The sequence below is a fragment of the Macaca mulatta genome, chromosome 10, assembly GCF_049350105.2.
Source record: "Macaca mulatta isolate MMU2019108-1 chromosome 10, T2T-MMU8v2.0, whole genome shotgun sequence".
Classification (NCBI taxonomy): Eukaryota; Metazoa; Chordata; class Mammalia; order Primates; family Cercopithecidae; genus Macaca; species Macaca mulatta.
This window is the reverse complement of record NC_133415.1, coordinates 58,304,271-58,376,359: the sequence shown is the minus strand read 5'-3', so window position 1 is coordinate 58,376,359 and position 72,089 is coordinate 58,304,271. Positions and strand designations below refer to the sequence as shown.

General features: G+C 41.1%; 1 protein-coding gene, 1 non-coding gene and 1 pseudogene across 3 annotated transcripts; 2 read left to right on the top strand and 1 right to left on the bottom strand.

The window, feature by feature from the left end:
* Positions 1 to 16,305: 16,305 nt before the first annotated feature.
* On the bottom strand, positions 16,306 to 16,895 carry LOC144332015 (cyclin-dependent kinase 2-associated protein 2 pseudogene; annotated as a pseudogene).
* Positions 16,896 to 20,767: 3,872 nt separating this feature from the next.
* On the top strand, positions 20,768 to 51,047 carry LOC114670418 (POTE ankyrin domain family member G-like). Of its 2 annotated transcripts, XM_077949098.1 has the most exons (12): positions 20,768 to 20,947; positions 21,059 to 21,288; positions 25,692 to 25,806; positions 25,966 to 26,139; positions 29,001 to 29,107; positions 30,442 to 30,579; positions 33,068 to 33,138; positions 38,949 to 39,019; positions 40,402 to 40,446; positions 41,493 to 41,659; positions 48,996 to 49,119; positions 50,826 to 51,047. In XM_077949098.1, the coding sequence occupies exons 1-12, from the start codon at positions 20,768 to 20,770 to the stop codon at positions 51,045 to 51,047; spliced, it is 1,644 nt and encodes a 547-aa protein (XP_077805224.1). The 2 variants fall into 2 exon arrangements, with proteins under 2 accessions (XP_077805224.1, XP_028683916.2); XM_028828083.2 differs by having other exon boundaries at positions 20,768 to 21,288.
* Positions 31,842 to 31,948, top strand: LOC114670744 (U6 spliceosomal RNA). The gene has a single exon (XR_003720433.2). It is a non-coding gene; the product is annotated as a U6 spliceosomal RNA (small nuclear RNA).
* Positions 51,048 to 72,089: the final 21,042 nt, after the last annotated feature.

The window sequence follows — 72,089 nt, the reverse complement described above, 5'->3', positions numbered from 1 at the left end:
GTCTTCACAATAGTGAGTTCTTGAGAGATCTGGTTGTTGTAAAGGGTAATGCCTTCTCTTCTCTCTTGCTCCTGCTTTTACCATGTGACCTGCCTGCTCCAGCTTTGCCATCCACCAAAAGTAAAGGCTCCCTGAGGATGCCCCAGAAGCTGACCAGATTCCTGGGCCATGCTTCCTGTATGGCCTGCAGAAAGATACGCCAATTAAACATTTTTTTTCTTATAAATTACCCACTCTCAGATACTCATTTATAGCAGTACAAGAACAGCCTAATACATTGTACATGCCTTGATGATAAGTTTCAGGTTATCACAAGAAATATATAATAAATACTTTTCAATATATTCAGCAAACATTAAGCTCTTCCAAATTTTATTAATGTTAAATGTACATAAATAAATTGTGGTGAAATCTTGTGTGGGTGTGTGTTTTTTTTCTTAGAAAAATAAATTTATGCCAATGTGAAAAAGTAGGAATTCATGCTTTTGGAGACAAGGATGGAATAGAAAGAATACACTCTTCTCAGAACGTTTTCTTCTGACACAGAGAAAGGCTCTAACAATTATTGCACTCATGTATCACTACTGAGAGAGTGGTGTATACACCAGCAGCATCACCCAGGAACTTCCTAAAAAATGCAGAATGTTGGGCCCCACTGGACCTACTGAATTAGCCCCTGTATTTTAAGCAAATCCCCAGGCAGCACACGTGCACATTAGAATTGAAGAAGTGCTGCATCAATCCATGAATACAATTGTTCAATGAGCATTTGGAGCCTGGAGAATGCTGGGGTCAGAAGGAAAGCTTTCCGGAATACAGAAATCATTGTTTTGCCTTTGGTCTAAACAATGGAGCCTCCACATTTGGAAAATGAGATACAGATGTTTTTTATCTTCCTCAAAAGAGAACGGAGTTGAAGAAAGTCTGGTAGTCATGGTGGCTCAGACCTGGAATCCTAGCACATTAGGAGGACAAGGTGGGAGAATCACTTCAGGCCAGAAGTTTGAGACAAGCTTAGGGCAACATAGGTAGCCCCTGTCTCTACAAAAAATTTAAAACTTTGCCGTGCATGGTGGCACACGTCTGTAGTCTCAGCTATTGTTCTGGAGGCTGAGGTAGGAGGCTTGCTTGAGACCAGGAGTCCAGGCTGCAGTGAACTATGGTCATGCCACTGCATTCCAGCCAGTGAATAGAATGAGACCCTGTCTCTGAGAAATAAATAAATAAATAATATCATATATATACATATGAGGAAGAAAGTCTGGAGACTAATAAAGTTGAATTATTGAAGAGAAAGAGAGATGGCCACATGTGGAAGGGCAAAAGGATCACTCAGTCTGTGAGCATGAAAGATGAAGCAATGGTGATCAAAGTTTATACAATCATGATAGGCGCACAGAACATGTTCACTGATATTAGTGTCAGGGAAATGCCTATGCTGGAAAAATATGTCTGTCTTTGACTATAGCAAGTGTGGATTAAGTGTGTGCTACTCAGCCAGCCAGCCACCTGTTTGTAGTTATCGAGGGCTTACCTCTAAGCCAGGTTCAGTCCTTCACTGCAAATGGGGTATGAGGCCAGTCTTCAAATCAATTCTATGGAAAGAATAAAATATACTAAGTTTTAGCTTTTAACATGAAGTCTATTTTTCTTTCCACAGTGTGCAAGGAGATTTTTAGTGACTGAATAAAGGATAAAAACAAGAAGTAGCCTTATGACATCTGTATATAATGTCTCATTTCGATGATAATATCAACTGTATCTTAACATGCTTTCATAGATTGCTTTTGTATTGTGAAAGAAAAATACAATACTGGGACCCCAAGCTCACTATGCCAAAAGAAAAAGTTAAGCTTGGGAACTTGGTCATGCAAAAATTGCCTTCCTTTTACTCTCAAACAGATCACTATAATTTTACATGCTTAGTTTATCATGTGTAAAATGTAGATTTACTGAGTGGGAGACAAATGCATGATTGACTTTTCCCCTGCTCCTTTCTTTTCACAGGCAAAATGTAGATTCATTGAGCATTAGAACCTCAGGAGAAAGTAACCATTCACACCATTGGCTGCCCCCTCTCTTTCTTCTTGTTCCTTTTTTCTTTCCATCTCACTTCCTGTTTTCCCCAGTAAATACTAAAGTTCTCCAAATCTTCTTTGGAAAAGTACAGGACATAGTTCCTACTGTAACTTGTGTTTCTTTTTTCCATGTGTATACTCAACCTTGGCAAAATGAATCTCTAAGTCTATTGAGATCTGCCCTCGTTACATTTTGGTTGATAGTATTTAGGTTAGTTAAGGCTAAGAAAAACTGAGAAATTGTCTTAAATGTGGCCTGTGTTAATTCATTTTGTATTGCTATAAAGAAATACCTGGGGCAGGATAATTTATGAAGAAAACTGGTTTAATTGGCTCATGGTTCTACAGGCTGTACAGAAAGTATCATGCTGGCATCTACTTCTGGTGAGGGCCTCAAGAAGCTTACTATCAGGGTAGAAGATGAAAAAAAAAAAAAGAGGCAGTGTGTAACACGGCAAGAGCAGGAGCAAAAGGGGGCAAGTCTTAGATTCTTAAACACCAGATTTCCTGTGAACTCAGAGTGAGAACTCTGTCATTACCATGAGGATGCCACCAAGCCATTTGTGAGGGATCCACACCCATAATCCTGAAGCTCCCACCAGGCCCCACCTCCAACACTGGCGATTACATTTTAAAGAGATTTTGAGGAAAGTAACATAAAATCCATATCATTCCATCCCTGGCTCCTCAAATGTCATGTTCTTTTCACATTGCAAAATAAAATTATCCTTCCAATAGTCAAAAAATGTCTAGCCTCATTCTAGCATCAACTCAAAAAGTCCAGTCTCATTTGAGACTCAAGACAAGTTCCGTCCACTTGTGAGCATATAAGATCAAAAATAAATTATTTATTTCTAAGATACAAGAGTAGCACAGTCATTGGGTAAATATTCCCATTCCAAAAGAGAAAAACTGGCAAAAAGAAAGAGGCAAAAATCCCCATGGAATTCCAAAAGCCAGATAGAAAGACATTAAATTGTAAAGCTTCAAAATAATCCCTTGACCCCATGTCCCACATCCAGGGCACACTGGTGCCAGGGGTGAACACACAAGGCCTTGTGAAGCTCTCTCCCATGATTTGGTAGCCTCCATGGCTGCAGTCACGGGTTGAAATTCTAGTTCTGTTGCCTATTCTGAGGTTTTGTTGCAGGATTCAGGAGGATGAGAGAGATACCTTTTCCATTCTGAGGTTTTGTTGCAGGATTCAGGAGGATGAGAGAGATACCTCAGGTTAAAACAGGAGGATCTTTATTGAGTGCACTCAGGCCCAGCAGACTCACTCCAAAGACTGGGCCCAGAACAAAGACAGCACTTGACTTTATACACACTTCACCAAAGGGGCGGGCTAGCTTAAAGCAAGTTTATGGTGGTGTGAAAGCAGGGATACAGAGGCAGGACAAACTCAGGATTGCACATGACCATTGCCAAGCAATACAGATGTCTGTTATTTAGATTTTGCTCTAAAGTTCCTTGCACTGGTTTATCTTGTAACCTTCACTATGGTGCCCAGGCAGCTGTGTAGTCCAGGCCCACTCAGGCTTCTCATGACCTTCGTTGTACTTCTTAGATAAAACAGAATACTCGAAGTCACTAGTTACAGAGAACAGGAGTCTACAAACTCATTCCATAAAACAAAGGAAAATTTGTTTTTCTTCTCCCTGTGTTGAGGGAGTGCTGGGAGAGTCTCCAGAGCACATCAGATAATATTATCAAGACGTTTCCTGGTTCTTGGCTGTGCCTGTTGCTGCCTCTGGTACAAGTCAGCCTAAAAAAGGAAAACTTCTTTCTCTTTCTTTTTAATTTTATTTTTCTTTAATTTCTTGCCTCAGTTTCAAGATGCTGGTGGCTGTACCATGTGGGGATCTGGAAGGCAGTCGCCCTGTTCCCACAGTTCCACTAGGAAGTACACTAGTTGGAACTCTGTGTGGGGCTCCAGCTTGTGATTGGTCACCCAGACTTTCCTATACATTCTCTAGCATCTAGGTGGAAGCTGCCAAGGCTTCTTCACTCTGGCATTGTAATGGCATGTGCTGCGTGGTGGCAGCATCCACTTCTGGTTGAGGACCTCAGGAAGCTTAATCATGGAAGAAGGTAAAGAGGGATCCAGCACATCACAAGCCCTGAGCAGAAGCAAGAGAGACAGGAAAAAGTTCCCAGACTCTTTTAAATGACCAGATGTCCTGTGAACTCAGAGGAAAATCTCCCTCATTACCATGAAGATGGCACCAAGCCATTCATGAAAGATCCACCCCCGTGATCCTAACACCTTCAACCAGGCCCCACCTCCAACATTGCTGATTACATTTCAACATGCAATTTGGAGGAACAAGCATCCAAATCACATCGGGGTGAAAATGTTTTTACTGTTTTGTTTATGAAAAGGAAAAGAGGTAATAAAATATTAACTTTGCTGAAGCCTGTAATCCCAGCACTTTGGGAGGCCAAGACGGGTAGATCACGAGGTCAGGAGATTGAGACCATCCTGGCTAACACGGTGAAACCCCGTCTCTACTAAAAAATACAAAAAACTAGCCGGGCGCGGTTGCCGGCGCCTGTAGTCCCAGCTACTCGGGAGGCTGAGGCAGGAGAATGGCGTGAACCTGGGAGGCGGAGCTTGCAGTTAGCTGAGATCCGGCCACTGAACTCCAGCCTGGGCAACAGAGCGAGACTCCGTCTCAAAAAAAAAAAAAAAAAAATTACCTTTGAAAAGTGGAAGCCATATTCTGAATTTAGCTCGAGGATACTAGATTATACCAGTTTCTTGTCTGAATGAAACATGTTATAATATGACATTCTCTTAAAATTTTGAAGGAGATATGATAAACCTTTATATAAGATTTTATGAGAGTAGCAAGGACAGCTATTTCTTGACTACAAAGTTCCTTAAGAAAATTTTACCACTTGTCACTCATAGAGACCAGAAATAAACACTTTTTGCCTCTTACCTTCATCATTCCCTCTGTTACGATTACAAATTGTGACTGATAATTATCACAGAAATTTTTAAATATATAGGCCCCCCTAAGGGTTATTTAACAGCAGGCTTTTAAAAAATAAAATAAATAGGCCGGGCGCGGTGGCTCAGGCCTGTAATCCCAGCACTTTGGGAGGCCGAGGCGGGCGGATCACGAGGTCAGGAGATCTAGACGATCCTGGCTAACCTGGTGAAACCCTGTCTCTACTAAAAAATACAATTAGTCGGGCGTGGTGGTGGGTGCCTGTAGTCCCAGCTACTCAGGAGGCTGAGGCAGGAGAATGATGTTAACCCGGGAGGCGGAGCTTGCGGTGAGCCGAGATCGCGCCACTGCACTGCAGCCTGGGCAACAGAGGGAGACTCTGTCTCAAAAATAAATAAATAAATAAATAAATAAATAAATAAATAAATAAAATATTCAAAGTAATTAACAGCACATTTCATCTGTCAAGCAACATTTTTGAACCGTAGCAGAAGAACTGAAACAATGAGGAAAAGGAAAAGAATGATATGCCCATGCTAATACAAGAAAAACCTCCTTAATTTTCAAGATTTAATTGGTCGATTCCTGGAGGTTTTGGAGTCCTTGTCACTTCAATTATTTCAGTATAGGCTGGAAATACATTTATAGTACAAGGCTTTAAATATCTGTGGGATAAATTCCTAATAAGTACTCAGACCACTTTTCATAATGCTAATTTTGTATACACTTTGAAAGAAACTTGTAATTAGAGCTGGGGTTAGGGTAAGACAAAGATATAACAAGTTCATTATATGAATTACTGCTTTTAAATACACAACAAAATTGTTTGCATTAATAATATTTGATTTAATTTCCATAGCAGAATTTCTTGTATTTATTAGTTAATTTTTATTTATTCATCTGTTGCTTAACAATGTTCTTGTTCATTAAAAATAGGTTTAACATTACTCCAGTAAAACCTATATTCTGTTCTTCAAGTTTATGACCATTTTCAATTATGTATTCTGTACAGATGTCAGAGTGACTTTTACAAAACACAAAATAACTATGTCAGTCTTCAGCTAAAAATTATACAACAGCTCCATATAGTGTTTCAGATAAAGTTTAAATATGATAACTGGGACACAAAACAGTTCATGATCTAGCCCTTGATGTCTGAGCAGTACTGATTTGACAACCACTAAGGGAAAATTAGTATGCCAAAATATACTGTGCCAAACCCCACTATTTTTGCCATTTACACTAGGCAGGTCTCATTTTTTTCTGGTCTGTTCTCATAACTGCATCATCTTTATCCTGAGGGCTTACCCTGACTTTCAATTGAATTCTAATTATGCCTTTCCATCTGTAGAATTTTTAATACAATCTTCAGCATTTTGCAGTATTCTGTGGTTTGGCTTACGTTTGCCTCTTTGAGGTTTTTCCATGGCTGGCTACCCCAGTATAACTCATGACCCTTTGTTCTTGCCTCCAGACCACACCCATGACATTCACTTACAAGGGGGCATTTAAATGTTATTGTTTCAGCCTCATCTTTCTACTTGCACCTCAACTTCAATTGCACAGCAGATATTACTTCTTGAATTTTAAATTCTTCTTCTCAACTTTTAAAAATAAATCTTTGTTAATCTCACTCTCTTGAAAACATTTTTTTCCTTCTCTCTCCAGGGCAATCTACTTGCTAGCTACATCAATAACTTTCTTAAGTAGACACCGACTTTGTTTCTTCTTTTAATAAATATTTATTGAGCACCTATGTTTTATATCTTTTTGGGAGTGACACTGTGGAGAGTTAATTCATCAAATCCCCATCCAGTGAATTTTGTATTTCAAAGTGTGTTAGACTTGGCATACCTCTGAATTAAATACACATGTTCCTACATGGGTTTATGATAATACAGTTCAAAGGCAGATTGCAGAGTCTGAAGGCCTCTGTCTTATCTCTTATTAATCTATTATAAATAAAAATATCTTTCTAATGATATTGTATAAGTGATGTGTGTTAGTTTCTCTATATTAATATATATTTTATAGTTGGATTTGGGATTTGGAATAAAGGTAAATATAATTAGACTTTATATAAAGCCTCTACCAATAATATAATGCTCAGGACTAAAGAAGCTGTCATTCTAGGTTAGAATTTGCAAGTCCAAATGACAAAATAAGTGCTATTTATTTATGTAAAAACTTGTAAATTGCAAATACAAAAAGACTTAGTGATAGTGATTAAAAATCAGAGGTTTTACATAAAAAACTGATATTCTAAATTCAATCCATTAGGTTGTATTCTTTCATATATGAGACATGATAATAGAAGAAACAAAACAGAAACAGAGCAAAATAAAATATGTACTTTTACTTGTAGTATGCTTTTAGGATAATTTTGAAGCTCTACTCTGATAGTTTTTTGCATGTCTAAAGTTCTCCTTTAAAATAAATTTACTTGGGCTAAGAATTTTTTAAATCAAGAAGTACATACTCATTGATAGTTTTTATGTAACCTTAAGATACCAATGAAATGACATGAATACATTTGTAAAATGTGCCCAAATATAAAAGATAGAAGTCACATGTCCATTAAAAAAAATGGAAGTATTAAAAGACTGAGAGCTTATCTGTTCTGAATCATTCAGGAGGTAGAGCCTATCCATTTCAGTTTAGATGGCTAATACGCAGGGAAAGAGGTGGCCTGATATTTAACTCCCTTATGAAAGCATGGTCAGTACATTAATATATAATCCTCAGGCACATAGAGTATTAAAGGTAGGCAATGTACAAGGAGGATTGACTCAGACAGGCTTAGTGGAAAACCCATTATATACCACTTAAAAATTTGTGCACATTTGGCAAATTGGTTGAATTCCCAATCCATTTATTCATGCAGCGAACAGTAACACTTACATTGTCAGAATCTGTCCAATTGGAGCTCATACTCTGGCAGGAAAAAAAAAAGATTTGAATAATTTAGTGCAGTTGTGATGAGCATTATGACAGGGTAGAGCATAATATTCTCATGGAAGAAAAAAAGGAACCAGCAGAGTCAGTGTCCTCATTTGTAAAATGCATTTAATAGATGTAGTATACCTAATTCATAAGGCTACAGGATGATTTTTAAAATGACTGTATATAATGCAGAATATTTTAACATCTTTCACTTGGTAGCTAATTACAATCCTTTCTAAATGTAAAACATATAAATTATCAAAATGTGAGAATGAGATTTAGACAGCCGAGATAAAATCGTCAGTTAATAACTATTATGACTCAGAGGTGCATATTTCTGCTTTTCAGTGGAGACTCGGGGTGCCCTCGCCATTGGTTCCTTTAGCCTTAACAGCAGAGGTTTTTTCTTAGGGTAATTAAGACTGGGCACGTATCATAGTTAATATTCATTGATAAATTAGGTAAGTAAAACATAGAAAAAAAGCTGAACTCATGAGAAAAATTTGAGAAGACAGCACATAAACAGGACTATAATTCACAATAACTTAGGTTTTGCTAGAAAAAGAATCTCAAAATCTCAGTGACTTAATAAAGATTCAATTGGGCTACATATTTATGAAGAGTTGAGACACTGCAGAGTGCAAAGTAATCAGATTCCACCCCAGTGGAGTTTGTATTCCAATAACATGTCAGACTTCTCATACTTCTAAATCAAATATGTATGTTCTTAGATAGGCTTATGAAGATGCACTCCAATAGCAGATTGAAGAGCTTCAATTCCTTTGTCTTACCCTTATTAAGCTACCTATAAGTGAAAATAACATTCTATTGCAGTGTAAGTGATATAAGTTATACATCTCTGTATTAATATATATGTTAATTTGCTCCATATATTCTTTAATCTGGGACACAAGCTGAAAGGATAAGAAATTTCAGTTATTAAAGTTTGTATACCCAAAGGTGGCACACATAATTTTCCTTCATATTTCATTAGCTAAAACAATCCATATGGTCAAGGCTTTGTCCTTTCAGATAAAACATAAAATTAACTCCAAAGCTAGGAAGAAAATAAGTATAAACAATATTTGTCTAACATAAAATTATAAAATTTTCAGTGTCTAAACTAACCAAATCTACCTCATTTCATGAGGTATAAAATGTACTTTAGTATTATTTCTTTATAATTTGTTAAGTATTTATGATTTTAAAGGCATGCAGAAAAAATGAAATAGAAATCTCAAGTTGCTCTGGAGCCACAAAAACAGAGTCCACATGTTCCATATGGCATATGGTACTTGCATTGAGGATATCAATGGTCGACATTAGACATGATGTATGCACATGACTTTGGGAAAATGTTGTATTTATAGAAGGTATAAAATCTTTTTCCTCTGACTTTCTTTTATAATCTTTTCAAATCAATAAGGCTGAATTATAATCATATTTTATAAATAAACTTAAATTTGAGCTCCAGTTATATAATAAATTCATTTGAGGTAACGCATTATGAAGGTATGGAACAAATATATTTAAATAAAATTAAAATGCTACTACTAATAATTATTATTATTTTGAGATGAAGTTTTGCTCTTGTTGCCCTGGCTGGAGTGCAATGGTGCGATCTCGGCTCATGGCAATCTCTGCCTCCCAGGTTCATGCGATTCTCCTGCCTCAGCCTCCCGAGTAGCTGGGATTACAGGCATACACCACCTCGCCTGGCTAATTTTTGTATTTTTAGTAGAGTCGGGTTGTCTCCATGTCGGTCAGGCTGGTCCCGAACTCCCGACTTCAAGTCATCTGCCCACCTTGGCCTCCCAAAGTGCTAGGATTACAGGTGTAAACCACTGTGCCCGGCCAAAATTATTTTTAAAAGAAAATACTAATAAAAAGAAACAATCGATATTAAATAAAATTTAACTATTAACTATAAATATGTTTCAAGAGATTTGAGTGAAAATACCATTCTATGTTAAAATAAAAAATATAACGTTCGATAAATATAGTAATAAAATGTTCTCAAAGGTTCAAGGGGCTAAAACTAATTAACAAAAGTTAATTATAAACATCTTAACATTTATCTAATTACCTGAAATAGAAACTTCTGTTCATTCCTGTATTTCTCCATTTTCCCCATTTCTAATGTCTACTTCTATTCATTTTGTATTTACTTGTATTGAGACCATTTAAAGAGGATATGCCAGGTGCTCAGAAAGCCAAGAGCTGAATGTAAGCGTTCTAGAATCTATCTGAACTTAATTTTGTCTAAGATTTTTTTAATGTTTGAAAATTTGTTCAACTGGGCATACTAAGAGGAAACATCAGGGGCAAAGGGGATTTGGATTAAACAGATCTAACAGGATTCTTACTGAAGACAGGCCAAGCTGGTCAGAAATCATCTGGAGGGTGGTGGGAGATAACAAATTTGATCAGATATCAAAGGTGATCAGTATTGAGAGTGGGGGATTCTTTGCAAGTTTCTTCCTAAACCTGAGAGATGTGGGCCAGACTAGGAAGAACACTGAAGACTGAGGCCTAGAGGAGGCCTAGAGGATCCTGACTAGAGTTTGCACAAGGGGAGAGGCTTTGTCAATATAAACATGCATTCAGCAATATTACTGAGTACTGATGCATGCATATAAAAATACTGAAAGGAAATATAAGAAAATGTTTAAAAAATTGTTAGTGGCTTTATTTATCTTATGTAATTTAAATATATATATAAAATTAAGGTATACTTTGAACACAAACTAACACATTCAAAGAGTTAAGTATACATATGATAATACATAATAGTTACAAAATAAGCAAGGTCTTCCTGCAACGATTTTAGAATTTCCAAGGTTTATTATTTAGCATTTTATTAGCAGCCTGTAACTTCTTCTGCTGCCCATTCATTGCCCATTTTATCAAAAATTCCTGAAGTGGATGCATTGGAATGGAAGAAACACTGACTCTTTCCTTCAAAGAAGGAAACAAAAAACCTTGTTTGACAACCCTGGTCAAACAAGACAAGGATCAAGTGGCCAGTGGTAAAGAAAGTTGGTCAAACTAATGAACGACATTTTAGATTAAAAGTGACTTTTATTTAACCCAATTATTCTTACCCTATGCTCACAAAGTTGAGTTTAAGGTAGTTCAATGCAGACGGTCACTCCATTCCAAAGCCTGGGTCCAAATACCCTGTTTCCAGGAGGAGCCAGCTTTCTTCAGAAGGTGGCAAGAGCATTGCAAAGTACTGAGGAAAACTTTCTTTAAAGTATCTTTTTTCATCATTCCATATTTTTGCTCTTTATAGTTGCAACTGCTCTCCTTATACATGTCTCTTTTGAGACTTCTCACTTCTCTAAGGTGCTATTTTCCCTCCTCATCTATTTTTTTATATGTAGCGTGTCCCTCCTTATTGTGCTGAAAAGGCTTCTGACTTGCTGTTCTTGCCAGGAAACATTTCTGCAGTGCGTATGGGAGTGGAACGACTTACAGAGTGTCAGGGCAAGTCCTTACATTTGTTTCATGCTTAGGACACAACACAGAAGATAATTTTCTAAGTTAAAGATTGTATGATTTTTGTCTTGACTTCAGAAACTGGTCATACTTTTTACTTTAGTTTCTAAGAACCTCAGAGCTGAACTTGAAACAACTTTAATAAATCCAATGAGACATTTGTTATTTATCCTTTTTAAAAAAGACTTCTCTAATTTAAATCATTTCATTATTGCTCTAAATTTGCCGGGTTCATTTTAGAGTTTTATAAACTGTTTTAAAACTAGTTTACGGCCAGGAGCGGTGGCTCATGCCTGTAATCCCAGCACTTTGGGAGGCCAAGATGGGAGGATCACGAGGTCAGATCAAGACCATCCTGGCTAACACAGTGAAACCCTGTCTCTACTAAAAAATACAAAAAATTAGCTGGGCATGGTGGCAGGCGCCTGTGGTCCCAGCAACTCGGGAGGCTGAGGCAGGAGAATGGTGTGAACACCAGAGGCAGAGCTTGCGGTGAGCCGAGATGCGCCACTGCACTCCAGCCTGGGCAAGATCCAGACTCCGTCTCAATAAATAAATAAATAAATAAATAAATAAATAAATAAATAAAATAAAAATAAAAATAAACTAGTTTACATTAAGTTGGAATAAAGTTAACCAAATTAATACAAACATGTTTTATTGCACTTCTCTTTATTCACAGATATGGCCTTTTATTCTTTTATTTACAAATGAAATGTTTGTGACAACCCAGGTGAAACAAGTCTATTGGTACCATTTAATAAACAGCCTGTGCTCACTTTGTGTCTTGGTTTCACATTTTGGTATAATCCTCACAATTTTTTAAATATTTCATTATTATTATATTTGTTATGGTGATCTTTGATCAGTGATCATTAATGTTATGGGAGGCGGAGTTTGCAGTGAGCAGAGATCACTCCATTGCACTCCAACCTGGGCAACAGAGTGAGACTCCATCTCAAAAAAAAAAAAAAAAAAGTTTTTATATGTAGGGTACAAAATAATATCTGACCTTAAGGTGTGTGCAGATTTTCCCGAATTAATTAAGACTTAAATATTAACACGAGTGATTGTTTTTGTTACAATCACCAGGTTCGATACTTTCCCCAGAAAAAAAGCATATACAAAATTTTCACATAATTTAAAAAATCCACAGATATGCAGCTATGGATTCAGTTTATGGATCAATAATTCAGCTCTTCAGAAGTAAAAGATGACATGAGAAAATATCTGATATTGAGGTGGCAAGGAATAATAATGTGGAAATGTACCTTGTTAAAAAGTGCAGACAGTTATGCCTATCTAAGACATTGTGTATTACTGAGATGCATCCATGTGCCGAGTGAGAAGACTTGTAAGAATCCGTTTGGGAATAATGAGAACATGAGCATTCCCTTCCCTACCTCCACCACTCCCCTCCTGCCATTTGGATGTTGTGAATTTACCAAACACGGTGGTTTAGGTCACTTTTATTATTTCAGAAATTCCAGATACTTTACTATTCCTATTAAGTAGCCCTCGAAGGGACGTTTTCCATTAATTAACGTGTAATACGAAGAAAAGACCAATGTATGTGATCTGTAGTGCATAGTAATAATACAATCTGAATAATACATTTAAAATTTTTACTCCACTTTCCAAGTAGTAAAGCATTGATTCTAAATATATTCTCTATTTGTCAAAACAAATAGAAATTATTTAGTGTTTCATTTAGAAAAGAAATTAATTAATGATGTCTCTAAGTTAATTTTTTACTTCTTTCCCCCATATCGTTTTTATATTATATAAGAGAGCATATTTTTCTGCTCTATCCTGGAATTAATAAACAAAATATAAAGTATGATATTTAACCCAAGGCTACCACATTTTATTCAGTGTGTTTAGTAGGCTCTCATATATCTGGAAAAGAAAACTTAAGATACAAACATAACCAAACTAAAATAACATCTTTTTTTCTTCTATTTACTTTACTTCTTGAATCCAATGATATAATATGGCTTCATCTACCTCTGAGAATACACTTAAAACTACAGAAGCAAATTAACATTCTCCCGATTCACAGGTAGTGCAATATTGAAGATTTCATCTCGTTGAACACATGTTGGATCAAATTTACAATACTAAAGCGCTCTTCTAAATACTGCAATGTGTAGATGGAAGACGAGCTAGTCAGGTGGCAGAGTGAACATCATGCTGGTAGGCCTTTTCAAGCTGTCACTTGCAAGATGTTTGACTGCTGAGAATGTTAGCCATAATTAATCACAGAGATAGGAGGCTACAAATGCGTGAGGTAATGTTCAAACGCATGGAATGAACACTAGTCATGGTAAAAGAAAACAGATGTGACCGCATTGCTTTGAGAAAATTTAGAGAATATTTTGGGTCACACGGATACATTTCTGCCTTATTTGTGAAATGTATTCAATGAAGTTACATCACACATGTAGACTTCCAGATCCTGTGTCTAATATACTTTCCTTGGCTTTGTGGGAGAACACATATTCTAATGAAGCCCATTTTAAGGCAAATATTTTTTGAAAATCTGAAACTGATAGATATATGTATGCAGGATTCCTTCTTATATGTTTTTTATAAACAGTGAGGTGGTATTTCTCCTTTAGTGTTTAATGTGTTTCATCACATAATGTCCTAGAAGTTTTATCAAATTTTTCTGTCCAGCTTTTGAAGGTGTGTGAGAGCGAAAAAAATGCAGTCTGCTGCTTCACTAATAAAACTAGGACAAAGGCCATTCCGACTGAAATATGTGAAACACTCACTTTTATTCATTTCAAGCATTTTAAACCTCTAAATTTGGACTTGAATAAAGACACTTCATAGAAAAACAAATATTTTTTATTTTTTAAATCTTTATAACTTTTAATAGTTTACAGCCACAGTGGCAGCTTTTATATGTGTACATGCATTTAAATACAGTTTCGTACCACAAATAGCCATGTGGAAAAATATCTGCCTCTAGGCAAAAAAAAAAAAAAAAAAAAAAAAAAAAAAAAAAAAATTGCCACTACATAAACACCTTTAAGTAATACTGAAAATAGACATGAGGTAATTTTTTATCTAAAGTGACTGTAGCCTATATTAAGACATATTCACTGTAACAATTCAAGTTTTAAAATCCTTGTTTTATAACTCAAAAATGTGTCCTTTTTGGAAAACATCTTTACATTTATCGCTATTGTACATTTATTTGGTAGGAAACAGGGATGTTTGATGTCTTGCAATGATAAAACGATCATATTCAATAGAAAATTATCTGACATTCTGCATAACTTCTGAACATTCTATAAGACAATTACAGAAGTGAAAAACCAATTTGTAGATGACTGAATGAGTACGACCATTTAATAAATGTGAATAAAGGCATTTCAGAACATTTTAATGTACACTGCACTTTCCGATAGTAAGATTTTAGGTTAAAATAAGATTATACTTTAAAAAGTTGACCATTTTGAAAAAAATCATATCACTGTTGGCAATGCCATTTTCATACTTGAGATGCTAGTCCAACATATTGCTTATCCATTTGCTTCTGTTTGATTTTATTGTTATTACATTCATGATAATGCTAAAATACACACACACACAATTACTTGGGTTTTTTTTTTTTTTAATAAAAAGCCCAAAGAGAAATGTTGACAACGTTCAGTTGAAATTTTGAAACTGGGTTTTATAATTCTGACCACACAGCAAAAGCTGAAATGGTCTATGAAGATGTAGTTTTTGAAATAATGAAGCAAGTAGTAAAACTGACAAAACCGAGTGAAAATTATACAAGGAAACACAATAATAAGTTAATGAATGAAGTATATATAATACAGTTTTTCTTCATGTTGACAAGACATCATTTAATCCTTTTAAATATTTTCCCTTCTCTTATAAATAAATAAGCTTATTTGTTAATACTTTGTCTAACTCTAACTTTTATTCTGTTACCAATGTCAGTAATACTTTATTTTTCATTATTTGTCTTATAAAGTGACTTCTGATCTTGCTAGTTTGTTTAAACTATCACAAGGTCAGAAAACCAAACACTGCATGTTCTCACTCACAGGTGGGAATTAAACAATGACAACACTTGGACACAGGGCAGGGAACATCACACACCACGGCCTGTCATGGGGTGGGGGGGTGGAGAGGGATAGCATTAGGAGAAATACCTAATGTAAATGAGGAGTTAATGGGTGCAGCAAACCAACAGGGCATATGTGTACATATGTAACAAACCTGCACGCTGTGCACATGTACCCTAGAACTTAAAGTATACTAAAAGTAAATACGTAAATAAAATAAAATAAAAAATAAATACAAACATTAATCATAAGTAAATGAAATATCTGATGATCTCATTATATCTGGTAGTAATGTCATCTAAGTATTTAAATATTCATCGATATATTCCTTTGCTAAATTTCCTTTTATTTCTCTTTTATATTAAACTTTTTTTAGAGAGCACAACTCCAAATCGTCTTTTATTAATATAGAAAGATCATATTTAGCAAAAGACACAAGGCAGGGAAGTGTCAGGCCTGAGGCCTGAGCCCGTGCTGAGGGAGAAGGGGGCTCGGGGCACGAGGGAGAAGTGCTGGGAAGGGCTGAGTGGTGGGGGCCGCAGAAAGTTCCAGTGGGCAACACTGTGGGCAGGTCATGGGGGGGACTCACCGGGACCTCGCTGCTAACTCTTGTTGCGTTGGCGGGGTGGGGTGGGTGGAAGGGAGGATCCTTAGTGCTGCCACCTGGAGTGAGAGCCGCCCCTTGGTTCCTGGAGGGCACCATCAAGGGACACAGGACAAGAAACCCAGGATGATTAGTGCAGCTAGGGATGAGGGCCAGGGAGAAGCAGGTGCTCTGGAGTGGCCGGGAAAAGTCCAGACACAGAGGCTTAGGAGCTTCCTGTTAAGTGCGTGGGTTCCGCCCTGTCTCTGCCAGGCACTCTGACTAGGGATGGATGATCTCTCTCTTCAGGTGCTCCGTGGTGCTCTTGCTGCCAGCGAAGGTGGTCCGGATCCCTTTGCCCATCTCCCCTGTGACCGACAGCAGTTCCGTGTGGGTGCTCTGGGAGCCCTGGGCGCCAGGTGGTTTCAGGACCTGCACGCAGCCGATGGAAGGCGGTCCAAAGTCGTTAAACGGCGGTCTGAAAGGGGCAGCGGCTCCTGGCACTGAGCCCGACAGGGACGGGACGCTTCCTGTAGAGACCGGGGTGCCTGGCCCGGGGATGCTGGAGCGTGGGGTGCTGCTGGGGGCAGTTGTGATGGGTTTGTAGGACATCCTCAACTCCTGGGCGCTGCGGAGCCAGCAGGCCGCTCCTCCGGGGTTGGCTGCCTGGCCGCTCAGCCGAGATCTGATTTGCAAGCTGGCTGCACGCCCCCTACTAAATCTGTGTTGAACTTTTTAACTGCAATTTTTATTAATCTAAATACAGTTCAGATATTCTCGATGAAAATTTCACATTTGAGTTGAGATGTACTAAAATGTAAAATACACAACGGATTTCAAAGATTTCATATGAAAAAATAATGCAAACTATCTCTAGTAATTTTTACAATGATTACATGTTGACACAGTATTTTGGGTATATTGAGTTAAAATATGCAATTATTTTTTAAAAAAATGTATGCTACATTTTTGTTCAAAAATTTAAATAAACTATGAAATTACTTCTTGGGATAGAAAAGGGGACATTATTAAATATTTACCTAAATTTTTTTCAAAAATGTATCTTTAACAAAAACACATTTTCAAACAAAACAGAAGTATTTTAATTTTGAATAGGTAAAATAAACTTATTCCTGTTGAAATTCAATCCTGGCATGATTTCTTTTTTATGCATTTGAGGACTCTGTTTATAACCCAGATAAAACATAAAGCTTATGAAACTCCTCTGAGAATATCGAACAAAAATTACCTGTATAGATATCAGGGTGCAGATGATGCTGAGGCCGGGCTGGCTGAAGAAGAGCAGGATGAACATGCTGTACTGGCACAGGGGCTGGCCCCAGGTCACCCGCCCTTCATGTACGTGGCGATGGTCACCTGGCTCACCAGCAAAGTGAACAACAGGTCGGTGGCGGCCAGCCGCATACCAGTGTGTAGAAGGCGGTCTCCTTCTGCGCCTTGTGCAACTTGCACAGCAGCACGATGGCCACCAGGTTGCCCCCCCACCCCGAAAATGGACGGTCCCAGGCTGTCCAGCAGATTGGGCTCCAGATGAGGGACACATTGACCTGGGAAGGGGTTAACATGACGGTGGCTGGTGGTGTGCAGCCCTGGAGTGTGAAGCTGAGTATGGGGTGATAGAAGAGAGACAAAGCCGCCGTGAGTGAAATGACCACCTGCAGGATGTCAGACCTGCACCCCAGGAAACGGGATGCTAACATGACAAGGGAGGATCTCAGTCCCATCCTCTGGATTGCAACCACTTACCAACTGCAGCCACCCAAATCTCCAGGCTCCCTCTGCTCTGCTCCTGCCTGCGGCACACCATTGCTGATCTTAATATTTATAAACTGAGCCTCCCATTCCTCTTCCTCCCCCCCCCCCGCCCCCCAAGCCTATCTCACTACTTTGACAAGAGCCATCTTCAGGGAAAGGTAACTCCCTACTATTATTCCTGACAGATTCTGAGTTAATAAAATGCTCACGGAAACCCTGGAAGACAATTTGGAGAGTGTTCTCTTTCCTCCCTGGCTCCGCCGGCAGTGCCCCATCTCCATGCCTTCTACCCAATGGCCCAAATCCCATGTCACGTGTAGCGGCCCCAGTGGTGGCCTCTGCACGACCCCCCATGGTCGGCCCTCAGCTGTCCTGGACCAGTCTCCATCCTGCCTTAACCTCGTCCCGCTCAGCCTGGAAGGTGCCAGGGCTTTTGCTTCTGAGAGCCGGATCTCAGTGGCTGCCGATTTAGGGATCTGAGGTCAGAGTGGCCAGTTTTCAAAAACGTGGGATACAAGAGGGCCAGCGGGATGGATCTGGAAAGAACAGTGCTGGGTTACTCGTTGGATTTTTTTCCTTCCTTCACACATGAGTCCCAGCTTTTCTGTGCCCGCCGGTGTAGGCCGCTGGAGGACAGCGTCCAGGTGTGCGCTGCAAGCGCAGGTGGCACGGAGCCTGAGTCCCGGCTCTGGCCGCCCTCTGCCCCAGCCGCTAGCAGCGTCAGCAGCTACTGAGGTTGGCGGCTGCCACTCACTGGCATTTATAAAGTACTCCACCCTTGGCTGGGCGTGGAGGCTCACGCTTGTAATCCCACCACTTTGGGAGGCCAAGGCGGGTGGATCACCTGAAGTCAAGAGTTGGAGACCAGCCTGGCCAATATGGCAAAACCCTGCCTCTACTAAAAACACTAGAATTTGCCGGGTGTGGTGGCGGGTGCCTGTAATCCCAGCTACTTGGGAGGTGGAGGCAGGAGAATCGCTTGAATCCGGGAGGCGAAGGTTACAGTGAGCTGAGATCAGGGCATTGCATTCCACCCTGGAAAAAATAAGCGAGACTCTGCCTCAACAAAACAAAACAAAAACAAAACAAAACAAAAAAACCCCCCTGCTCCTCCACACCCTAGCATCAGAATACAGCAGAACATTTAGGTACCCACAGAACATAAACCAAGATGGTCTGTATCCTGGATTTTAACAAACATTAGAGTTTTAAAAGAACTGAAATCATGTAGAATGTATCTTCCAGCCAAAACGGCATCCAATTAAAAATAAAAAAGTAAGATAATAGCAAAATCTTAAATACTTGAAAGATAAGCAGCACACATTTTAGTTTTGTTGGGTTTTTTTTTTTTCATTTTTATTTATTTTATTTTAAGTTCTGGGGTACATGTGCAGGATGTGCAGGTTTGTTACATAGGTAAATTTGTGCCATGCTGGTTTGCGGTACCTATCAACCCATCGCCTCGGCATTAAACCTAGCATGCATTAACTATTTTTCCTGATGCTCTTCCTCTCCCTCCTCAATCCAGGGGCCGCATTGTGTGTTGTTTCCTACCCTGTGTCCATGTGTTCTCATTGTTCAGGTCCTGCTTATAAGTGAGAACATTAGGTGTTTCGCTTTCTGTTTCTGCATTAGTTTCCTGAGGATAATGGCTTCCTGTTCCATCCATGTCCCTACAAAGGACATGATCTCATTCTTTTTTTATGGCTGCATAGTATTCCATGTTGTATGTGTACCGCATTTTCTTCATCCAGTCTATCACTGATGGACATTTGGATTGATTCTATGTCTTTGCTATTGTGAACAGGGCTAAACAGCAAGCACACTCTTAAGGGAAACATCTCAAGGGAAACAATTAAATATATTAAAGTGAATAAAAATACAACACATCAAAGTTGATTTAACACAGGTAAAGCCAGTGCTGACAGTAAAATGTATTTCACTAAATGTGTATAATGGAAAAGTAGAAATTTCTCAAATAAAAATTTCAGCTATCACATCAAGAAAGTAGAAAATAGTAGCAAAATAAAATCAAAACAAATATAAGAAAGAAGCCCGAGCTCTGAGCGGCAGCCGTGGCCACCGGCAACAGCACTGCCACCAGTGCCTTGTGGGCTTTCCTCAGAGGAGCCTGTCAGCATCCTCCAGTTCCAGGCGCTCTAGCCCCAGTCCTGCTTCAAGAGGCTTTTTCCAACCAGAGGCCTCTCCTTGATGGCCTGAAGGCTCGGCCAATTCCCACGAAGTTTGCCGGGAACGCAAGGCTGTCACTGATATTCGTGGCACCAAGACTTGTGCGCAGGTTGCATACATCGGCCACTGTCTGTGCCACGTGCAATGACGGACTGAGGCGCGCACACCGCACGCGCACGCGCACGCGCATAACGGCTTGGCTTGCCTGTAACGGCTAGGCCTGGCTCTGCGTTCCTGGCTTGGCTCCGCGTTCCTCGCTTGGCTGGGCGTTAATCGCTTTGCCCGGTGTTTCTCGCTTGGATTGGCGTTTCCTCCCTCGCATTCCTTTGCTGGGCTTGACATTTTCTCTGCTGGGCTTGGCATTCCCTTGGCTGGGTTGGGTGTTTCCTTTGGGCGGTGGGGGGCGGGGGTTGGCCCTTCCTGGGGGGGGCGTGGGGTCACCCCGGGTGGGCGTGGGCTTTCCCCGGGTGGGTGTGGATTTTCCCTGGGTGGGGTGGGCCGGGCTCCAGTGCTGGGGTTGGCAGGTTTTGGCTGGGATTGACCTTTCTCTTCAAACAGATCGGAAACCCAGAGTTTCCTGCTAGTTGGTGAAACTGGTTGGTAGAGGCGATCTGCTCGCTACTACCGGCCTCCCCTGGCTGTTCAAAGCAGATGGTGGCTGAGGTTTCTTCAATACCCGCTGCCTCCGCTGTGAAGAAGCCATTTGGTCTCAGGAGCAAGATGGGCAAGTGGTGCTGCCACTGCTTCCCCTGCTGCAGGGGGAGCGGCAAGAGCAACGTGGGCACTTCTGGAAACCAGGAGGACTCCGCTATGAAGACACTTAGCAGCAAAGTGGCCAAGTGGTGCTCCCACTGCTTCCCCTGCTGCAGGGGGAGTGGGGAGAGCAACGTGGGCCCTTCTGGAGACCAGGACGACTCCGCTACGAAGACGTACAGGAGCAAGATGGCCAAGTGGTGCTGCCACTGCTTCCCCCGCTGCAAGGGGAACGGGGAGAGCAACGTGGAAGCTTGGGAAGACTACGACGACAGCGCCTTCATGGACCCCAGGTACCACGTACGTGGAGAAGATCTGGACAAGCTCCACAGAGCTGCCTGGTGGGGTAAAGTCCCCAGAAAGGATCTCATCGTCATGCTCAGGGACACTGACGTGAACAAGACGGACAAGCAAAAGAGGTAACCGGGCCTGGGCTGGGAGGAGGCGGGACGTGGGGGGATGATGGGGACATACCCTCCTGACTGGGTAGGGGTCCTGGCTTTCTCTTCCTCCGCAGGCCTCACACCACCCTGGGTGTGGAAACCTCAGAGAGGTCAGGGCACAGGCCCTTTACGAACAGCAACACAGAAACAAAACTTTAGCTGATTTCCAATCCGATTATAATTTCCCTCACAGAACACTAATAGACTGTTTTAAAGTGACTTAACTCGCAAAATTAAATCCATGCAGCAGATTATTTTTAATGTACATATTTAAAAACAATGTTCTATACATTATAGAAAGGTGTATATTGAGAACTAAGTCCCATAATGTATCAACTTCTGGGCTAAATATTTTTCAATTAAAATCCAATATGGATTTTATATCAATGTACCCTATGTAAATATGTCCTTTACTGAGGAACCTTACAAGGAAACTGAAATGGGAAGATGGTTCGTGTCCTTGAATAGGAAGATTCATTTTTCTTAAGATGTGAGCTTTTTCTGTGTTTATCACTTTTACATAAGCCAAATAAAAATAGCAGTTTTAGCATTTTTAAACTGCACATCCTGTATTTTATTGCTGTAATAAATTAATTTTTTGTCACAGAATGGAAAAAGACTTGCTTTTCCAGATATCAAAATGTGAATGTGCTATTTCCACAAATTGTTTACTAACAGCTGAAAATATATCAATGAATAGAACAGAATAGGAAATCCAGAAATACCCAAATATATGTAAGAATTTAGCACTTGATAATGGTGATGTTTCATATTGATAAAGCAAGATTAATCATTAATAAATGAAATGCATGCTGTTTGGAGAAAACTAGCTAGATTTTTATGTCACAAAAGTAATTTCCTGGAGTATAGATTAAAAATTTTAGATATACAAAAGGAGAAAAGTACCAGAAGAAAACACAAAAGCCTATTTATATATGCAACTATTTATTTATTTATTTATTTTTCTGGGACAGAATCTCACTCTGTTGCCCAGGCTGGAGTGCAGTGGCGCAATATCAGCTCACTACAACCTCCGCCTCCCGGGTTCGAGCAATTCTCTGCCTCAGCCTATTGAGTAGCTAGGATTACAGGTGCCCGCCACCACACCCAGCTAATTTTTTGTATTTTCAATAGAGACAGGATTTCACCATCTTGGCCAGGCTAGTCTTGAACTCCTATCCTTGTGATCCAGCCGCCTCAGCCTCCCAAAGTGCTGAGATTACAAGCCTGAGCCACTGAACCAAGCATATATGTGCAGATATAATAAAATAAGCTCAATTTGAGATTGGGCAAGGTACTTTTTTGCATATCTACCAGTGACCTGTGCACATAGGAAAACGTAGTGTTCCTGGTAAGATAAGGAAGTAATTTAATTTAGAAGAGGAATGAAATACTGTTTTCTATTTAAGTTAGAAGAGGAATGAAAGGCCGGCTGCGGTGGCTCACGCCTGTAATCCCAGCACTTTGGGAGGCCAAGGCAGGTGGATTACGAGGTCAAGAATTTGAGACTAGCCTGGCCAGCATGGTGAAACCCCGTCTCTACTAAAAAATACAAAAAATTAGCCAGGCATGGTGGCATGCACCTGTAATCCCAGCTACCCAGGAGGCTGAGGCAGGAGAATTGCTTGAACCAGGGAGGTGGAGGTTGCAGTGAGCTGAGATTGGACCACTACACTCCAGCCTGGGTGATGGAATGAGACTTCATCTCAAAAATAAATAAATAAATAAATAATAAAAATAAATAAATAAAGGAATGAAATACTGTCTTCTATCCACAAAGTTTGTGAGGATGAAGAACAGTGGTACTTATGTAGTTGCTGAAAGTTTAAGCCGCTGCAACTTTTCTAACACACTTTGATGATAAGAACCACATGTTAAAAATGTGTATGCCTTTTACCTATCAACTCTATTATACTGAAATATCTATATGAAATAGACACATATGTTTTTCTTAGTATTGCTTAAAATAGCAGTGTATTAAGAAGAGCTCACATAAAGATTTTATGCAAAAATTTCAGTGCATCCATAGGATGAAATAATATGTAACCATTGAAGGTGTCAGTAGATACAGAGATATGTTGACATGCAAAGATGTACTTTGCTATATCAAGTGAGGAAAAAATCAGTTTGTTATACACATACACAAACAGAATCTGCTCTTGTGTTACCTGAAAATATGTAGAAAACATAATCAAACTTATTTCTGGGGATTTGTAAGTGAAGTTCTTCCCTTTCTCTTATCTGTGATTTCTGCAATGAATATCTGAAAAGTTTTAGTTAAGTTTCATTAGTAATGAAATAATCCTTGGAAAGAGAAGGAATGTGCTACTTGCATAGATACAAATAATTTCTCACATTTTATTATTTATTTTTATTCCTGTGGATAGCTATCTTCTGTGAACTTTTACCCTCTTGAGAAGTAGAGGGTTTCTGTTTACCTGTTCCTGTAGATTTTATTGTATATACATTTTATTATAAAATTATATTTTCATTATATATATAAACATGTGTAAAAGGTATGAATTATTTTAGTTTAGTTATATATTTATGAAAACTAAAATAGCAAATATAAATGATCATTACTATTGTAAATGTATTGCTCTGCTCAACAGGAGCATTCTTTAAAAATATTGAACTCCTAAGCTGTGTTTATGCATTCTTTCAATCCGTTTAGTCATCAAACATAAGCCAGACACCTATTATGTGGAAGGCATATTCTACCATCTCTCAGGATCTTTCTGTCTTTGAAAACTTAATATTTACCTGCTGCTCCCGAGCAAGTTGAGAGATTTAAAATTGGGGCATTAGGAGGTAATCTCAATTGAAACTTTTCCTCCCTCCTTTCAAACAAAAGCATTTCTGAAGGTAGACAATAGTAAAAGATAACCCTCAACTACCCTTCTGAAAATGTATAAGTCTTGGGTAAAGACTGTTTTAGTACTTTTAAGAACCAAAATGTGGTACACAAATTGCATGGAATACTATGCAGTCATAAAAGAAAGAACGAGAGCATGTCCTTTGCAGGGACATGGATGGTGTTGAAGACCATTATCCTTAGCAAACTAATACAGGAACAGAAAACCAAGTACCACACGGTCTCACTTATAGGTGGGAGCTAAATGATGAGAACGCACAGACACCTAGAGGGAAGTGACACACACTGGGGCCTATCAGAGGGTGGAGGGTGGGAGGAGGGAAAGAAGCAAGAAATAGAACTAATGGGTACTGGGCTTAACACCTGAGTAATGAAATAATTTGTACAACCAACCCCCTTGACACATTTTTACCTATGTAACAAACCTGCACATCCTGCACCTGTACCCCTAAAAGTAAACATTGAAAAAAAGCTCCACAAATAGTTTCATAAATCCATTTTAAAAGGAGAAGAATTATAACAGTCTTAAATCCTAATATGAATGATTGGAAATACCTGATGTACATACATTGTATAAATCTTAAGTATTGATAAAAATGAGCCCATGCCATTCATTTGAATTTCAAGTTTTCTTCGCCTTAAAGATTTTGAAAACCAAAGTAAGAAATAGATTATTTTAAAAATTTGTTTGTGTTTTCACCTCAGCCCTCTTATTCCATAGTTCTTTTAAGAACTAACATTTATCTAAATGCTAGTCATCTGACTGGAACCGCCCCAGACCTGTTATATTGTAACATATTCTACTTAATGTAAGGCACCAAGGATTGTATGATGCCCCTTTATTGTATGTCTCAATAAGAGAATTATTTAAATCCTGCCAATTATAGTTATAGTAAATCATGAATTATAAGTGGTATTTCAGTGTGAGAAATGGTAAAACATAGAGACAATGATCATCTTAGAATCACTAAAATACATCGTTACCTGTAATCTTTAAAACATACCTGAAAGTGTAGGTATAATTGTATTATCTCACTGAATTCAAATGTTGTCTTTAGTGGTATTAGTAAAAATTATAATATCTTACAATTACTGAGCTGTTATTTGTGTTAGGAACTATTCTATATCTTTTGTGTAGAGTCTTATTTAAGCATTACTGTGGTTTCCTCTGAGAAATCGACTCTTTTCATTCCCATTTTATTGATGAGGAAATTGAGAGCCAAAAAGGGTAAGCAACAGCTGGGAAGCATCAGAGCTTCAAGTAGGATTCCAGCCCACGTTGAATGCCATCCAAGGGCTCTGCTCTTCCTGTTCAAATAGGCTGCTCTTTCATTCATACAGTGAGTCATGAGGTAATAAGTAGTGTGCTTTCTTCAAAGGGAAATTAAGTTTGTTTTGAAGGCAGAGCAATAGCAGGCTATTCAGTGTTTGCAATTGCATGAATCATTGATGTAGCTGTAGATAGTGCACTACAATTTCCTAAAAAGTCTTCTCACTCTCATAGGACTGCTCTACATCTGGCCTCTGCCAATGGGAATTCAGAAATAGTAAAACTCCTGCTGGACAGACGATGTCAACTTGATGTCCTTGACAACAAAAAGAGGACAGCTCTGATCAAGGTATGCAGTAGTCAACTATATCAGCATGAGATGGCTTTGATTTCAATACATAGCATAAAAATGAGTTTTCTCATTTAAATAGAACTAGTTGGTGAAAGCTGTGGAATGTTGTTTTTAAGTCCCAGGACTTATAATTTATTTTTGGTCTAATACTGACAGGCTGTACAATGCCAAGAAGATGAATGTGCATTAATGTTGCTGGAACATGGCACTGATCCAAATATTCCAGATGAGTATGGAAATACTGCTCTACACTATGCTATCTACAATGAAGATAAATTAATGGCAAAAGCACTGCTCTTATATGGTGCTGATATTGAATCAAAAAATAAGGTATAGATCTACCAATTTTATCTTCAAAATACTGAAATGCATTCATTTTAACGTTGACCTGGGTAAGGGCCAGTTTTCCATATTTGGAAGCTCAAGCATAACCTGAATGAAAATATTTTGAAATGACTTAATTATCTAAGACTTTGTTTTAAATATTGCTACTTTTAAAGAAGCATTAGAGGTTACAGTTTTTTTTAAATGCACTTGTGGTTAATATTTTTTTTAAAACACTGAATTTGCAAAAGGTAATACTTTTTTTTTTTCAGTTTTTCCCTGCCAGGTTTTCTTTTTTTTCCCCCTAATGAATGTAAAATGACAAAATTTGTCCTGGAAATAGGTTTCACATTAAAACTCCAAGAAAACTTAAACATATTTCGGTGAATGGTAATCCTGCTACTTTGGCAAGTTCCCCCCCAAAAAAAAAAAAAAAAAAAAAACCAAACCAAAACAGTAATAGATATGAGGTGATGTATCTCTCAGTGGCAAGGCTTAAGATATTTCTGATTGCTTGTGAGGCAGAAGCGGAAAGGGAAAAAGACAGCAATCAGAAATATCAAGGCCAATTTGGAAATTAGGTAATGGAGGGAAAAGACTGTGAAGAGGTTTTGTGTGTGTGTATGTCTCTGCATGCGTGTGTGTGTGTGTGAGTGTGGTTGTTGTTGTTCATTCATTTGTTTCCTTTGTATGGTGAGACAAGGTTCTTTTAAATTTTAGAAAATGACAGTTTTCAGTTTGGGAGAGGGAGTTAATGGGTTGAAAAATGCCTAGAGATCAATTTCAGGAGGGCTCTGAGGATCCCGATAGGCAGTGAATAGGTGGTAATGTTGTGGGAAACCCTTGAGCAGAGGGAACGACAAGTTATTAACTGACTTAGTGTCCTATTCTGGTAAAAATGGCCAATTAGAGTCTCAACTCTGCTTTCAACGCTAGCATGTCTTTATGGGAAGGTGGGAGACAAGGGGCTTATAAGGAACGAGATCAGGTTGGATTTTGAGTTTACTAGACCTTGTTTTACTCTTACCGGGGAAAATTATGTGGTATTTTCAGCAAACGAGTCTCTCTCCTACTCTTTCCTCTTTTTGGCCAAATCCTCAAATGATAAAGGGAATTAGTTATGTGGATGAGAGATGAGACTGAAGTAATCGTCTATTGCACTAGCTTCCAGCTAGAGTTGTGCATTCCAGTTACCTCAGGAAAATTTTTAAATAGTCCACAAGTCTAGGCTTTCCCCTGAAGATTTTGATAGAGTAAGTCTAATAAAGCCTGGATATATATGTTTAAAAATGTTTCCTTGAAGCCAGGCATGGTGGTGCATGGCTGTAGTCCCAGCTGCTAGGGAGGCTGAGGTGGGAGGATTGCTTGAGCTCAGGAGTTCAAGTCTAGCCTGGTCAACATGAGACCCTCTCTCTAACAATGACAACAACAACAAATTTCTCAAAATCTGGATACACTCCTGCTTAAGAAACACTGAATACATAAGTGTAAAATGTAAATTCTTATATCTCAGAAACGTAAGATATTTCTAGAAGAGTTGGAGTTGGATATGTGCTAATTCCTTTAAATCTTTCTTTTCCAATAACATTAATCTAACTTTTTTTGTTTGTTTGTTTTTGAGATGGGGTCTCAATCTGTTCCCCAGGCTGTGGTGCAGTGGTGTGATCACAGCTTACCACACCCTTGACCTCCCCAAGCTCAGGTCGTCCTCCAATCTCAGTTTTTGTATTTTTTTTTTTTAGTAGAGATGAGGTTTTTGCCATGTTTCCCAGACTGATCTTGAACTCCTGGGCTCAAGCGAATCACCCACCTCAGCCTCCCAAAATGCTAGGATTACAGGTGTGAGCGACCATTCCTGCCCGAGTCTGACTTTTATCAGTGGTTGAGACATTAAAATGAATATTATTGGCACTATCTATCAGCTTACGGAATAATACCTTTTCCTTTATACCTTCAGTTATTCCCTGCCAATCAGAAGGTCTTTAGAAATTTGCAGTGAGTAGTCTTTCATTAAGTAGAGAATGGCCCTCTCAGGATTTTGTGTCTCTTTGTTCAGTTATTCAAGTGCTTAGGTCAGTAAGTCATTGTTAAGAGCAGAGTTTTCTCAATTAGAATTGTAGCAAATTCTAAACCTTTTTCTTAATCAATTGAAGCTGTATTGTGGACTATCCATTATGTCTCTTAAGTTTGCAGAGGTTTGACATAATCAGGATGGCAGGTTTAAACACTAAAATCCATGGAGTTATTAAGAATACAGACAGGAATTCTGTTAGTTTCAGTAATCCTGTGAACTGATTACCTATTTAGTTAACAATCTGGAAAAATTAAATACAAATAGATTTTAAATGAATAAAAACAAAAATTCTTAAAAGGGGCAGTATGAGTATTAATAGCAATTTTTATTGCACATTGGAGCTTGAACTTTTGGTAAAACAGGTGAAACTAAAGAAATATTTTACATTCAAATTCTTGCTTTATACACAAGAATTTTGTCTTAGGGTTGGATAATATAGAGATAAAAGATACATCCCCTGCCCTCAAGAAGCTCTTTGTTTAAATGGAAAAAAAATCATCATCCAAAAGTGCCATGCCAAATGCTGGGTTAGAAGCAAAGAGTCTTGGAAGCAGTAAATGTTGAAAGTGAGTTTTTGAGATGATCAGAGTTGATGTGGTCAGGCAGCGAAGGGGTGTTTCCAAGGGAAGCAGCAGCATGTGGGAAAGCACAGAAGAGTGAGATGGAAGCAGCTACATTTGATTTACTTTCTATGAGTGTAAGTCCATGGGATCTTATATAAAGTTTCCAGTTCAGCTGAGAAATACATAATTTTTTGAATTACATATTGTTTTTATTTTATATTGTTTTACAGCATGGCCTCACACCACTTTTGCTTGGCGTACGTGGACAAAAACAGCAAGTGGTGAAATTTTTAATCAAGAAAAAAGCTAATTTAAATGCACGTGACAGATGTGGAAGGTATAGTTATTTCTTTTAATCTGTGTGTTGTTCTAGATTGATAGCAGTCACTCAAGTCATAAATAATAAATTAATAAGATTAAATTATACTTATTGGGACATAGTGATCAGTATCAACACAAATCAGTTAAGCAGAAAAACAATTATTTGGACTGGGCAACATGAAGAACAGTTTTAGTAGGATTCATCTTCTCTTATTGTATTGACTGATGTTATTTGTTGTATGACATTTTGGTTACCTGATATTATGTTAGCTAAAGGGATTTCATATTAATTTTATGAAATGTAAACTTTAACTTTTAGTTTACTTTATGACTCAGTATTGAACTTCTTAACCCTTTCTAGTAGTTTTTAACCTCTGTGTCTTCTATGCTTTTCTGATAAATATGCTGTATGGAACATAAATAGGAGTTGAGATTCCTTTTGTCTTTTCAATGACTCTACTTTAAGTTGCCTTGTTTGAAGAATATTAATGTTAGCTTATCCCTACATGACAATTAATTGCTATTCCCACACACTATGGGTTCACAGCTTTTTTCCTTTTTTATTGCCAGTGTATTTTGATGTTTTTATTTTTAATTGGTATGGAGAGAGGGAGTGAAGATAGTTTTAAGTGGATACACTTTTCCTTTATGAAGGCAAGCCGTAGGTGGGTGATAAAGAGAAAAGAGCTAGGCTTTGGATTCACACAAGACTGGGTTTAATCCCTAGCTTTCTTACTTGCTAGGTGTGTGACCTTGGGAATCTTATTTACCACCACACATGTTGTCATATATGAAAAGTAGGAGAATACATCCTTCAAAGTTGGCTGTGCATAAGTAAGGAAGATATATATGGCATTTAATTCAGTGCCCAGCACATGCTTATTGGCATCATTAACTGAAACTCCTATGACTACTATTCTTACCATTATTATTAATATTACTGCTTTCAGCAAGCAGAGAGCCCTTATTTATCTTACCCCCTAGCTGATTTTCTATTACAGCATATCAGTCTAGGGAAGCTGTAAGGAAATCTTCACTTAAACCTTTGTCCACTTCAGATAAGTGACACTAGCATTGTTTCTTGCCCATTAAAGGACTTTAAATTAATGTCTTCTACTATGCAATACCCCACTGAGATAAGAGGTTTCCTTGTTGTCCCTTCCTTTAAACCTTGTTGGTATTTTACAAAGATGAACACTTAAGCACCCAAGACGCTTATGTGTTTTAGTGCATGTAAATCTTTAATTCTGCATGGACAGGCAAGATGTTAAATTGATAAAGTATATAAAATTAACTTTTAAAATAAGTTTATTACAGTTCCTAAGGGAGAAATTATCTCTGTCATTTTAGAAATGCTCTCATACTTGCTGTACGTTGTGGATCAGCAAGTATAGTCAGCCTTCTACTTGAGCAAAATATTGACGTCTCTTCTAAAGATCTATCTGGACAGATGGCCAGAGACTATGCTGTTTCTAGTCATCATAATGTGTAAGTGTTTACATTAAAAGGCTAGTTAATGCTAAATTGAGGATTAAAGTAATTATAACAATCGCATCTTACATATGAGGTGACATGTCATAGTGTGGTTCAGGTAGTTTTAGAGTGGCAGTCAGTTAGTCCCCTTCATCAGCCAGAAATCAGACAAAAAGCAAGACAAGTTAGAGGTACCAATGGGTGCGGGATTCTTTATCTCAGGACTTTTAGACCTTGATACTTAGAGATCCCAACACTGTTCATTTCATCCAAGTATAACACCTATGCATGGGATTAAAGAATAGTGTCATATCTTTGATTTTTCTGATTAGTTATTTGGGTCTTGAAATGTCCAGTTTAACAGAAAGCCTTGGACTGTCTTCTGGGTATTATCTCCTACATACTCCTTGAGTTTTTCAATAACTGAAGGGATTCACTAAATCCAAGGAAGACAGTCCCTTTTATCAAGTCAGAAGGAGGAGGGAAAAAAAGGACATTCCAGTCATTCTGATGTTTCACTTGCTCCTGTTGCTGCATTGTTGCCACTCAAATGGTCCTGCTGCCTGGTAATGGTTGATCTTTGACACAAAGATGCCCTTACTGATTCAGAGTCCTCAAGTCTTCATGGCAAGTCATACAGTGACTTTGAAGTTACAACGTTTGTATGTTCCCATACCCATGCTTATTTGCTCAGCCATTGTTCCCAAAGCACCAGCACCCTGCTCTGGCCGCTGAGCATCATGCCTTTATCCGCAGACAAAGTGAGCAAATTGACCCTTCCCCCCATATTCAGAACCTAATGTGGAACCCTCGTCTTAGCCAAGAGTTAGCTGAGACCTTCATGGTACGAGATCCTTTGAGGCCGTTGTTGGTCTTTTCTCTGGCAGATATTAATTGGGCTTGTTCTAAAGGGTCAGAGGGGTTCAAATAATATGGCAGAAAGAGATCAGTGTTTGTTTCTTCTTTGCTACCAGATCTGTACTGTGAGGCACCTGTATATCCTGTAGAGAACCTTAGGCAGTAGAAAGTTCCATATGAATCTTCCCTGAGCAGTGGCTCCCAGTTGTGGTGGGCCCCTTGAGTGATTTGTTTTACACGATAATGAAAATCGTCCAAGCTACTTTCATCTGTAGCTCAAGATTTTAAGATATTTTTAAATTCTACCTCACAGGAAGCCATTGAAGAGAATTCTCAGAGTCTCAAGTAGGTTAGTTGGACTTAACAGAGCCAAGCCCTGTCCATGACTCATCACTAATCATGTGTAAAAGTAGGGCTTTGTGCTTGCTTCAGCAGCACATATCCTAAAATGGGAACAATACAGAGAAAATTAGCATGGCTACTGCGTAAGGAAGCAGCACAAATTTTTGAAGTGTTCTATATTTTGGGCAGTCACTGGAAGGTTATTTGATTATTTGCTGACTAGCTCTAAGGAAACAGTGTGAATCAAAGCAACATGGGTGCCACCAAAATAATGAAATTGTGATTTGCACTAAAAAAATAGTCATGTAAGATGGTCTATGAGATGACTTGGAGCTGAATAACATGTTCAGTGCAAAATATGTTGTTAGTATGTATGTCAAAAATTAGAGAATGTCAACTTGCAACTTCTTCATGGAAACTAAAAAAAAAATAAAGGTAGAGTTTTGGTCTCCATGTCAGCTGCAATTGAACATCAATATAAAGCATTATCTTAACAAACATCTGCTGGCTCAGAGTTGGAGTCAGTAGAGAAGGATCATTGGTTCAAGCCAGGTCTTAACATCTATTGGTTTTTCTGCCCTTGGTGTGATTGGTCAACTCTGTAATAGTGGACAATCACATTAGCTACTTTAATGAGATATTTATGAGTAAATTTAGTTACAAACTATGACATAGTTGGGATGTCCTGAATTATAAGCCATAAGGAGCAGAACAACTAAGAAGTAGAATTAGGACTTAATAACATTTTCTGAAAACTACAACATTTGCATATTAGAATCTATGAACAAAATACACACTGGGTTTTATTTGGGATTCTGAGATAATTTCAGTCATGAAGTTTAGGAACAGATTATTCCATTGCTTTACTATTTCTCTGAGCATTTTAAAAATGTTATCTTGTTAAATCATTATAACAGCCTAGTGAAATAAGGCAGCAAAGCCCTCACTTTGTAGAAGAAGACATTGAGCCTAAGAGAAGCAAGTTGTCCAAGAACAAATAGCTGTTCATTATGGAGCCAGGACTTAAGCAGAGTTGGAACGCTTTCTATTATGTCATGCTAATGCAAGCTAATTTGCTGGATCATACTGCTCTCGATTTGTGAGCATTTCACCTTACATTTTTTCCTTCTTTAATTAGAAGCTTCAAGAGAAGTTTATAGAATGTACTCATAAGTGGATGGGATAATACTGTTAAGTTCTGATATTATGATATTGTTTGAAATACTCTAAGAATTTTACATTTGCTAAGTTTTTTATATCAGTATTAAAATAGTAATTTGGTTTATTACATTTTTATATATAGAATTTGCCAATTACTTTCTGACTACAAAGAAAAACAGATGCTAACAATCTCTTCTGAAAACAGCAATCCAGGTAAGACTTGTGATAGTGAATTCCATTAGGTCAGTTGTCCCCAACCTCTCTGGCACCAGGGACCGGTTTTGTGGAAGACAATCTTTCCATGGGCTGGGGGAAGGTGGGGATGGTTTCAGGATTATTCAATCATGTTACATTTATTGTGCTACTTTATTTATATTATGATTACATTGTAATATATAATGAAATAATTATACAACTTACCATCATGTAGAATCCGTGGAAGCTCTGAGCTTATTTTTCTGCAACCAGATGGTCTCATCTGGGGGCAGAGCAATGTGAGACAGTGACAGATCATCAGGCATTAGATTCTCATACGAAGCACACAACCTACATTCCTCAGATGGGCAGTTCACAACAGGGTTCATGCTCCAATGAGTATCTAATGCTATCACTGATCTGACTGGAGGCAGAATTCAGGCGGTAGTACAAGCCATGGGGCTGGCTGTAAGTACAGGTGAAGCCTCCCTGGCTTGCCTGCTGCTCCCCTCCTCCTGTGTGGTGCGGTTCCTAATAATCCATGGACTGGTACAAGTCTGTAGACTGGGAGTTGTGGACCCCTGCTCTGGGTGGTCCTACCATAGATAAAAAAGTAACAGTAAGGAATTTTTGATCACAAAAGAATGCTGAAGCACAAGTCATGTTACATATGCTTGTCCCCACAAGGTCTCACTATTACTGACTTCATTCCTCCTCATTTGAAGTTGGAAAGAGACACATTTACTTTGTTGGAACAAGGTTAATTGGTTAATTGTCATGATAACAGTAATTTTGTTAGAACAAGATGCTGTGCTACCATTTGCCAAAAGATTGTCAAAATAAATATACAAATTGCCCAACTGTAGGCTCAGGAGATTATAATAAAAGTAGAAAAATGTTTCACAATAACAAAAATGCTAGTATGCTACCTGGTTGTGGACACCTAATACATTGTATAACCGAAACGGTGTGAGGACAACTTTAATTTAGCCACCTATTTATCAAAGAGCTTTTGTAAGTTAGGTTTTATTAGTTTCAGGAGACAAAGATGAAATAGATGTAGTTTTGATCCTTAAGGTGTTCATAATAGGCTGTCTCCATTTCATTTCTGTGCTTTTTCAACAGAATTTACAAAGAAAACATTTCTATTTATGTTTTCACTTGTCCACTTAACAAATAACTATCAAATGTCTTTTAGATACTAACCACTTGTCTAACACTATGAAACACAAACAATTAAAAATACAGACAGGAGCTTGTTATTATCATTGTCATTTTTTAAAATTTTACTACTTCATTCAGTGCTTACTGTGTGCTAGATGTCCACTGGAATCTTATAATTATAATTTATTATATATTGATTATGTGCCAGACATATGTGATGAGGAATGAAAGTTTTGAAAAAAAAAAAGTAGGTATGATTCAAGGGAAGCATGCAGAGTGAAAAGAATTTTTCTAGGTAAAGAAGCAGAAGAATAATGTTTGGCAGAAGGAACATGCAACAAGATTGTGTGTTGGCCAGAAGGAACATCTAAGGAAATTGCCTGTTTGGCCGGAAGGGCAGCAAGTGCAAAAGACAAGATGCTTGAGTGAACTTTGCAGGGTTTCTGAGCAGTTCACTTTTGCTAGCACCAAAAGTGTGAGATACCAGAGGTTGGGAATGAGGTGAATACTTAGCTAAGGCAAGTTTATGACAGACTTTTTAATACTACAGAAATGAGCAGGTCTTATCCTGTAGGCCATGGGAAGTTTACCAGGTAGAATGCTTTGGACTGCAAATACTGATGAGCAGTGGCGAAAACAGTAGGAACCAGAGTTGTTTTGTTTGTTCAGTGATATCCTAGGGATCCCTCTTGTCCCTCTTTCTGTGCTGTTGACAGTGTTTTATTCATGTCTCCTTTCATGGTTGGCTAATCTGCAACAGCTCCAAACATCTTGTTCTCACAACACAACATCTCAAGGGCTTCTTTTCTTCACCTGTTTCTTCTAAACAGGCAGAAAACTTAGAAGCACACAAGGGTCTTCCTGTAATATTTCATTGGCTGTGTTACACTACCTGCTCATTCCCAAACCAGGTACTGGGAATGCAAATATGTGATTAGCTTAGAATTAATGTTTCTCTTTCTGAGGCTGAGGAGGGAGATTGGGATAATAAATATCCCAATAGACTTGTGTTTCTTCTGCAAGAAAGAATAAGGAATGGCTATTGGTAGGGAGCCGACAATGTTTGCTGCAGGGGCTCATTGGAGACATGGGAGCAGGGGAGTCACAAGATTAAATTTGAGTATTAAGGCATTCTGGTTATGGTGTAAAATGGGTTAGCAAGCTTTTTCTGTAAAGGACCAGGTGAGAAATATTTGAGACTATGTGGTCTCCATCATATCTACTTACCCCTGCTGTTGTCTGCTGTTGTAGTGTGAAAGCCACCATGATTCTTTGTAAGCAAACAGGCCTGACTGAGCTCCTATAAAACTTTATTTACAAAGCCATGAGGCAGATTGGATTTGGACTGTGGCCTATAGTTTGCTGCGATTGATGGAATATAACCTTGTAAAGAAACCAGGAGACAAAGGAAACTTTTGCAGTAGTCAGCTATAGTTTGCTTGTCACACATCCTTGGACTAGTATCAATGTATTATAAGGTTTTCACCCATCCGTGGTGAAATAAAGTTAGGAATCTCAGTTACTCATTTTAATATGTTGGCCTTTGTTTTTATGGTGTTATGCCTTTTTTATTTGTTTTGCTTACTTTTTATTTCATGTAAGAGCTAACATTAATAGCTGGCGGTTTTCTTTTAAATAAGAGCCATTTTGTAAAGTTTATGTTCCCAGTGGCAGTGGGAATATAAAGCAGAGGCAGAAGAGAGGTATAATTAATATGATTTAGTGATAATTGAATGAGAAAGGCTTGGGGGACCGAGAGAAATGTCAGATGATTTACAGGTTTCCAGGTCGTACACTAGTATTTAACCTGGACATGAGGAAGGAGTAGGAAATTTTCTGGTGAATACAGAAGAGCAAAGAGCTGCAGGTCAGCAGGAATGACCATTTTTTTCCTATGCATGTTTAATGGAATATTCATGTAGGATATTTTGAGTAGGTAATTGGATAACCAGCATTTATAACTCACATCCTACTAGTTTGACTCTCAGTAACAAGACTTGTCAAAGACCCAAGAATCTGAAAGTTGATGAAAATGTCCATGTGTATCACCATCAGTGACTGAAAGTCAGCATCCACAGAACACAGAATTGGGACACATGATCCTAGTAGATAAAGATGAATATCAGAGTTATGTTCCTCTTAGGGAATGATAGTCTCCATGAGCTGTGTGAGTCATGGCTGCCAGAAAAAAAAGAGAGCAAGGAGTGTATCAAAGAAGCACAGCAAATTCAGTCCTAGAGTGCCCTGCTTGACTTCATGTCATAGTTCTGACTTCTAAAATACCATTTTCTGCAAAATATGCTTTCTGTTTTTCCCCTCTTGATGCCTGCAACCAAACAGAATACCTTTAGCAGGGCATTTTTGTGTTCTTTCTTTAAGCAAAGCAACATATAAATAACAAAAAGAAGTAAGAGAAAGAGTGTTTTTTGTATAGGCTAGTAATTAATGTAAACTTGAGAGTGAGTACCAGGATTATACTTAGGATTTACAGACTGGGTAGGAAGACTAGGTAGAAATCTAAAGATCACTGACTCAAACACATCATGGTTTCATTGCTTTATTGTCACAGCTCTGAATCCACAACTATGAGTTATATTCATATGCACTATAACTTTAGAAAGCACCTTCCCAAACCAAATATTAAGTGATTTATTGTAATTTCTTTGACTTATTATAGAATTGACTTTCCAAGTGTTCTTGAGAATTATTGAGAATTTGCTACATAGTAACATCTCAGCTGTGTCCACATGAACTATCTGTCACCTTGTTTTAAGGAATAACAGCTCACTAGGAATATTGGTTTTGGCATTAAAATGATCTTTATCTAAATGCAGATAGGACCAGGGATCACTCTTGAACATTAATGTCCAAGCATCTTAAAATTACACATAAGGCTTTCATAATCTGACTTCTGCCCCACTCTTCATCTTTAGCCCTTTTCCCTGTGCGCCCTTTCTCTGGCATTACTGAGCTGCTGGTAATGTCCTACTCACTCGTTCACTCTTTCAGGCCTCACTCCTGCTCTTGCTGCTGTGTGGAATGCTGTTACCCTTTCCTGCCCTCTACCGCTTTTAATCTGGCTAGCCTCAATATTTCAGTCTCTGCTTGGGCATGTGTTCTAGAAAAGCCATCCCTGATATGCTTTATTTTCATTGTTTTTAAACCCTAATGCCTAGCATGTATGTAGCAGGACTCAATAAGAAATTTCTGAGTAAAATAAAGACTGTTTTTACAAATATGATGTGCAAGACTGTCCCCTGCAGTCTTGGAGCAGAGGGGACAGACATGTGGGGGAATAATGTACAGTTCAGGTGGTAAAGATGCAGTAGAAAAATCAGTGAAGTACGAAGGCAGCCTCAAGGAAGGAGGTATCTTTTTATCTAGGGAAAGACATGCAGAATCAAGGAAGACTTCACACAGCATTGCTCTTAAAAGATGAAAATAAGGCTTGTTGTGGTGGCTGACACCTGGAATCCCAGCATTTTTGGGGGCCTAAAGAGGTGGATCATAAGGTCAAAAGATCAGGATCATCCTGGCCAATCGTGAAACACCATTTCTACTAAAAAAATGAAAACTAGCTGGGCATGATGGTGAATGCCTGTAATCCCAGCTTCTTGGGAGACTGAGACAGGAGAATCACTTGAACCAGGGAGTCAGAGGTTGCAGTGAGCTGAGATTGTGCCACTGCACTCCAGCCTGGTGACAGAGAAAGACCCTGGCTCAAAACAAAAAAAAAGAAGAAAAAAAAGAAAAGAAAATAAATTTGTCAGAATAGTGGAGGGAAACATTTTAGATATTAGGAAGACATTGTACACTAATAAAGGCATTAGTAGTAATTTTGCAAATCATTTATAAGGTACTATTGTTGCAGAAAACAGGAGGTAGGAGAGACCCAGTGGGTGAAACAGGAGGATTTTATTTAGGTGCACAGCAGCTCAGCAGATTTGCTTCCAACAACTGAGTCCTGAACAAAGGCAGAGCTTGGCTTATAAAGGCAAGCTTACAGAAGCAGAACAAAGGTGGTTAGTCATATAGTGACAGTTTTACAACCTCAGCATAGCTTGTGACTTTGCAACTACATTGAAGGAAAACAGAAACTTGCAAAATATATGCATTTGTAAAAATAGCTATGAGTAAATGCTGCGGGGAAGGGAGGATGGTAAAGGAGTTTGTTTTCTTAACCTTGCTCTGGGATGTCTGGACCCATACCTGTGGGCTCTGGCTTCTCAGACAGGGTCAACATGACCTTACCTGGGCCCTGCCTGTTACTATCCTTAGAGTCAGAGTAGCTAAGTGCAGGAAAACTTGTTTCTCTTTAAAACTAAATTTCCTTCTCATTACATTTTCTGCTTCATGATTAAGAAGTGGAGAACAACACACTGTGTTACCTTATATGTTTCTACTGTATTTTAAAGTTGTGTTTCTGGTGGTTTTGTTCATTTATGTTGGGTGGATGAATTTGTGAGTGAATCTTATCAGGTGTCTCCCCAAGTGGTTTGCTGAAGTCTTAGAGAATGATTTCCTAAGTAACTATTTCATGAAACACTAAACACTCAATTTATAAGATAAAATAAAATGTTGTCTTAAATCTATTTTTATAAAGGCAATAGTTTTTAACTGTTCTAAGTGGTTCATTTTAACTGAATATATGGATTTCTCAACAGAACAAGACTTAAAGCTGACATCAGAGGAAGAGTCACAAAGGCTTAAAGGCAGTGAAAATAGCCAGCCAGAGGCATGGAGAATTTTAAATTTAAATTTTTGATTTAATGTTATTTTCTTTGCTTTATTAATATTAGATAGTTCAAAGGAAATTACCTTTCAGACTAGGTTTTGAGAATCAATAGATTCTTTTTTCTAAGAACTTTTTAATAGAATCTTAAAATTTAATAAATTCGCAATCTCATTAACAGAAGAATCAATAGATTCTAATTTAGCATTTGAAATTTAACTTAAAAACATAACCGCTATAAAATTTAAAGTACTCTTATTTTACAATATTCTTATTTGAAATATTCTTATCTACCTTTTTGATTAGCTTATAGGTAATCTTTCCTTTTGGAATAGAGGCAAAAGAAATTCCAGAACTTTGTTCTTTTATTCTTACAACACCCTAACATGATAAAGAAAGTAACATCAATTATTGGATTATATTATTAAGCAATGGAATTATGAACAATGCAACACTGATGGTCCCTGACCTGGATTCATGGTTAAAGAGTAATCATGGCCAGCGCTTGAAAATCTGCAGTTTTATATTGCAGTCACTGATAGCAAGGTTAAAGATATATTCTGCCTTGTGGTCTTTCACTGACCTCAGCATTTCTCTTCAGGGAGGGAACCAGGTCATAAAAGCAACCCAAATGCCTATTACAAGAATCATATCTTGCAGAGTGGGACCTTTGGTATTAGTACAGAAACACAATAACATTCGAACTTACTTCAGTCGCAGAAAATCAGTACAGATTATTAAAATTTTTATCCACTGTAATTAGTACACATTAGAATATATTAGAACTGGACTTAAGGAGATCATCTAGATACATAACACTATCATATTACAACATGTAATTTCAATTAACATTTAAGAATTTACATTTCTTTCTGTTTGGTGTTGATTTCAGCTCCTAATAATTGAAAGCGTGCCTACAATCCAGTTAGTAATCTGTAGAGGCTCACTGGTTAGGGTTTGGTGAGGTAAACTCTTTTCAAGTGAGGAAGATTTTGCAACACTACAAATCATCTGCTGATGCATTTTTGGTAGATTTAACACAGAACAAATTAAGTTTAGTCCAAACAAATGGTGACAAAGTTAAGTTTGCTGGTTCATGTTTTTCTTCTCCCTTTGATTAAGGTGAAATATTTTTCACATGTTAGTCAGAAGCCAGTGATGTGGCAGTAGCCGAATGTAGATTAAAAATTTAATTTTTAATTTTAATTAATTATTTATTTATTTAACTATTTTGACAGTTAAATTTTAATTTTAGTTATTTTCTAATTTTTCTTTGTCCATACTTGATTGCTTAAAATAAAATTATTTTAAAAACATGCATTCCAAGAGAGGAGACATCACAGAAATACAACAAGCAAATTAACCTTCTATTTTTGCATTTACAGGAAATATCTCAAGAACAAGAAATAAACAAGGATTGTGATAGAGAGGTATAACTTTATATTCAAATGTTTCTGTTGAATTCAATTTTTACATTATGTTGTTTAACAAAGTGTACTAAGTGTAGGCATACATGATCCTATCATGTAAGTAGCATAAATCATCAGTGAAAAATTTAATATTTAACTCAGAACGAATTCTGTACATTGAGGTTTAAAGAGATACAAACCCTAGAGATACTCTTTCATTATTCTCAAATAATCCTGAATGGTGCTGTAAAATGCTAGGTCATGCCACTTTAGGAGCTTTGGATCAATCGTTTTATCTTTTTTGGTTTTAGTCTGATTATCAATAGATAATGTGGCTAAAGAAGATAATTTCTTATTCTGTGTATCTTCCAGCTAGAAAATTGTATGACTATTGAATGTGAAATTTGGGGAGCATCTCATTTTCTGGGATTCCATGCTCCTACCTCAGCAGTTTCACTCTGCTCCTTGTGTTGTGGCAAACTTTGGTTCCCATGTTTCAGTGAGAACCATCATGTTTTTGATAACCCAGGAACCAAATGAAAAAAGAATGGTCAAAGGCAGTGGGGGAGAAGAAAATCTCAGTGCAGAAAAGGGCAATCTTCCTTTCTATTCCTGAAGCCCCACAGTGTCTCATCCTCTAAATCTAACTGCTTAATGTAAGATCTAGGTGGTAAAGACAGAAGAGGACACATTTTGCGTCTTTGTCTTTTTATTTGTGTGTTCCCATGAGGCAAATGGGGTAAATACATATATAAGATTCTGAAGAGTGGTTGGGAATAAAAGCACAAAATGAAGGAGGGCCCTTTTTGAATTTTGGAAAATTCTATTTTATTCAGTCAAACAGAAATAAAGCAAACTTTACAAATATTTCAATGATACACTAATGATATGATAATTGCATCTTAAAATTATATGGTAATAGTTATGTATATATGATCAAACTTAAGCATGAAATATTTTTAATGACTAAAATAATGATACACTGAGTCAATTGATAAAATCAATTAAAAAGGTTCTTTTTATTCAATAAAGTGATAACCATCCTTAATATCAAACTTCCACTCAAGGTTGAAGAAGTAATGAAGAAGCACGGAAGTAATCATGTGAGATTACCAGAAAACCTGACTAATGATGCCACTGCTGGCAATGGTGATGATGGATTAAATCCACAAAGCAAGAGCAGAACACCGGAAAGTCAGCAATTTCCTGACACTGAGAATGAAGAGTATCACAGGTAAGCCTATGGCAACATTTAACAGGAGAAAACCATGTGCTGTCAAACTAATCCTAATTTGGCTAATATTCATGATTAACAAATTTTGTACTTTTGCTAGGATATTCAGCCTCACCTGGTAATCAGAAAAATGATAATCAGCAAAAAACGAGTTACCATTTTTTCTAGTCATAAATTTATTTGAGAAATAACCAGTATTGGCAAATTTGAGGGGAAAGGCATTTTCTTTTCTTTTTAGTTAACTTTTATTTTAGCTTCAGGGGTACATGTGCAGGTTTGTTACATAGGTAAACTGTATCATGGAGGTTTGGGCTACAGATTATTTCATCAGCCACATAATAAGCAAAAGACCCAAAAGGCAGTTTTTTGGTCATCTCCCTCCTGCCACGCTCCACTCTCAAGTAGACCCTGGTGTCTGTTACTCTCCTCTTTGTGTCCATGAGTTCTCATTGTTTAGTTCCCACTAATGAGCAAGAATATGTGGCATTTGATTTTCTGTTCCTGCATTGGTTTGTTCAGGATAATGGTCTCCAGCTTGATCTGTGTTGCTGCAAAGGAAATGGTCTCATTGAAAAAGACATTTCGCACACTGTTGGTGAACACATTTCAAACATTAATTTAGTAGCATATTCACACACACATATATAACATAGTAAGGATATATATGTATGTTAAGGATATTTATATAGATTTGTTACATATATACTTATGTATAAGGACATTTATTACAGCATCATTATATCAAAAAGGTGAATCCTTTTCAGTAGGAAATTATCATTATCAAAAGTAAATCCTTACCAATAGGAAATAACTCAATTTTCATTCCCAGAAAATAATGTAGTATGCAACCATTTTTTTTTACAAATGAGGTTAGATATAGAGTAAACTGATTATTTCACAATTAAAATGTATTTAAAGCCTTTAGTTTTAGATAACACATCTTAAGATAATTTTGTTAGAATTCTTGTAATATCTGCTGTGTTGCAAATGGAAGCTACATGCTACATTTACACTCTACCTTGATTGCTAGTTATTAAATTTTTGTTGTCAGTGCCTGAGTGCTGAAATATTGGATCTTCAATCTGAATATTGCCAAGGGATTGTACATAGGGATCTATATTTAATATAAATGTTTCAGTATATTGGGTAAAACTTTTATTAAAATATATCAAAGGATCTTTCATCTACTAAACCAGGAGTTGGCCAGATTTTTCTGCAAAGAACCAGTTAGTAAATATTTTAGGGTTTGCAAACTCTCTCTCTCTCTCTCTCTCTATATATGTGTGTGTGTGTGTATATATATATATATATATATATTTGAGTATTTGAGACAAGGTCTCTGTTGCCCAGGCTGGAGTGCAGTTGTATGATCATGGCTCACTGCAGCCTCAACTTTCTAGGTTCTAGTGATCCTCTCACCTCAGCCTCTCTACTAGCTGGGACCACAGATGTGCAGCATCACACCCAGCTAATTGACTCTGTGGACTGTAGAGTGAATAAGCATGGCTGCATTCCAAGATACTTGACTTACAAAAACAGGCAGTGGGCTGGATTTGGCCCACAGGTGCTAATGTGCTGACCTTGTGCTAAAAGGAAGGTGCTGCGAATGCAGTAACTCTTACTCATAAAAGTGTCCTGCATGTGTGACATTATCCTTCCTTTGAGAAAAGGATATATTTCAGTATTAACCACACCATAGTTTTCCACAGTGACTTCATATAATTTTTAAAATTTCATTTATAAAATAAGATTATTTTCAGCATTTCTACCACTTTATTCCTGTTGATAGAACTCAGTAGTTTACTGTGATCAATTACTTTGTATATTTGATGAGTATCAACTGTTCTAGAATTGGCTGATTTTTATCAAGCAAGAAATACTCTCCTTGAAACGTTTAGTGTTTCTTGGTCTTTACGTGTAAGCATGAACAAAGTGATATTCAGTTTATGGAATCTAGAAATGTTCAAGGCAACTTTTAGTTCTATAGTTTTAAGAACTTAACACCTCAGTCTGGCATTTTTAATGCCACATGTGTATAATTTTATAATCTTTAAAATATATAATTGTTATGTAAAATTTGAAGACTACACCTGTTATATAAAATTTAAAACTAATTGTCTATTACTTTTCCATGACTGTGGAAGAAAATGACAACATTCTCAGTCATGACTTCTAAGTATGGTGTCCTTAAAAGAACTGTCTACACTCATGAACTCAATTTTCTTTTCATTCACTCTTAATCTCACACCAGTAAGTCTTCAGTTTCAGCACTCCTCCAACATTGTTTTTCCTCAAGATTATCACTAATTTTTTTCGTAATAAATCTAGGCATTTCTCTAACACTTCATTTTATTTAGTCTGTCAACAGTATTTGAGCCAATGGAGGACATCTCCTCTCTAACAGCGTCTTCAACTTGGCTTTCAGGACCTCACTCCCTTAGGCTTTTCCTCCTGCCTTTCTAGTCCATTCATCATGATATGTTTTGCTTGCTCCTCGTCATCTTTCTCCATTTTGACATTATTTTTTTCCCAGGGCTCAGTCCTCAATCTTCTCTCTCATTACTTTTTCTTTTTTTGAGACAGAGTTTCACTCTGTCACCCAGGCTAGAGTTCAGTGGTGTGATCTCGGCTCACTGCAACCTCTGCCTCCTGGGTTCAAGCGATCCTCCTGCTTCAGCCTCCTGAGTAGCTGGCATTACAGGTTCGTGCCACCATGCTCAGCTAATTTTTGTATTTTTAGTAGAGACAGCATTTCCCCATGTTGTCCAGCCTGGTCTCAAACTCCTGACCTCAGGTGATCTGTCTGCCTTGGCCTCACAAAGTGTTGAGATTACAGGCATGAGCCACTGCACCCAGCCCCTCGTGACTTTTTCTACTATGTATATGCTAGCGATTTCAAAATGTATGTCTCTCGCTCAGATCTCTCTCCCTAATTCCAGATTTCCATATCAGCCTGCCTACTTGACATCTCTATTTGGTTAGCTATTGGGTATCACACACTTGTCAGACCCAAAATTGGGCTACTGATGGCCTTCCTGAAATCTACACCTCATGTAGTCGTTCCTACTTTGTGTAAGGGCAACTCTTCCAGTTGCTCTGCCAAAAATCTCAGTGTCATTCTTGACTCATCTCTCTCTCTCTCTGACACCTCACATCTAATCTCTCAGTAAATCTTGTCAGGTCTACCTGAAGAATATGTCCAGAAGCCAGTCATATCTTCTACATCTGAGCCACCCTCATCTGCAGTCTACATGAGTGTCATAGACTGACAATTGATAGTTCTGGCTTTTAAAAACTTCCCTTTTCATCAATTCTTAACTCAGTGGTTGTACTTAAAATATAAGTCAAATTGTGTCAGTCCTGTGCCCCAGCCCTTCTGATTGCCTCCCATTTCACTCTGAGTATGTGTCAAAGTTCCTCCTAATTATCTCCCTTGCTCTGCTTCAGCCTCACTGAAATTCTTGCCATCCCTTATCTACCCCTAGTGCTTAAAGACTCCAAGCACACCTCTGTACTTGGCAGTTCCCTGTGTCTGGAATGCTTTTTCCCCAGATATCCTCCTAGCTTACTCTTTCCATTCCTTCAGTTCTTTATTTAAAACCTCCTTTCCCGAGTCCAAGTGATCTCATTGTTCAGTTCCCACCTATGAGTGAGAACATGCGGTGTTTGGTTTTCTGTTCTTGTGATAGTTTGCTAAGAATGATGGTTTCCAGCTGCATCCATGTCCCTACAAAGGACACAAACTCGGAAGGGGAACATCACACACCGGGGCCTATCATGGGGAGGGGGGAGGGGGGAGGGATTGCATTGGGAGTTATACCTGATGTAAATGACGAGTTGATGGGTGCTGATGAGTTGATGGGTGCAGCACAGCAACATGGCACAAGTATACATATGTAACAAACCTGCACGTTATGCACATGTGCCCTAGAACTTAAAGTATAATAATAATAATTAAAAAAAAATAAAACCTCCTTTCTACTAAGAAGTAGAAAAAGGGTGAAAAGAAACACATTATGGAACAACCACTTTCTGAGGAAGAACCATGTACTACCTGGACGCATCATGCTTAAGATTCGGAGTGTACCAGGGAGGCTCTCTAATGCAACCAAGGGAAGGTTCAATGAAACAAAGTGACTTATCGTCTCTAACTTCAAACCCATTTGTATCTTGACATCAACACTGTTAACCTTATGTCATCATTTCTTAGAGTCTTTGATATACAAATAAAAGGTTTTTTTGTATTAGAAAAAAAAAATCCCCTTTGTCAGCAGAGACTTTTCTGACCATCTCAACTTTCCCACCACCCTCCCCATCAAACACGTAAACATTTCATTTTCCTGCTTTAGTTTTTCTCCTCTAATGTACTGTATATTTTGTCTTCTGTGTCCATTATTATTGTGTGTTTACCTCACTCTCATGCATTGGGATTTTATTTTTCACTACCATATCCACACTGCCTAGAAAAAGGCCTAGCACACTGGATGTAGCTACCTAATAAATCCTTATTAAATGAGTGAATGGAGTTTATCCTGGGTATATTGTTTGATTGATTCTCACTTTTAAAAAGTTTGACGTGGTTCACTCTAATAGTTTTGCCTGCTAATTATATGCATTTAAAAAATTGTTTTGGCTCTTTATAATAAGCTACATTCTTTATACTATTTTTTTTTATTTAGGGTGAAAAGCCCAATATTGTGGTTATTCATTATTTATTCTTTTACTAGTAATCATAATTGTAATTATGGTAAACTGAGTCAGAGGACTTGCAAACTTTACTAGTATTTTATTTGATTTGATTTTTGAGATGGAGTCTCACTCTGTCGCCCAGGCTGGAGTGCAGTGGTGGGGTCTCAGTTCACTGCACCCTCCGCCTCCTGGGTTCATGTATTTCTCCTGCCTTAGCCTCATGAGGAGCTGGGATTACAGGGGCATGACACCACGCCTGGCTAATTTCTGTATTTTTAGTAGAGACAGGGTTTCACCATGTTGGACAGGCTGGCCTCACACTCTTTACTCAGGTGATCCACCCACTTCGGCCCTTCAAAGTGCTAGGATTACAGGCGTGAGCCACTGCACCCAGCCACTCACTTTTTATTTTTTTAAAAATTGGGGTGGCACATTTAATGGACTTACAAATTCTTTTCAAGGGATTATGAACCTTTGGTATTTGAAATAAAAAGACAGAGTTGGAATTTTTTTGCTTCCTATAGTAAGAAGAATACTGGTCAGGCACTGGCTCTTCTGATGGAGCAGGTACTGCTGCTTGGCTGTATTTCAGAAGCAAGCTGCTCACATCTGTAGTGGTTGGTGAGCAAGACCAGTGGTCATTGATTGGTTAACTAGTTTTCAAACTGGCTCTGGGTGGCTTCTTGTTACCATTGGTACAGGTCATTTCTTTCCTAAGTTAGACTCAACTTTAACTGAACATTTTTGGTTTAAAAGTTGCCTTCAATTAACTATGATCAAAATGAATCTATTTTATATTGCAGAATTTTACACCTCATTTTAAAATTTTGGTCAAGATGAATTGGTTAATAATAGCTCTCAGGAAGATCTGTTTTCTTTTTTTAAAATACATATTTCTCTGTAAAATTTATTCCTTAAAATTATTTGTCTTGTTTCTGTTTTTAGTATTTCTAGAAGCTTTTGCTCAAGTCTTAACATAATCTCCAGTAGGAGATTTTAGTCTGTCAGTTAATATATGTATATGGTAGTGATATTCTCTTTTTAAATTCCTTTTCTTTTCTTGTTCACTGTCTTCTCTGTACAGTAACAGTGATATTCTTATACATTTTTACCTCATTAAAAATAATTACAGTTTTCAGGTCATGTGATGCCAACATGTTTGTTCCTTTTGTTCTGTGTGTGCATTGCTATTCGGGCTCTTTTGTGGTTCTACATGAATGGCAGCTTTTTAAAATAACTCTGTGAAGAATGACATTGGTACTTGGATAGAAACTGTATTGGATCTGTAGACTGCTTTGGGCACTATGGTCATTTTCACAATATTAATGCTTTCAGTCCAGGAGCATAGGATGTATGTTCATTTATTTGTGTCATCTCTGATTTTCTTCAGTGGTGTTTTCCAGTTATCCTTTTATAGCTGACTCACCTGCTTCGTTAAGTATTTTCCTAGGTATTTTACTCTTTTGCAGCCATTGTCAAAGGGACTGGGTTCTTGTTGTGATGCACAGCTTGGCTGTAGGTGGTGTATAGTGGTACTACTCATTGGTATTTGTACATTTTGTAGTCTCTGAGACTTTACTGAATTTATTTATCAAGTCTAAGAGTGTTTTGTAGGAGTCTTTAGGGTTTTCTAGGGATAAGATCATATAATTGATGAAGAGATAGTGTGATTTTCTTTTTTCCAATTTGGATGTCCTTTATTTCTCTTGCCCAGTTGCTCTGCCTAGGACTTCCCAGTTTTATTCTTAATATGCATGAAATAAAAGTAAAATTGAAAGTGATTAAGGATTAGTTTATTTCACATCTCTGTCACATACACAGATAAAATTAATTCAAAGTTGTATGTTAAAAACACAATATTAGACCCTGTCTTGTTCCAAAAGGAATTTCTAAGTTGTCTATAAAATACAGAGGAATCAAGAATATAAGTGGAAAGTGTTTCCAAAAAATAAAGATAAAAAGTATGGGTTAACACAGGGCTGGCTTCCCAATCCCCAGGCCATGCACCCAGTACCAGTCCCTGGCCTGTTGGGACCTGGGCCACACAGCAGGAGGCTAGTGGCAGGTGAGCAAGCAAAGCTTCATCTGTTTAAAGCCACTCTCTGTCACTCACATTACTGCCTGAGCTCCTCTTCCTGTCAAATTGGTGGTGGCATTAGATTGTCATAGGAGTGTGACTCAAACCCTCTTGTAAGCTGCTTACACAGGGGATCTAGGTTGTTCACTCCTTATGAGAATCTAATCCTTTATGATCTGTCACCATCTCCTGTCACCCCCAGATGGGACCATCTAGTTGCAGGAAAACAAGCTAAGGCTCCCAGTGATTCTACATTATGGTGAGTTATATAATTATTTCATTATATATAAGTAATAATAGAAATAATGTGCACAATGAATGTTATGTGCTTGAATCATCCTGCAACCATCCCTCAACTCAGGTCCACAGAAAAATCACCTTCCACAAAACCAGTCCCTGGTGCCAACATGGTTGGGGAGAGCTGGGTTAACGGATGTGAGATCCTTTTGCCTTGTCTTGGATTAATGTGCAGATATACATTGTGTGAATGACATCTGATGGCACCATCTTGCCCTGTAGATCATTTTAGGGATACCTCCAGTATTTCATGAAAATCAAAATTTCTTCTAGTGATGAACAAAATGATACCCAGAAGCAAGTTTTGGAAGAACAGATCACTGGAATGTCACAAGAAGAGATTCTGACTAATAAACAAGAGCAGATGGAAGTGGCTGAAAAGGAAATGAATTCTGAGGTATTTTCTTTAGTCATTTTCAAATGTTTTAATATATGTATTTGTTTAAAAAATAACTTTATGTATTTTGGAAAGGATAAAGGATTTTTAAAACATATATATATACACACATATGTGTGTATATATATACACATATATGTGTGTATATATATACACAGACACTCCATATATCCTTTATCATATCCTGTACATACAGGATAAAACCATGTTCTTAATTCAGCTACATTTGACTGCAACAGTCAAGTAGTGATCCTCACAATGGCCTCAATCCAAAGGAGAAGCATTTCATATTTTTCATAAGAATTGATGATTTTTCCAATATCAAAAATAAGTTTTGCTACTGACAACAGATTTTCTAGTTTTTGGACATTAGTTCATCTTTTAAAAATATTGATAGAGAAATCAGTTTGTTATTTTCACTAATAGGAAAGTAGGAAATATATAGCTGGGTCAGAGGCCATATTGTGGATGTCATTATCCTTACTTTTGAGGAGAGTAACAGTTTGCTCCAAGAAGTTTCTCATTTCAATGCAAAGAGTTTTGAATACAATGGCGTGCCATGATATACATTGAGTGATAATTTATTGATAAGCATTTTGTTCCCAGAGAAATATTTCAGTGTATTTTCCTTATTTCACACTTATTACTATTTCAAACATTATAAAGAGGAAAGAAAAGTTATTGCAATGGCAAATAATCTCACAATTTCTAAGAAAAACATTGTAAGTTATATCTTATTTACCATTTGTATTTTGAAATATAAGGCTTCTGTTGTATTAACACATTTACACCACAAAAGTAACAGTGATTTTATGAAGTTGCCCATGCTGGAGTGCAATGGCACAATCTCAGCTCAATGCAACCTCTGCCTCCCAAGTTCACACGATTCTCCTGCCTCAGCCTCCTGAGTAGCTGGGTTTACAGGTGCACACCACCACACCCAGCTAATTTTTTGTATTTTTACTAGAGACAGGGTTTCACTATGTTGGCCAGACTGGTCTCAAACTCCTGACCTCATGATCTCCGCCCACCTCAGCCTCCCAAAGTGCTGGGATTACAGGTGTGAGCCACTGCTCCTGGCTGCATATATTTTTTGACCTCTCCTTTTAAGAATCGTGATCTTAAATGAGTTCAGTGTTGTTTGTAGAAGTGCAATGTTTAGATGCCGATGTGTACATTGTGGAAGGACACAATGCTTAAACAGTTATGAATAAATGCAATTCTTATAACTGACTGTAAAAATATTAGAAAAGCAGTATATTGATAAAACATTCTTCAGAAAAAGGAACTTAAAGAACTTTAAGAAATGGCTTCTGTCCAAATATATGCATAGCTAAGGCTCTTACAAGGGTGTGGTTGATAGGTTAGATATCAGAGTATAAACCCAATTTAAAAAATATACTCAAGCATATTAATCTTATATTTTATGCATCTGGTTGTTTTTATAATTCAGAGAAAGGCTTTTCCAATTCTGAAATTCTTAAAAATCCTCTAGGGATTTATTTTTCATGGTCTTTAAATAAATATTTCAACTTTTTGGAATTTACACTGTTTTAGATTTGAAGTTTTGTCCAACATTTTTCCAGTTAGATATCCACTATGGAAATTCTTTCATTATACAAATATAAATGTCATTCTTTAATTTCAGAAGAAATCATGATGTCATTCTCTTGAGTGCTAACTAAAAGTTCCCTTTCTTTACTTAGGTTTCTCTTAGCCATAAGCAAGAAAAAGATCTCTTGCATGAAAATTGCATGTTGCAGGAAGAAATTGCCATGCTGAAACTGGAAGTAGACAAAATAAAACAGCAGAGCCAGCTAAGGGAAAGGAAACTTTTGGAGGAAATTGAAAGTGTGAAAGCAAAGAATGATAAACTTCTAAAGGCTGTAAAATTGAGGGAGGAAACAATAACAAAAATCAATATTTAAGTACAGTGGACAGCTTAGCATTTTGACAACTGAGAAAAATGATAAACTTCTAAAGGCTGTAAAATTGAATGAGGAAGCATTAGCAAAAATCAGTATTTCAGTAGAGTGGACAGCTTAGCGTTTTGACCACTGAGAATGCTCAGTTCTGAACTGCAGGATGTAAGACACAGCTAGGAAGCACTGGAAATGGAAATCCTATCATGTCGTTTTAGACTGACTGCTGCTCTACCTGACTGTGATCAATGTCAGATAGATGAAAGAGACTTCTTTCCAGAGAACAAACATGAACAAGTTTATTTACAGGAGAAAATGAATTCTCATATATCTAACCTAAAAGATAACAGTGAGATTCTTTCTGAACAACTCTAATGCTGACAGTAAAATTAACAGCCTAAACATTAAGCTGTATCACAGAGGATAAATTCTGAGAGACAAGATGGGGCAAGCCCCCATCTTTCCTGTTCAGGCAACTTAGTCATTCTAGTGTGTGGGCTTTGGAGACTACAAACCCACCAGGTGCAGAAGAGATCCTGCGGCACGGCACAGCTGCTTTACCAAATCATGGCCAGACTGCTTCTGTAAGCAGGCTCCTGATCCTGTTCCCCCTCACTGGACAAGACCTCCCACCTAAGGCCTCCAGCTACCCCCACTAGTGTTCCCTGGCCAACAGAGATTTGAAACCTTCCTGGGACAGAGTTCCCAGAGAGAGGGGAGGGCCACCACCTTTGATGTTTGGGCACCTAGCTGTTCTGGCCCATGGGCTTTGGATAGCCCACGCTGACCAGGGGCTGAAGTGGTGTCTCAGTGCAGCACAGCCACCCTGCAAAAGCATGGCCAGACTCTTGTTTAAGTCAGTCCCCGAACACATTTCTAATCACTGGGTGGAGCCTTTCAACCAGGGTCTCCAGCCACCTTCACTGCTGTTCTCTGGCTGACAGAGGTTTCAGGCCTCCCTGAGTCAGAGCTCCCAGGGGAAGGACCAGACTGTCATCTTTGCTGTTTGGACGACTTAGCCATTTGACCCTTCACGTTTCAGAGTGTCTGAGGTGACCAGGGGCTGAAGTGAACCCCCAGCACAGCCTAGGCACTCTACAAAAATGTGACCAGGCTTCTTTCATAAGTAAGTCCCTGTTCCTGTTCCTCCTGACTAGGCAAGACTTCTCAGCTTGCCTCCAGCCACATCCTACAGGTGTGTACAGATTGGCAACCGGTTCATACCTCCGAGGGTGCAGAGGTCCCAGAGGAAGGGGCAGGCTATCATCTTTGCCTTTTTGCAGACTTCACTGCTGATACTTTCAGGCACTGGAAAATAGGAGGCAATTGGGGACTGGAGTGGACCCCCAGCATACCACAGCAGCCCCATGGAAAAGTGGCCAGACTGTTAAGTGGGTGTCCATTTCCATATCTTATCTCCTCGATGGGCAGGCCCTCCTGACCTGGGTCTCCAGCCAGCCCCCCACTGGAACTATCAAGCCTGTAGCGACTTGGCAATTCCCTGGACTGAGCTTCCAGGAGCAACTGAAATCCTCTGTGCCACTGCCTCTGCAGTGGAACAGCCCTTGCTTCCCTCAGAATATCAAGGGAGCAAAGACCCTAAGTGCCATATCGACACCTCCAACAAGCTGCAGTTGACCCAAGGAATACACTAGTCCATCTCCCATGGGTACAACACACCCTCCACTGCTCATCACCAGACAGGGAACCCTGGCTTGGGCTCACAGCACACACCCTCCATCCTGGGGTGATTACATTAAGTAACTGCTAACTTACATCTCTCTGGGGTGGAGCCTCCAGGAGACAAGGAAAGTTGTAGAGCAACAAGTCAGCTGACATGCAGCCCACAGGGCAGGGACAGCTATCTCTCTAGGCTCCACTTGCTCTTATGAGACACTTTATCCCAGCACTTAAGGAGTGCTGTGATCAGACCAGCCCTGTCTCATGTGCAAGATTGCCCAGCACAGATCAGATCTAAGAGTTACTTTCTTTAAAAAGGGGAGTTGCTTAAAAAAGAAGTCTGGCCATGTTTGTGTAGAGCAGTTGTGCTGTGCTGGGGTTCACTTTTGAGAGAGTTCTCCGAGACCTGATCTCTGCTGGGCAGTTTTGCACATCAGGTGGGGCTGGTCTGACCTCAGCACCCCTTAGTCAGCTTGCCACTCCCAGGACCCCAGCCAGGCCATACCTGCTTACAGGACACTCTTGGGTGCACACACTATAGCTTCTGTACCAGTGGACCGTGCCTGATTAGTGGAGAGCTGCAGCAAGGTGGCCCCTACAGCCATGAACCAGCCTGCACATCACCTCTCCATACGGCAGCTCTTTATATGGGAACTTCTCACATCCCTTTGCTGTGTGTGTTTACACAGGTGGGTTTTTCTGTACTTGCCCTGACAGCACATGGGAGTGCAGCACACACCCCAACCCACACCAACTGCCACTAAAGATGAAGCCGTGGTGGGCACAGAACCAAAAACCCCACCCCGCCAACATCTCACCCTTGAGGTAATGCTGTGCAGAGAAAAAGGGACCTTCTTATACCCTGAGTGACCACTGTTGCTTTGGGGCGGGGGGCTCAGAGAAGGCGCCCAGGCGTGCACTGGCCAGCAGTCCACCCCAAACCAGCACTGCCTCCAGTGCACACATAGTCAGCAGGGGCCCCCTGGCCCACACCCCAGCTGTCGTGCCTCCACCACCTGCTGAACGCCCACAGTGAGCAGGGACTTCTGCATCTGCTAGCATTTTGCTGCAGCTGCTGCACTTGGATCCCCTCAGTGCAGTGGACTTCAAACCTCAAGGAGCCAGAGAACAAAGTTGGGGCCCAATACAAGTTCCCCAGAGTTAAAGCACACAGTCCAGGAATTGGGAGCTGCATGTTGGCCCCTAAAATCCTCTAAAAACAAAGTTAGTTGGCTGAGTCCGCCTTACACCACAGTCAAATCCTCAAGGTCATCAGATATAATAAAAGAAAAATACCCTGTCCAAAGGTCAGCAACCTCAATGATTGAAAAAGGATAAGCCCATAAAGATGAGAAAGGATCTGTGCAAGGACACTGAGAACTCAGAAAGTCAGCATGCCTCCTTTCCTCCAAATGACTGCATCAGCTCTCCAGCAAGTGTTCAGAACTGGGCTGAGGCTGAGATGTCTGAAATGATACAAGCAGGGTTCAGGATATGGGTAGGAATAAAGTTCACTGAGGGAAAGAAGTATGTTGTCCAATACAGGGAAGCTAAAAATCATTGTACAACACTGTAGGAGATGACAGACAAAATAGCCAGTATAAAGAAAAACATAATAGACCTGATAGAGCTGTAAACAATACTACAATAATTTTCATAATGCAGTCATATGGTGATTGTGCGTGATGGCATTATGAAAATTATTGTAGTGTGTGTGGGCACCCGAGACTGCTCTGTAAGCAGGTGTGGCCAAGCTGGGGTCCTGGGAGAGGCAAACAGACTCAGGAGGGCTGAAGTCAGACCAACTCCATTTCATGTGCAAGACCACCCAGCAGAATAGACGAAGCAGAGGAAAGAATCCCAGAGTTTGAAAACTGGCTTTCTGAAATAAAGCAGGCAGACAAGAATGGGGAAAAAAAGAATGAAAAGCAATGAACAAAACTTGTGAGAAATATGGGATGATATAAATGACCAAATCTGTGAGGAATTAATGTACCTGAAAGAGCTGAGAAGAATGGAACCAACTTGGAAAACATACTTAAGAATATCATTCATGAGAATATCCCCAACCTAACCAGATGGCCAACATTCAAATTCAGGAAATCCAGAGAACCTCAGTAAGATATGCCATGAGAAGACCATCCCCAAGACACATAATCATCAGATTTTCCAAGGTCAAAATGAAAAAAAAAAAATACGTTAAAGGCAGCTGGGGAGAAAGGCAAGGTCACCTACAAAGGGAATTCCATCAGACTTAGCAGACCTCTCAGCTGAAACCCGACAAACCAGAAAAGATGAAATTCAACTTCTTAAAAGAAATTTCAACCCAGAATTTCATGTCCAGCAAAATGAAGCATCATAAGTGAAGGAGAAATAAGATCCTTTTCAGACAAACAAATGCTGAGGGAATTCATTATCACCAGATCTATCTTACAAGAGCTCCTGAAGGAAGCACTAAATATGGAAAGAAAAGACCATCACCAGTCACTACAAAAATGCACTGAAGTAAACAGTCCAGTGATGCCAAAAACCAACTACATACACAAGTCTGCAAAATAACCAGCTGACAGCGTGACGACAGGATCAAATCCACACATACCATGACTAACCTTAAATGGAAATGGGCTAAATGTTCCAATTGAAAGACACAGGGAGCAAACTGGATAAAGAACCAAGACCCATTTGAGTATGCCGTCTTCAAGAAACCCATCTCGCATGCACTGCCATACATAGGCTCAAAATAAAGGAATGGAGAAAAATATTTCAAGCAAATGGAAAACAGAAAAAAGCAAGTGTTGCACTACTGGTTCCTGACAAAACAGACTATACCAATAAAGATAAAAAAAGACAGAGGGCTGGGCGCGGTGGCTCACGCCTGTAATCCCAGCACTTTGGGAGGCTGAGGCGGGCAGATCTCGAGGTCAGGAGATCGAGACTATCCTGGCTAACACGGTGAAACCCGTCTCTACTAAAAATACAAAAAAGTAGCCAGGTACGGTGGCGGGTGCCTGTAGTCCCAGCTATTCGAGAGGCTGAGGCAGGAGAATGGCATAAACCTGGGAGGTGGAGCTTGCAGTGAGCTGGGATCGTGCCACTGCACTCCAGCCTGGGCGACTGAGCAAGACTCAGTCTCAAAGAAAAAAAAAAAAAGAAAGAAGGAGATTACAAAGGTAGTCCTGACCTTTGATAAATCTCATTATTGATTGATACCAACCTGGCCTATCTTTATTGCCCAAACCAATAGGATAATTTGCTGAGGTTGGGGAGCTTCTCCCCTGCAGGGGGTTCCTGATCTCCCAAAATTTGGTTGAGATCTAAAGTTGATTTTGCTGTACAAGTCCTTTTCTGAAGTTTTACTCATTTCCAACAACGAAGGCAAGTTTTCCTGCTTCCATGGCGATGGAGAGCAGGCACCTCCTTTCCTGAGTTTCAGCTTTCTTCTGACAGGAAAGGTGAGTGTCAGATTTTTCCAGCTTCTCAGATGGCAGAGAATGATCACCAGCCTGAGCCTTATTTCCAGGTAAGTAGCTGAATTAGAATTTTGTCTTAAAATTTTTTTTAATGACTAAAATTTAAGATTACCCACCAGCTGCTTTTAATTTCTCCTTACCATGAGAACACTCAGTAATCATATAAATGGTGCATTTGTTTGTTTGGCTCAATTCTTTGTGTTTGTTTGTGTTTGGGGTTTTACTGTTGTTGTTTCACTTTTCTCCCATCTCTTCCTGACTTGGTCAAATCCAAGGGAATGTTCCAAATTGTGGGGAGCAAGGCATCTGAATTGGCTAAAAGTCCTGTGACTGCAAAAGTGAAAAAAAAAAAAATCCAGTTATCAGAAATTTTTTTTTTTTTTTTTTACATAAGTGGGCTCATCTACATAACAAGGCCATCTTTTGCTGGCCAAGGCCAGGCTGAAGGAGTAGTCTTGGCGACCCAATGTTAAGACTGCCTTGTTGGCCGGGCACGGTGGCTCAAGCCTGTAATCCCAGCACTTTGGGAGGCCGAGACGGGCGGATCACGAGGTCAGGAGATCGAGACCAGCCTGGCTAACACGGTGAAACCCCGTCTCTACTAAAAATACAAAAAACTAGCCGGGCGAGGTGGCGGGCGCCTGTAGTCCCAGCTATTTGGGAGGCTGAGGCAGGAGAATGGCGTAAACCTGGGAGGCAGAGCTTGTAGTGAGCTGAGATCCGGCCACTGCACTCCAGCCTGGGTGACAGAGCGAGACTCTGTCTCAAAAAAAAAAAAAAAAAAAAAAAAAAAAAAAAAAAAAAAAAAGACTGCCTTGTTCACTACAGAAACCTGAGTTTGGTTCCTAAGTCTAGTTCTTTCTGTTTGATATTTGTGTTTCTTTTAAAATATCCGCAGTTTGTCCCAGCTATGATGTGGTAGTAAAAGTATCAAAAGGATTTTTTTTTTAAAGTTCTATGATTAAAAGTTTACTTAAAAGCAAATTTCCTTTTTGTAAATTATACTTTAAGTTCTGTGGTACGCGTGCAGAACATGCAGGATTGTTATATGGGTATACACATGCCATGCTGGCTTGCTGCATCCATCAACCAGTGATCTACATTATGAATTTCTGCTAACGCCATCCCTTTCCTAGCCCTTCATGCTGACAAAACAAGCAATGGGGAAAGGATTCCCTGTTGAATAAATGGTGTTGGGAAAACTGGCCAGCCGTATGCAGAAAACTGAAACTGGGCCATTCCCTTACTTAATACAAAAATTAACTTAAGATGGATTAAGGAGTTAATGCAAGATCTAAAACCATAAAAAACCTAGAAGAAAACCTAGGCCACCAACCGTGGAGAAAGGTACTTTCAGTGAAATGCATGGTACAAACACACACTCCCTGCTTCCCTGAGTGGGTCAGGTTGGCAAGTGGTCCACCTGCTCCAGGTGGATCCCTGCAGACATGGCTGGCTTCTCTTTGACCCAGCTTGGCCTTGACTGGCATGCACAAGCCTCAGTGAAACAACTGTGCTTCAAATGGAGCCGCACAGAGAAAAAGAGCAGCAGGCTCAGGAGCATGGTGTGAGCTGCCTTTGGGGCTCCAGTCCATCCCTCAGGGCTCATATGGCACTACAGGCTTCTTGGTTGTCAAGAGGCAGACCACAGGCCATCTTGAGGATGACTTTAGGTTGAAGTGCAGAAAGCAGCCAGGATTTCCACCCAGTGGACTCGGCCTTCTGTGGCCCTGGCCAAATTTAGAATTTGGCCCCAGGCAGGACAGCCCACTCAGAGCAGCATGGCAGTAGCTGGGGTCTGTGCATGCCACGCGAGGTAAAGCTGGCTCAAGGAGCAAACAGCCACATCTGCAAGAGTGTGCCTGGAACCGGTGGAACAGCCACCAACCTCACCCATTCAAGGAAGGAGAGATGGCAAGGTTCCAACAGCCGGACTGGCTGCCAGTTGATGGCTGATGGAGCAGAGGCCTGAGGAAAAGCAGATGACACTGAGGCCTTGCCACTAGGGTAGGAGAAATTTTGTGCCTTGACCAGCAGCGAGTGAGGTTGGTGGCTGATCCACCGGCTCCTGGCACACCCTTGCAGAGTTGGCTGGTTGCTCTTTGAGCCAGCTTGGCCTTGCCTGGCATGCACAAGCCTCAGTGCAACAATTGTCTTACAAATGGAGCCACACAGAGAAAAGGAGCAGGAGGCTCAGGAGCAGGGTGTGCGCTGCCTTTAGGGCTCCAGTCAATTCCTCAGGGCTCAGATGGTACAGCGGGCTTCTTTGTTGCCAAGAGGCAGACCACAGGCCGTCTTGAGGAGGACTTTATGGGCAAGTGCAGAAAGCAGCCAGGATTTCCACACAGGTTCCTAGGGTTTCTGTGGCCCTGGCAGGGTGTAGAATTTGGACCCAGGCAGGAAAAGTTCACTCGGAGCAGAATGTCCATACCTGGAGTCTGTGCATGCCAGGCAAAGCCAAGCTGGCTCAAAGAGCAACCAGTCACCTCTGCAAGGGTGTGCCAGGAGCAGGTGGAGCAGCCACCAACCTCACCCACTCAAGGAAACAGGGATGGCCAGATTTCAACAGACTGAGTGGCTGCCACCTGATGGCTGAAGGAGCAGAGGCCTGAGGAAAAGCAGATGGCACTGGGGCCCTACTTCTAGGGTAAAACTGATGTACCATGAGCGGCAGTGAGTGAGGTTGGTGGCTGCTCCACCGGCTCCTGACATATGCTGGAAGAGGTGGCTGGTTGCTCTTTGAGCCAGCTTGGGCTTGCCTGGCATACACAAGCCTCAGTGCAACAATTGTCTTACAAATGGAGCCATATTGAGGAAAAGAGCAGCAGGCTCAGGAGCCGCGTGTGGGCTGCCTTTAGGCTCCAGTGAATTCCTCAGGGCTCATATGGCACTGCGGGCTTCTTCATTGCCAAGAGGAAGACCAGAGGCCGTCTTGAGGAGGACTTTATGTTCAAGTGCAGAAAGCAGAAAGGATTTCCACCCAGGGGCCTAGGCTTTCTGTGGCCCTGGCCAGACTTAGAATTTGGCCTCAGGCAGGACAAGCTCACTCAGAGCCGCACTTTGGTACCTGTGGTCTGTGCATGCCAGGCAAGGCCAAGCTGGCTCAAAGAGCAAGCAGCCACCTCTGTAAGGGTGCCCCTGGAACAGGTGGAGCAGCCACCAACCTCACCCACTCAAGGAAGCAGGGATGGCCAGATTCCAACAGACCGAGTGACTGCCACCTGATGGCTGAAGGAGCAGAGGCCTGAGGAAAAACAGATGGCACTGGGGCCCTACCTCTAGGGTAGAACTGATGTACCATGAGTGGCAGTGAGTGAGGTTGGTGGCTGCTCCACCGGCTCCTGGCATACCCTTGTAGAGGTGGCTGGTTGCTCTTTGAGCCAGCTTGGCCTTGCCTGGCATGCACAAACCCCAGTGCAACAATTGTCTTGCAAATGGAGTCATATAGAGGAAAGGAGTAGCAGGCTCAGGAGCAGGGTGTGCACTGCCTTTAGGGCTCCAGTCAATTCCTCAGGGCTCAGATGGCACTGCGGGCTTCTTGTTGCAAATACGGACACCACAGGCCATCTTGAGGAGGACTTTATGTTCAAGTGCAGAAAGCAGCCAGGATTTAAACCCAAGGGACTCGGTCTTCTGTGGCCCTGGTCAGACTTAGAATTTGGTCCTAGGAAGGACAACATCACTTGGAGCAGCTGGGGCATGTGCATGCAAGGCAAGGCCATCCTGGCTCAAAGACCAACCAACCACCTCTGCAAGGTTGCACCTGGAGCAGTTGCACCAGCCACCAACCTCACCCACTCAAGGAAGTAGGGATGGCCAGGTTCCAACAGCCGGACTGGCTGCCACCTGATGGCTGACAGAGCAGAGGCTTGAGGAAAAGTAGACGGCACTGAGGCCTTACCTCTAGGGTAGAAGAAATGAGGTACACAAGCGGCAGTGAGTGAGGTTGGTGGCTGGTCCACCGGCTCCTGGCACACCCTTGCAGAGTTGGCTGGTTGCAAGCCAGCTTGGCCTTGCCTGGCATGCACAAGCCTCAGTGCAACAACTATCTTACAAATGGAGTCACATAGGGAAAATGAGCAGCAGGCTCAGGAGCAGGGTGTGGGCTGCCTTTAGGGCTCCAGTCAATTCCTCAGGGCTCAGATGGCACTGCGGGCTTCTTCATTGTGAAGAGGCAGACCACAGGCCGTCTTGAGGAGAACTTTATATTCAAGTGCAGAAAGCAGCCAGGATTTCCACCCAGGTGCCTAGGCCTTCTGTGGCCCTGGCAAGACTTAGAATTTGGCCTCAGGCAGGACAAGCTCACTCAGAGCCGCACTTTGGTACCTGCGTTCTGTGCATGCCAGGCAAGGCCAAGCTGGCTCAAAGAGCAACCAGCCACCTCTGCAAGGGTGCCCCTGGAACAGGTGGAGCAGCCACCAACCTCACCCACTCAAGGAAGCAGGGATGGCCAGATTCCAACAGACTGAGTGGCTGCCACTTGATGGCTGATGGAGCAGAGGCCCGAGGAAAAGCAGATGACACTGAGGCCTTGCCACTAGGGTAGAAGAAATTACGTACCTTTACCGGCAGCGAGTGAGGTTGGTGGCTGGTCCACTGGCTCCTGGCACACCTTTGCAGAGTTGGCTGGTTGCTCTTTGAGCCAGCTTGGCCTTGCCTGGCATGCACAAGCCTCAGTGCAACAATTGTCTTACAAATGGAGCCACACAGAGAAAAGGAGCAGGAGGCTCAGGAGCAGGGTGTGCACTGCCTTTAGCGCTCCAGTCAATTCCTCAGGGCTCAGATGGCACCACGGGCTTCTTTGTTGCCAAGAGACAGACCACAGGCCACCTTGAGGAGGACTTCATGGTCAAGTGCAGAAAGCAGCCAGGATTTCCACCCAGTTTCCTAGGGTTTCTGTGGCCCTGGCCAGGGGTAGAATTTGAACCCAGGCAGGACAAGCTGACTCAGAGCAGCACGTTGGTACCTGCGGTCTGTGAATGCCAGGCAAGGCCAAGCTGGCTCAAAGAGCAACCAGCCACCTCTGCAAAAGTGAGCCTGGAGCAGGTGCTGATGGAGTAGAGGCCTGAGGACTCTGCCTTCTGTGGCCCTGGGCAGATTTAAAATTTGGCCCCAGGCAGCACAAGATCACTCGAGCAGCTGGGGCATGTGCATGAAAGGCAAGGCCATCCTGGCTCAAAGAGCAACCAGCCACCTCTGCAAGAGTGTGCCAGGAGCAGTTGCACCAGCTGCCAACCTCACCCACTCAAGGAAGTGGGGATGGCCAGGTCCCAAAATCCGGACTGGCTGCCACTTGATGGCTGACTGAGCAGAGGCCTGAGGAAAAGCAAATGGCACTGAGGCCTTACCTCTAGGGTAGAAGAAATGAGGTACACAAGCGGCAGTGAGTGAGGTTGGTGGCTGGTCCACCTGCTCCTGGCACACCCTTGCAGAGGTGGCTGGTTGCTCTTTGAGCCAGCTTGGCCTTGCCCAGCATGCACAAGCCTCAGTGCAACAATTGTCTTACAAATGGAGACATATAGAGGAAATGAGCCGCAATCTCTGGAGCAGGGTGTGTGCTGCCTTTAAAACACCAGTCAATGCCTCAGGGCTCAGATGGCACTGCGGGCTTCTTCGTTGCCAAGAGGCAGACCACAGGCTGTCTTGAGGAGGACTTTATGTTCAAGTGCAGAAAGCACCCAGGATTGCAATCCAGGGACTAGGCATTCTGTGGCCCTGGCCAGACTTTGAATGTGGCCACAGGCAGGACTAGCTCACTCAGAGTAGCAAATCGGCACCTGCGTTCTGTGCATGCCAGGCAAGGCCAAACTGGCTCAAAGAGCAACAAACCACCTCTGCAAGGGTATGCCTGGAGCAGGTGCTGATGGAGCAGAGGCCTGAGGACCCTGCCTTCTGTGGCCCTGGGCAGATTTAAAATTTGGCCCCAGGCAGAACAAGATCACTCGAGCAGCTGGGGCATGTTCATGCCAGGCAAGGCCATGGTGGCTCAAAGTGCAACCAGCCACCTCTGCAACGGTGCGCCTGGAGCAGTTGCACCAGCGTACAACCTCACCCACTCAGGGAAGTAGGGATGGCCAAGTCCCAAAAGCCGGACCGGCTGCCACCTGATGGCTGATGGAGCAGAGGCCTGTGGAAAAGCAGATGGCACTGAGGCCTTACTTCTAGGGTAGAGGAAATGAGGTACACGAGCGGCAGTGAGTGAGGTTGGTGGCTGGTCCAGCGGCTCCTGGCACACCCTTGCAGAGTTGGCTAGTTGCAAGCCAGCTTGGCCTTGCCTGGCATGCACAAACGTCAGTGCAACAACTGTCTTACAAATGGAGTCATATAGAGGAAAGGAGCAGCAGGCTCAGGAGCAGGGTGTGGGCTGCCTTTAGGGCTCCAGTCAATTCCTCAGGGCTCAGATGGCACTGCAGGCTTCTTCATTGTGAAGTTTAGACCACAGGCCGTCTTGAGGAGAACTTTATATTCAAGTGCAGAAAGCAGCCAGGATTTCCACCCAGGTGCCTAGGCCTTCTGTGGCCCTGGCAAGACTTAGAATTTGGCCTCAGGCAGGACAAGCTCACTCAGAGCCGCACTTTGGTACCTGCGTTCTGTGCATGCCAGGCAAGGCCAAGCTGGCTCAAAGAGCAACCAGCCACCTCTGCAAGGGTGCCCCTGGAACAGGTGGAGCAGCCACCAACCTCACCCACTCAAGGAAGCAGGGATGGCCAGATTCCAACAGACTGAGTGGCTGCCACCTGATGGCTGATGGAGCAGAGGCCTGTGGCTCCTGGCACACCCTGGCAAAGGTGGCTGGTTGCTCTTCCAGCCAGCTTGGCCTTGCCTGGCATGCACAAGCCTCAGTGCAACAATTGTCTTACAAATGGAGCCATATAGAGGAAATGAGCAGCAGGCTCAGGAGCAGGGTGTGCAGTGCCTTTGGGGCTCCAGTCCATGCCTCAGGGCTCGTATGGCACTGCGGGCTTCTGGTTTTAAAGAGGCAGACTACAGGCCTTCTTGAGAAGAACTTCATGTTCCAAAACAGAAAGCAGCCAGGATTACCACCCAGGGGACTTGGCCTTCAGTGGCCTTGACCAGACTTAGAATTTGGCCCAAGGCAGGACAAGCTCACTCAGAGCAGCATTTCAGTAGCTGGGGCCTCTGCATGCCAGGCGAGGCCAAGCTGGCTCAAAGAACAACCAGCCACCACTGCAATGGTGCACCTGGAACCGGTGGACCAGCCAGCAGCCTCAGCTACTGAAGGAAGCAGGAATGGCCAGATTCCAACAGCCTGAGTGTCTGCCACTTGATGGCTGATGGAGCAGAGGCCCGAGCAAAAGCAGATGACACTGAGGCCTTGCCACTAGGGTAGAAGAAATTACGTACCTTGACCAGCAGCGAGTGAGGTTGGTGGCTGATCCACCGGCTCCTGGCACACCCTTGCAGAGTTGGCTGGTTGCTCTTTGAGCCAGCTTGGCCTTGCCTGGCATGCACAAGCCTCAGTGCAACAATTGTCTTACAAATGGAGTCACACAGAGAAAAGGAGCAGGAGGCTCAGGAGCAGGGTGTGCGCTGCCTTTAGGGCTCCAGTCAATTCCTCAGGGCTCAGATGGCACCACGGGCTTCTTTGTTGCCAAGAGGCAGACCACAGGCCGTCTTGAGGAGGACTTTATGATCAAGTGCAGAAAGCAGCCAGGATTTCCACCCAGGGGCCTAGGCCTTCTGTGGCCCTGGCCAGGGGTAGAATTTGAACCCAGGCAGGACAAGCTGACTCAGAGCAGCACATCGGTGTCTGTGGTCTGTGCATGCCAGGCAAGGCCAAGCTGGCTCAAAGAGCAACCAGCCACCTCTGCAAAGGTGAGCCTGGAACAGGTGCTGATGGAGTAGAGGCCTGAGGACTCTGCCTTCTGTGGCCCTGGGCAGATTTAAAATTTGGCCCCAGGCAGCACAAGATCACTCGGAGCAGTTGGGGCATGTGCATGAAAGGCAAGGCCATCCTGGCTCAAAGAGCAACCAGCCACCTCTGCAAGGGTGTGCCAGGAGCAGTTGCACCAGCTGCCAACCTCCCCACTCAAGGAAGTGGGGATGGCCCGGTCCCAAAAGCCAGACTGGCTGCCACTTGATGGCTGACGGAGCAGAGGCCTGAGGAAAAGCAAATGGCACTGAGGCCTTACCTCTAGGGTAGAAGAAATGAGGTACACAAGCGGCAGTGAGTGAGGTTGGTGGCTGGTCCACCTGCTCCTGGCACACCCTTGCAGAGGTGGCTGGTTGCTCTTTGAGCCAGCTTGGCCTTGCCCAGCATGCACAAGCCTCAGTGCAACAATTGTCTTACAAATGGAGACATATAGAGGAAATGAGCCGCAATCTCTGGAGCAGGGTGTGTGCTGCCTTTAAAACACCAGTCAATGCCTCAGGGCTCAGATGGCACTGCGGGCTTCTTCGTTGCCAAGAGGCAGACCAGAGGCTGTCTTGAGGAGGACTTCATGTTCAAGTGCAGAAAGCAGAAAGGATTTCCACCCAGAGGCCTAGGCTTTCTGTGGCCCTGGCCAGACTTAGAATTTGGCCTCAGGCAGGACAAGCTCACTCAGAGCCACACTTTGGTACCTGTGGTCTGTGCATGCCAGGCAAGGCCAAGCTGGCTCAAAGAGCAAGCAGCCACCTCTGTAAGGGTGGCCCTGGAACAGGTGGAGCAGCCACCAACCTCACCCACTCAAGGAAGCAGGGATGGCCAGATTCCAACAGACCGAGTGACTGCCACCTGATGGCTGAAGGAGCAGAGGCCTGAGGAAAAACAGATGGCACTGGGGCCCTACCTCTAGGGTAGAACTGATGTACCATGAGTGGCAGTGAGTGAGGTTGGTGGCTGCTCCACCGGCTCCTGGCATACCCTTGTAGAGGTGGCTGGTTGCTCTTTGAGCCAGCTTGGCCTTGCCTGGCATGCACAAACCCCAGTGCAACAATTGTCTTGCAAATGGAGTCATATAGAGGAAAGGAGTAGCAGGCCCAGGAGCAGGGTGTGCACTGCCTTTAGGGCTCCAGTCAATTCCTCAGGGCTCAGATGGCACTGCGAGCTTCTTGTTGCAAATACGGAGACCACAGGCCATCTTGAGAAGGACTTTATGTTCAAGTGCAGAAAGCAGCCAGGATTTCCACCCAGGGGCTTAGGCCTTCTGTGGCCCTGGTCAGACTTAGAATTTGGCCCCAGGCAGGACAAGCTCACATGGAGCAGTGTCAGTTTCTGGGGCCTGTGCCTGCCAGGCAAGTCCAGGCTGGCACAAAGAGCAACCAGTCACCTCTGCAAGGGTGCGCCTTGAGCAGGTGCTTCAGCCACCAACTTCACTCTCTCAAGAAAACAGGGATGGCCAGATTCCAACAGCCTGAGTGACTGCTGCCTGATGGCTGATGTAGCAGAGTGCTGAGGAAAAGCAGTTGGCACTGTGGCCCTACCTTTAGGATACACAAAGGATTTACCATGTCCGGCAGCAAGTGAGGTTGGTGGCTGGTCCTTCTGCTCCTGGCACACTTTTGCAGAGGTGGCTGGTTGCTATTTGAGCCAGCTTGGCCTTGCCTGTCATGAACAAGCCTCAGTGCAACAACTGTCTTACAAATGGAGCCATATTGAAGAAAAAAGCAGCAGGCTCAGGAGCAGCGTGTGGGCTGCCTTTAGGGCTCCAGTCAATTCCTCAATGCTGAGTTGGCACTGCGGGCTCCTTCATTTCCAAGAGGCAGACCACAGGCCATCTTGAGGAGGACTTTATATTCAAGTGCAGAAAGCAGCCAGGATTTCCACCCAGGGGCCTAGGCCTTCTGTGGCCCTGGTCAGACTTAGAATTTGGCCTCAGGCAGGACAAGCTCACTTGGAGCAGATGGAGCAGCCACCAACCTCACCCACTCAAGGAAGCAGGGATGGCCAGTTTCAAACAGCCTGAGTGGCTGCCACCTGATGGCTGATGGAGCAGAGGCCTGAGGAAAAGCAGATGGCACTGGGGCCCTACCTCTAGGGTAGAACTGATGTACCAAGAGCGGCATCCAGTGAGATTGGCGGCTGGTCCACTGGCTCCTGGCATACCCTTGCAGAGGTGGCTGGTTGCTCTTTGATTCAGCTTGGCCTTGCGTGGCATGCAGAAGCCTCAGTGCAACAATTGTGTTGCAAATGGAGCCGTATAGTGGAGAGGAGTAGCAGGCTCAGGAGCAGGGTGTGCGCTGCCTTTAGGGCTCCAGTCAATTCCTCAGGGCTCAGATGGCACTGCGGGCTTCTTGGTTGCAAATAGGGAGACCACATGACATCTTGAGGAGGACTTTATGTTCAAGTGCAGAAAGCAGCCAGGATTTCCACCCAAGGGCCTAGGCCTCCTGTGGCCCTGGTTAGACTTAGAATTTGGCCTCAGGCAGGACAAGCTCATTTGGAGCAGATGGAGCAGCCACCAACCTCATCCACTCAAGGAAGCAGGGATGGCCAGATTCCAACAGACTGAGTGTCTGCCACCTGATGGCTGATGGAGCAGAGGCCTGTGGCTCATGGCACACCCTTGCAACAGTGGCTGGTTGCTCTGTGAGCCAGCTTGGCCTTGCCTGGCATGCACAAGCCTCAGTACAGCAATTGTCTTGCAAATGGAGCCATATAGAGGAAATAAGCAGCAGGCTCAGGAGCAGGGTGTGCAGTGCCTTTGGGGCTCCAGTCCATGCCTCAGGGCTCGTATGGCACTGCGGGCTTCTGGTTTTAAAGAGGCAGACCACAGGCCTTCTTGAGAAGAACTTCATGTTCCAAAACAGAAAGCAGCCAGGATTTCCACCCAGGGGACTCGGCCTTCAGTGGCCTTGACCAGACTTAGAATCTGGCCCAAGGCAGGACAAGCTCACTCACAGCAGCATGTTGGTGCCTGGGGTCTGTGCATTCCAGGGAAAACCAAGCTGGCTCAAAGAGCAGCCTGTCACCTCTCCAAGGGTGCACCTGGATCAGTTGCAGTAGCCACCTACCTCACCCACTCAAGGAAGCAGGGATGGCCAGGTTCCAACAGCCGGACTGTCTGCCACCTGATGGCTGATGGAGCTGAGGCCTGAGGAAAATCGGAAGACATTGGGGCCCTACCTCCAGGGTAGAGGAACTGATGTACCCGACTGGCAGTCAGTGGGGTTGGTGGCTGGTTCACCAGCTCCTGGCACACCCTTGGAGAAGTGGCTGGTTGCTCTTAGAGTCAGCTTGGCCTTGCCCCTCATGCACAAGCCTCAGTGCAACAACTGTGTTACAAATGGAGCCACACAGAAGAATGGAGCAGCAGGCTCAGGAGTAGGGTGTGCACTGCCTTTGGGGCTCCAGTCCATGCCTCAGGGCTCGTATGGCACTGCAGGCTTCTGGTTTTAAAGAGGCAGACCATAGGCCTTCCTGAGAAGAGCTTCATGTTCCAAAACAGAAAGCAGCCAGGATTACCACCCAGGGGACTTGGCCTTCAGTGGCCTTGACCAGACTTAGAATTTGGCCCAAGGCAGGACAAGCTTACTCAGAGCAGCATTTCAGTAGCTGGGGCCTCTGCATGCCAGGCAAGGCCAAGCTGGCTCAAAGAACAACCAGCCACCACTGCAATGGTGCACCTGGAACCGGTGGACCAGCCAGCAGCCTCACCTACTGAAGGAAGCAGGAATGGCCAGATTCCAACAGCCTGAGTGTCTGCCACCTGATGGCTGATGGAGCAGAGGCCCGAGCAAAAGCAGATGACACTGAGGCCTTGCCACTAGGGTAGAAGAAATTACGTACCTTGACCAGCAGCGAGTGAGGTTGGTGGCTGATCCACCGGCTCCTGGCACACCCTTGCAGAGTTGGCTGGTTGCTTTTTGAGCCAGTTTGGCCTTGCCTGGCATGCACATACCTCAGTGCAACAATTGTGTTACAAATGGGGCCATATAGAGGAAAGGAGCAGCAGGCTCAGGAGCAGGGTGTGCACTGCCTTTAGGGTTCCAGTCAATTCCCCAGGGCTCAGATGGCACTGCGGGCTTCTTCATTGCCAAGAGGCAGACCACAGGCCGTCTGAAGGAGAACTTTATGTTTAAGTGAAGAAAGCAGCCAGGATTGCAATCCAGGGGTCTAGGCTTTCTCTGGCCCTTTCCAGACTTAGAATTTGGCCTTAGGCAGGACAACTCACTCAGAGCAGTACATGGGTAGCTGGGGCCTGTTCATGACAGGCAAAGCCAAGCTGGTTCAAAGAGCAACCTGCCACCTTGGCAAGGGTGTGCATGTAGCAGTTGGACCAGTCACCAACCTCACCCACTGAAGGAAGCAGGGATGGTCAGGTTCCCACAGCCTGAGTGCCTGCCACCTGATGGCTGCTGGAGCAGAGGCCTAAGGAAAAGCCGATGGCACTGAGGCCCTACCTCTAGGATAGAAGAAATGATGTACCCTGAATGGCAGCGAGTGAGGTTGGTGTGCTGGTCCACCGTCTCCTGGCACATCCTTGCAGACTTGGCTCATTGCTCTTTGATCCAGCTTGGCCTTGCCAGGTATGCACAAGCCTCAGTGCAACAACTGTGCTGCAAATGGAGCCAGACAGAGGAAATGAGCAGCAGGCTCAGTGGCAGGGTGTGTGCTTGCTTTAGGGCTCCAGTCCATGTCTCAGGGCTTGTATGGCACTGTGGGCTTCTTGGTTGCCTCCACAAGCCATCTTGAGGAGGACTTTATGTTTTAAAATGCAATTCAAATTAGCATAAAACATTTGCAGCCTAGGGAAAGGCTTATGGCATTAGAATCCTTATTTATATGATTGTTTTGTGTTTTTTTGAGATATGGTCTTTGTCTCTCATCCAGGCAGAAGTGCAGTAATTTTGTCATAATTCACCACTGCCATGAACTCTGAGTCCAATCCATCCTTTTGCCTTGGTCTCCCAACTAGTTGGAGCTGCAAGCATAAGGCACCATACCTGGCTAGTTTTTTAAATGCAGGGTTTTTTTGTTGTTGTTGTTGTTGTTGAGAGTATGGTATCACTATGTTGCTCTGGCTGGTCTCAAATTCCCGGCCTCACGTCATCTTTCTGCCACAGCCTCCTAAAGTGCTGGGATTACAGGCATGAGCCACCATGCCTAGCATAGAGTATTACATTATTTTCAAAGTCTTATTCTAAGATCCATTTGTTGACTTTGGCCTAAATAACTCAATATAATACCTCTGAGACTTTTTTTTTTTTTGACAAATTTTGGGGCATGATGATGAGAGAAGGGGGTTTGAAACTTTCTAATAAGAGTTAACTTGGAGCCATTTAGGGAGGAACAAACACAAATTATCAGAAAAATAAAAGAAAGATCAAGTGCAGAAGTTCTGTGGCAAAGACGATAGTAAAGAATATATGATTGTTACTCATGGTGGCTTTTACTTTGTTCTTGAATTTCTGAGTAACTTAAGGGTTAACATTTAAAGAATGTATGTTATAGATAGCATTTTATTGCAAGTAAATGTATTTCAAAATTTGTTACTGTTTTGTATGAGATTATTCTCAGCCTCCTTCATTATCAAGCTGTATTATTTTATTAATGTAGTTTGATGATCTTACAACACAGCTGGGAGCTGTATCTTCAAAATATGTCTATTTGACTAAATAAAATCAAGTTATTCAACGGGAGTTACTATCTATGAAAAAAGTACAATAGGAATATAAAAAATTTGAGGAGGATAAAATATGTTGGAAGAAGAAATATTAAATCTTAAGATCCTTATGGAAAGATCACACAGGTGAAGACAAATTGGTGATGTACAAAATTATAAATTGGATCTAGAAGAAAGGGCAATGCAGGCAATAGAAAAATGAGTAGAAATCCCTTTACAGGTTAGTTTATAAAATCAAGTAAGTTTATTTATAATGTGCTTCCATTTATTTCACTGCAAATTATATTTTGGATATATATATATATATTTCCTCTGCCTCTCTTATAGCAATTTGCCTTGTAGAATTCTAGCAAAAAGGTGGCATCTATTTTTACTTTCAAATATTTAAATTTCCATCATTATAACAAAATTGATTTTTCAGAGTAATGATTCTCACTGTGGAGTCATTTGATTGATAAGACCCATTGGCATAAGATTACATCCTCTGACTACAAAAATCCTGGAAGAAAAACTAGGAAATATGCTTCTGGACATTGCACTTCGCAATGAATTTGTGGGTAAGTACTCAAAAGCAATTGCCAGAAAAATGAAAACTGACAAGTGTGATTTAATTAAACTAAATAGCTTCTTCTGCACAGCATGAGAAACTATCAAGGGATTGAACAGACAGCCTACAGAATGGAAGAAAATATGTACACACTATGCACCTGTAATCCCAGGTACTCGGGAGGCTGAGGCAGGCGAATCATTGGAACCTGGGAGGCGGAGGTTGTAGTGAGCTGAGATCATGCCATTGCACTCCAGGTCGAGACTGCATCTCAAAAATAAATAAATAAATAAAATCAAATAAATAAAAGCTAGAAGTTCTATGAAAACATTAATGCACATATAATCTTTTAAAAATGTTCATTGTTTCTCTAGAGATTTCAATACCTATTCTAGCTTATTACAGTAACCTATAGTTTGTATTATATCAACTATGGTATAAAAACCTTAAATTGTATATTTCTGTTTCCTCCCTCCTTTACACTATTTATGTCATGCATTATAGTCTCACATATTATGAATTCCATGATGTGAAGTTACTCTTTTAAAAAAAAAAATTTAGACAATCCATGATCTTTAGAGCAATGTAAAATAATTGGGCTACATATCTTTATATCTTCCCTGGCACTCTTTATTTCTTTGTGTAGTTTCAACATTCATCTGCTTCCATATTCCTTTTGCCTCAAGAAATCGTTTTGACATTTATTTTAGTGCAGACCTGTTATCAAGGGACTCTTCCAGTGTTAATCTGAAAATGTCTTCATTTCATTGTTATTTTAGTTATATAATTAATGGATATAAGATTGGTGACTGACTTTTTTTCAGTTATTTAAAAATTTTGTATCATTGGTTTGTGACTTGTAGAGTTGCTGACAAGCGGTTCACTATAATGTTTGTTTCTGTTTATCTCTGTACACAATGTTCCTATTTTTCTGTGACTGAATTCAAGATTTCTGCTAATCGTTGGTTTTCATCAGTTAGACTAGTGTGATTATTCTAGCATTCTTTAAATTTTTTATTAATCTTTCTTGGAGCTTTTTGAGGTTACTTGGGGTCCTCAGTCACCTTTTTCAAATTTTTCTTCTCTCACACTCTGTTTTTAATCTCCTTCTGGAATTCCAATTAATTGTATTTTAGTTAATTTCATATTACCAAAGAATTCTTGGACTCACTGGAGTATTTTATTTGCTTGGTTCATTGGTTTATTTTGTTTTTCTCTTTCCTCCCTTTGTGCTGCCTTTCAAATAATTTGTGTTGACCTATTATAAAATTTACTGCTTCTTTCTTAACTCTGATGACCAGTCTGCTAATCAGCTTGCTGATGTAATTCTTCATCTCTGTTCTCAAGCTTTCACTTATTTCTAGCTTTTGCCTTTTACTGTTCCCATCTCTGCTGAAATTCCTCATTTTTCCATGCATGTCTTTTTTTTAACTAGATCCTTTAACATTTTGATCATTATTATTTTAAATTACTTGCATTTAGTTCCAACATCTGAATTATCTCTGAATTTGATTCTATTGACTTTTTATCTTTTGAAAAATATAACTCATAACTCAAATTTCTAACTTGCTTTTATGTGTCTCCCAATTTCTAAAAGATGCAAATCATCAGATGTACAAAAACAGTAGCTCATGAGATAATTACTTATGTCAAGATTGTTTTATGTTTCTGTTTCATTTTGGTTTGTGTCCTGCTATTAGTGTGGGCAGGAACAAAGGCTGGTTTTTGCTGTGGTGTCTGAAACATTCAGTGAACCATGTAACTTCAATTTCTCCAGCAGTAG

Bases quoted from the DNA above. Each gene is read 5' to 3' on its own strand.
- LOC114670418 (XM_028828083.2), top strand. From the start codon at position 20,768: ATGGTGGCTGAGGTTTCTTCAATACCCGCTGCCTCCGCTGTGAAGAAG. The intron at 30,580-33,067 runs GTAAGTGTTTAC...TTTTATATATAG, and splicing joins GTTTCTAGTCATCATAATGT to AATTTGCCAATTACTTTCTG. The intron at 49,120-50,825 runs GTATTTTCTTTA...TTCTTTACTTAG, and splicing joins AAAAGGAAATGAATTCTGAG to GTTTCTCTTAGCCATAAGCA.